At 38.9% G+C, this 72,089-nt stretch overlaps 2 protein-coding genes across 2 annotated transcripts; one reads left to right on the plus strand and one right to left on the minus strand.

Annotated features, from left to right (window-relative positions):
* Nucleotides 1-10,738: 10,738 nt before the first annotated feature.
* On the minus strand, nt 10,739-11,746 carry LOC138907682 (uncharacterized). The gene is made up of 2 exons (XM_070198287.1): nt 11,582-11,746; nt 10,739-11,461 (listed from the first exon to the last, which is right to left on the minus strand). The coding sequence occupies exons 1-2, from the start codon at nt 11,744-11,746 to the stop codon at nt 10,739-10,741; spliced, it is 888 nt and encodes a 295-aa protein (XP_070054388.1).
* Nucleotides 11,747-37,243: 25,497 nt separating this feature from the next.
* Nucleotides 37,244-60,707, plus strand: LOC138907683 (uncharacterized). Its single transcript, XM_070198288.1, has 12 exons — nt 37,244-37,278; nt 37,396-37,471; nt 37,703-37,855; nt 37,964-38,068; nt 55,457-55,570; nt 56,554-56,708; nt 57,141-57,433; nt 58,004-58,065; nt 58,385-58,391; nt 58,454-59,013; nt 59,645-59,805; nt 60,701-60,707. Exons 1-12 carry the CDS (start codon nt 37,244-37,246, stop codon nt 60,705-60,707), a joined length of 1,728 nt encoding a protein of 575 aa, XP_070054389.1.
* The last annotated feature ends 11,382 nt before the right edge of the window (nt 60,708-72,089 follow it).

Consider the following 72,089-nt stretch of genomic DNA (forward strand, 5'->3'; position numbering starts at 1 on the left):
ATATCATTAAAATGATAATTAATTTATTCATCAATGATTCCAGCCTTATACCATATATTTATAAGAAAGAAAATAGTCCACAACTCCAACTATCCTCAATTAGCAACTTTATTCACTAGTTCATGTCTAATCCATCCATTTAACTCAATCAACATCAAGATAACCTTAAGCACAAGCAAGAATATAATATACTTACCTCTTACAGTAGCTTCAAGTCCAAATACAAGCTATACTTAGCTTACAACAACCCTCAAAGGCAATACAACACCATAGAAGTGCTACTTTTTACTTAGGTTAATCTTCAAGGTTAATCTTGGGTTAAATCATCAAGGTTCACTCTTAATCACTTATGAACTGCTTGGGAGGGTTTTGGGGAGTATGAGGACGAATTTACTTACCTTATACAGCTACTACAACTCTAAATACAAGCGCCTCATGGCTCACAACAACCCTTAACGTCACCATAACACCATAAAAGCTTTATCCCTCACCTAAGCTAATCTTTAGTGTTTATCCCCGATGAAAACACATGGATTCGTTCTTGGATCTTCATGAATTTGTTAGAGAGGGTTTTGGGAGATTTTAGGTAGAGAAATAGTGAAAACTACGAATGAAAACAAGTTTTAGGCATTTGATATATATCTGAATATTTCTACCGCTCTAAGTGGGTCCAATAGGGACTGTCTGTGCAATTGTGCAAAAATAGAAATATCTCGCTACTCTGATATTGTATCGATAAACAGTTTAATGAGTTGGACAATAGACTGATAGATCTTTGATTTTATGGGTGGATCACCTCATAACTCTAAGTATATTGGGATAAAAGCTCAGTGACATTAGACCCAAATTTCAGTATGATTATGAACGTATCTTGCGACAACTTTTGTCGAATTTTGTTTTACAACTTGATTGACTTTAAAACTTAATATATGACTATTATATGATTCAAGTACCTTAAAATACGACCTCTTTAGAATATTAAGAACTCCTAGCTTTATCCCGAAAGTACGGGTTGTAACATCTTTTATGTGTTTAGCCTCCAACCCTCACAATACTTTTGTAACACATGTGTTAACTCATCATTATCTTTGTAAAGATTCTTAAACTCTCCAGCTTATATTGATTCACTTAAAATGCATTCCAACATTAATATACGAGGAGCAACATAATATGCCTTATTCTGATGATATGCTTTATATGAAACGCAGTTAATCACCTTCTGACTACATGAACCTGATTACTACAATTTGTTTAGCCGTGGTCATGCTTTATATGTTGAACACTCATCAGTATTTTTATTATTATCGCGTCTTTGTGCCTCTTGTTGATAAATTATGAGCCTATGTCTTTTGATGATAATTTTGCATGTTTCATTGTTACGATTATGGAACACATGGACATGTTGGGGTAGATATTATTATTATGTCGGGGTAAGAAGAATAAGGGTGGATATTGTTATTGTGTCAGGGAATGGAGCATGAGGGTGAATATTATTATTGTGTCGAGTTATGGAGCATAAGGGTGGATATTGTTATTGTGTTGAAATATGGAGCATAAGGTTTGCATATTGATTAAATGTGAAGCACGAGGGTGACATTTTTTATCATGCACATGTATTCTTTAAACCTTGTCGTGTATTTCAACATGTTTTTAAATCGTATTTAACATACAATCATATGCCTATGTTTTTATTTAATGATTTGTTTGTAAAAAAATTAATTTTCCTATGTTGAGTTGTTGTCACATGTTTTAATGAGATTGTTAGTTTTGTTATATATTCTTGCTGTAAGTTGTTATATATAATGGCACAAGTTATTTTATTAGTGAGTATCATATTACTTTAACCTCGTCACTACTACATCGAGGTTAACCTTGATACGTACTGAGTACATGTTGGTGCGAACTCATACTACACTTCTGCACATGTTTTTGTGCGGATTCGGGTGATGAAGGTAGTGGAGTTCGAGAGTGAGTGCATACGCTGTTCACGAGGATTCAAGGTAGTGTTGCATGGCTATTGCACTGTAATAACCTGATTCGTCATTTTGAGTTCTAGTATTTCGGTCTGTGATTCAGACTTCCATTGGCTTATTACGGTGTATTATTTGCATGCATGGTTGGTTTTGGTTTTCCAATGGCTCTATCACTACCCCAATTTTCTACCTTAGGATGTCGTGATGGCACCTAGTATCTAAAGCTTGGTAATCCTAACATACAGTGAGAGTTAATAGAAATAATAGCTTAGATATCAAATTAAACTATTAAACTATCATAATAAAACCCAAAAAATACCACTGTCGAAAAATTTCCAAAATCTGGTGGAACCGAGTCATAAGCTCTACAGAGAGTGCACTAGTAATCTCTAAATACAATACTGTTTTAAACAAGAAATAAACAGTAATACAACTAAAAGGAAAAGGGGACTCCGAGGCCTGCGAGCGTCAATCACTACGTCCAACACGAACGGATGTACCCGGATCTGCACAAAAATGTGCGAAAGCGTAGCATGAATACACCATAATGGTACACGGTAAGTATCAAGCCTAACCTCGGTAGATTAGTGACGAGACCAGGTCAAGACACCTATTAGGATAAGAAAAACTGAACAGAATAAAATATATACTAATAATGGAAAGTGAGGAAATAAATGATAACAAAACAGTAAAATAATGTAGACTAACAACAAAATTTAAGGCAATAAAGACAACATGGAGTGAACACATGATAAGAATAACAAGTAATTCAATGTGGACAAATACAAGTAAGGCAAACGAGGAAATAACCAAACTGTTCAACCAAAAGCCTTTTTAGCAAAGAATGTACATGAAGAATCACAACTCAGGCACCACAACTCATATCCACATTTCAACACTTTACAATCACAATCACAATCTTCCTTATATCACCGCGTGAGCCTCGCATCTGTATTTTGAAATATTTTTCCGAAATAGCTACACGCGCTTTAGCCCCCTTATCTCGCCACGTGGCTTCAAGTAATTCCCTTACTAGCAACACGCGCATAAATCCCACCTTATGTCGCCAGATGCATATCAACCCCTATCCTTATACCGCCGCATGAGCATGAATATCACAATACAATAACAACTCGCACCACACGTGTTCATATGCACAACTAGCCAAAATTAACAATATCAATGTTGCCATAACACATAGCCCACGACTCAACCACAATGTGTACAAGAGTCTCAATAACAACAAATAAATGAGAAGCGACTCGACCGGGAAGGATATATCAATAGTCACAACTTTAACCTCAATGTGCTAATAGCCTTCACAACAACAACTTCAATAACCCACAATTTAAGTAATTCCCATAAAATGGAAACTTTCAAATTCAAGTGCAAAACATAAGCTTAACAATGAAGAGACAGCATGAAATAGCAACTAAGTTTAATGCATGAGAACAAATCAACAATGGAATAATTGCATGTAACAACAACTATAATAAAATGCATGTGAGAGTAACTTTAACAATAGAAGCTAGAACATGTAACAATAATTTCAATTAAAGCATGCAAGAAAAAGATTGACAACAAAAGATAGGACAATGAATAATAACTACAATTAAGTGTTTATAAGAATCCTAAGAATCTAATTCGGTCAAATAACACATATAATCTCGTATACATACTCGTCATCTCATGTACACGTCCTTCACATACTTCCATTAGTACAATCAACCCAAATCCTAAGGGGTAGTTACCCCACACAAAGTTAGAAATGATATTTACCTCAATTAGGCCAAAACAACCCTCAAAAATAGTTTTTCCCCTGAATTTCGCCTCTGCACAACTCAAATCTAACCAAAAGCGACTTAATAAAATCAAACAATGCTAGAGAAACCAATTACGGTAGATAAAGCCATAACTTTATACAATTCCCCAAAAGTCAACCCCGGGCACGCTCGGTCAAAACCCGAGTCCAAGGGTAGATTCCGACTACTCATAATCCATAAGTCTATATATGTATTTTATTTTCAAATTCGAGTCCAAATCGATTTTCAAAACCCAAATTTTCTTTTTTCAAAACTTAGACAAAAATCCCCACAATTGCTCTTTGATTCTCATAAATGTGATATTAAATCCCATATATAATCATGAAATACAGTTGAAAATTGATTAAAACTACTTATCCAGTGATTGTAGGTGAAAATCCCCTCTCCAAATTGCCTCCTACTGTGTCTAAAGTTCTAAAATGAGATAACATGAGATGAAATCCCAACTCCCAGCCCTTTTGTTCAGTTGCAGATGTCACAATCGCGACACTGGGTTCAGAATTTTGAACCCTCACAATTGCGAAGAATGCTTCGCAAATGCGGCACTGATAGCCTATGTGGGAAGTCGCAAATGCGACATTAGTTTTGCAATTACGAAGCCTGCTCCCTTCGCAAATACGACTAAGGTGTCTCAAATGCAAACCTGCCCAGTATAGCCTACACTTTGCAATTGTGAGTGGGGCATTGCAATTACGATACCTGACCCTCACATGTTCACTTTGCAATTGCGAGGCTGACGCTCGCAATTGTGATAACTCCAACACCAGCACACCAACAACCCAACATGAGTTCAATCCAATCCAAAACGCGTCTAAAACTCACCCGAGAGCTCAGAGCTCCAAAACAAACATCCACACAAGTCTAATAATATCATACGAACTTGCCCGCACGATCTAAACACATGAATTTCAAAGGAAAACTCAAGAATCTCTAGAATTGCAACCAAGCGTCTGAATCCTATTAAACCAACTCCAAATGACCCCAAATATTGCAAACAAGTTTCAAATAGAAAAATGGACCTATTCCAAGTTCCAAAACTAAATTCTTAACCTGATAGCCAAAAAGTCAACCTACGGTCAAACTTGGGAAAACTTCTAAATCTCAAATTGCCAACTTTTGACAAAACAAGTCAAATCAATCTAGGGACCTTCGAATTCGATTCCGGGCATACGACCAAGTCCAAAATCATGATATGAACCTATTGGAGCCATCAAAACACTGTTCTGGGGTCATTTTCACTAAAACCAAACTTTGGTCAACATTTTAAACTTAGGCTTCTAAGCCAAGAGCTAAAGGGTCCAATCAACCCAAAACTTTCCCGGAATAAAACTAATCATTCCCACAAGTCATAAAATTACAAATACTCATGTGTGAAGCATCAAAGGAGAAATGTGGCTCAAAAACACAAAATCAACGATCGGGTCGTTATATTCTCCCCTCTTAAAACAAATGTTCATCCTCAAACGTGCATAGAGACATACCTGAAGTGATGAAAAGGGGAGGATAACGAATCTGCATGTTGTGCTCGGTCTCCCAGGTCGCCTCCTTGACCGGATGACCCCACCATTGAACCTTCACTGAAGAAATGTTCTTTGACCTCAACTTTCAGACCTGCCTGTCCAAGATGGCCATCGGTTCCTCAAAATAAGTCAAATCCTTGTCCAATTGGACTGAGCTGAAATCTAATACATGTGATGGATCACCATAATACTTCTAAAGCATGAAAACATGGAACACCTGGTGAGCTGCCTATAGGTTGGGTGGAAATGCAAGTCTTTAGGCCACCTCACCAACTCTCTCAAGGATCACAAAAGGACCAATATACCTAGGGTTCAATTTTCCCTTCTTCCCGAACCTCATCACACCCTTCATAAGTGAAGCCCGAAGAAAAACCCTATCTCCCACCATAAATGCTACATCACAGGCGATATGACCAGCATAACTCTTTTGTCTAGATTGTGCCGTATGAAGCCGATCCTGAATCAACTTGACTTTTTCCAAGGCATACCGAACAAAATTAGTGCCCAACAATATAGCCTCTCCCGGTTCAAACCAACCGACTGGAGAACATCACTGTCTCCCATATAAGGCCTCATAAGGAGCCATCTGAATACCTGATTGGTAGTAGTTGTTATTATTGTTGTAGGAAACTCTACAAATGGTAGAAACTGATCCCATGAACCCCTGAAATATATAACACAGACACGTAGAATATCCTCCAAGATCTAAATAGTGCGCTCGGACTGCCCGTCCATCTGGGGGTGAAATGGTGTACTCAACTCAACCCGTGTGCCTAACTCACTGTGCACGACTCTCTAGAAATGTGATGTAAGCTGCGTGCCTCGATCAGAGATAATGGACACCGGCACACCATGGTGACGAACAATATCACGGATATAGATCTGAGCCAGCAGCTCTAAAGAATAGGTAGTCACCACCGGAATGAAATGTGTCGACTTGGCCAGCCTAACCCATACTGCGTCAAATTTCTTCAAAGTCCATTGGATCCCAACAACGAAATCTAGAGTAATATGCTCCCATTTCCACTCGAGAATATCAAGTCTCTGAAGTAAACCGCTCGGCCTTTGATGGTTGTACTTCACCTACTAACAGTTCAAGCACTGAGCTACATATTCTACTATATCTTTCTTCATTCTTCTCCACCAATAGTGTTCTCTAAAATCCTAATACATCTTAGTGGCACCCAGATGAATGGAATACCGCGAACTATGGGCCTCCTCAAAGATCAACTCACGCAACCCATCCACATTGGGCACATATATCTAGCCCAGCATTTACAACACCCTATCATCACAAATAGAAACCTCCTTGGCATTTTCGTGTTGTACCGTGTCCTTAAGGACAAGCAAATGGGTGTCGTCGTACTGACACAATCTAATGCGCTCATACAAAGAAGATCGAGAAACCATGCAAGAAAGAACCCAGCTAGGCTCCGAAATGTCCAATGTCACAAATTGATTGGCCAAATCCTGAACATCCACGGCTAGTAGCCTCTCTGCTGCTGGTAAATATGCCAAACTGTCCATACTGTCCGCCTTCCTACTCAATACATCGGCCACTACATTGGACTTCCCGGGATGATATAGTATGGTGATACCATGGTGTTTCAACAACTTTAACTGTCGCTCCCAAACACACACGCAAGTATACATAGTGGTACAAGTAATAAAATGATAAGTCGAGTGTCGAACCCACAAAGAGTTGTATTAACTACCCACTAAATTCACCAAGATTATTATTCACTCGAGTCACTCAGAGTTCAAAAGTGTGATTATACTAAACAATAATTCTAACTAGTAACTAAATTATCAAGCAATAAAATGGTTATTGTGTATTCAGTGGAGATGAATATTCGAAGGTTGTGATCGATTCACCAATCCTGTTGTGTTCTAGTTAACTCACTATTTTATACAATTCACTCATGGTTTCTAATTAATCGAACAATTGGTATCATAGCCTTCTCCCAAAGTACTACTCGCCTATTCAAAATAGATTAATGCCTATATTCCTATGGAATCAATCTATTAAGAACGCATTAAGATTACGATATTTAATTAAGCACGGTGACAAGGTATATTCCTATCCTAACAACAAATCCTCCCCCTCCCCCCCCCCCCGCAGAGTTAAGATCATGCACTCTTCAATTCTTTTCCAATCTAAACATGGCTTTCCTAAGCATAACATAGATAGTAAATAGAACCTAACTGTTGGCCAGACAATTAAGCAATTAATCACAGAATTGAAGAAACAACCATATATTGGTGAATTTTAATTAAGGTTAAGTCAACTTTAAACAACAATATTCATGGCTAAATTACAATCCCAGAACTATTGATAGTATCAAAACAAATTCACAAGTTTTTGAATAATTGAAACTACTAAGAAAGATGAAGAAAAATTGAGAATCCTTGCTCCCGAGTGTTTTGTGTCTTGTTCTCGCCTACAAAGAATGTTCAACCCCCCAAAAATAGGTTTAGAACCCCTTTTATACATGTTGAGGGCGTGTAGGGTTGAAATCACCAAGTCCCAGCCGAATTAGGACAAAATCTGCCCTTTGGCGTCTCGCTTGGCACTTGGCACCAACCTGGACATCAAGCTTTTTGGTCTTCTGTAAATGGCGTTTTGGTTGGTGCGTAGCGCCAACTTGGACACCAAACTCGTACTTCCTCCAAATTCTTCCATTTTTGCTTTAATTTAAATGCCAATTTTCCAAATCACTTCCATTTGACTCCTACACATAAAAATACTACGAATTAGAACAAATCATTGCATTACACATACAAAACTCACGCAATATGAGTAAAATGCGAGGTGATATTCATATAAATATGCATACTTTATGCTGAATATCAACACCCCACACTTAAACTCTTGCTCATCCTCGAGCAATGGAACTCTCAACTACACCCCAACAATGTACACATCTCAACTAGAGAGGAGCACTACAATTTTTAATCAGACACTCTACCCTTAACTATGATCGACACCATCAATCAAGCATGACATATGACTTTCACATTCTTCCCGTTTTAAACATGTCGAAGTATAAACAGTTCAATTCAATCAATTCAAACAACCTACCCATAAGAACCCTACCTCAAGAGCCGACTCGTTACCACTAAGCACTCCCAACTCGTGCACTCGCCCAATAAGAGAAATTCACAACATCACCAATCTGTCATGAGATCATGTGCCCTCACCAACAACTAAAAGAGTGAATATAGAATAGTCCACATAGTCAAGTATGACTTTGAACATAAATTAAGGACATCACATAATTTGAACAAAGAATCGCTCCCTCTCATAAAGAATTCATGTGCATCCCGTGGTTGTACCATAAGCTTGTCTGTAGTGTACATCTCTACTAATCTAAGCTAGCCAAATCTAGGATAAATTAGGACTTTAAGGTTGTAATGTAGGCTATGGGACGAGTATGATACATTTAGGAATAGTGACTCACCCTCCTAAGCACTTTAATACACTACACTTAAAAACCGAGCACATACTCTTCTCAACCAATTCACTTGACACAAACCATATATAGCATAGCCCTCTACTTCAAATAAGCACTTATGCATCCCCACTGGCACAAATTAGTAAGATTAGGAGATGTATGTTTTTCTACATTATTTTAACTATCATTTTTTTTTCCTTGCAATTATTTTTTTCTTCTTTTCTACACACCTGCCACACATTAAGGTTCATCGGCAAGTTTTCTTTCTCCACAGCTTTAGTGCACCTTAAGGGCCCTTTCATGGTTCAACTCGAAAGCTACTCCCCAATCTCTCATTGTACTTCTTTTAGCGCCTAAGTTCCTTAGGAGGTAAAGGTTCAATAATCTCAAATTAAGAATAAAATAGGGGTTCATCTTGTAATGTGGGTGCTAAGGAAAAGGTATATAGGCTCAAAGAGCTAGCAACGGAAAATTTTATTTGTAAGTGAAAAACACATGGATAGCACAGAATACTACAATTCCTTACACACACCTTGCACATGACTCAATATAGACGGTTTTGTTCAACTCTCAAGTCAAGAAGGCACATATAATTGAGAAATTTTAAGCAATCTTGCCCTATGTGGCATACAAGTCGAACAACTGAGAAACGACGTCATAGAGTAGGCTATTTAATTTACTCAAAATCAATATTCAAATCAAATGTACTGGAAGACAGAGCGCATGCCATTAACCTAATGTTCTAGCACCAAACACGTCAATAGGTCCCTTAGAGCTACTCAATTTCTTCATAACCTACGCCTTAAAAGAAACACAAAGTACCCGGTTTGAGCTACACCCTTGGAAAAGAACCGGCGCTCAAAGAAAAACCAAGGGATACTACCAAACTATCCTAAAATAAATCTTTTTGGCATTTTTAATTGGACTTTACTACCTCAAGAAAATTGTCCAAAAGATCCATCGTCGGAAAAAGTCCGAGCTTTTTCTGATTTTTTCTTCATTTTTTTTATAATTTGTCTACTACTCTATGCTAAAAGAAAATTAATAACAATGTTTATACAATTACACTACACAAAAACTAATTCCCCCACCCCACACTTATATTATGCATAGTCCTGGATGCATGATCGCAAAGAAAAATATTAAACAAGGGTGAGGGAATGACCCCTAGCTCGCACATGATCCTCAATATTAAGGGTCGGAATGACCCCACACTTAAGTTCAAACATGCTCCTCGGCTTCAACTTCAGGTACTCAGACTTCCCTTACTCTGCAAAACAAAAACAACACAAAACTTGACACTATAAAAAAATAAATAAAACAACACAAGTGCCTTATTTATAGTCGCAGCACGACGTAGGGCCTCGCTCATGATGGGCACTTTCTCTTCTTCTTCTTTCTCCCATGAAGTCTAGCCTTTTTGAACGCTCTTGGAAGGTCTCCTTTTTCATCTCTGGCTCTTTTCTCTATCATCTTCACACACTCAGCTTGCAACACCACCTCCTCTAACTCAGTTGTCCCATATGGTCCACTACAATTCACATAAGGACTATGCTCTATCCCCTTCAATTCTATCACAGTAATCACGCACAACTCCTCATAATGCTTAGGGAGCTTAAGTGCCTTGTACACATTAAAAGTGATTTCCTCATCGTCAACTCTCATCTTCAACTTCCCTTCCCTCACATCAATAATCGCTCCACTAGTAGCTAAGAGTGGTCATCCCAAAATAATGGGCACTTCCTCATCTGCCTCGTAATTAAGAACAATAAAATCAATAGGAAAAATAAAGTTTCCCACTCGAACTAACACATCCTCAACAATTCCTTCTGGCATAACTAGTGACCTATCTTCCAACTGTAAAGTGATTGTAGAAGGTCTAAGCACCCCAATCCGAGTTGCTTGAACAAAGATGATGGCATCAAATTTATACTAGCCCCTAAATCACACAGGTCTCTACAAACTTCTTATTTTCCAAGAGACAGAGGAATTGTGAAACTCTCAGGATCCTTCAACTTAGGAGGAAGTTTAATTTGAACTCTAGCACTGCACTCTTCAGTAAGTGCAACTGTTGCAAACTTTGTATGTCTTCGGTTGTTTGCCACAATATCTCTGAGATACCTTGCATACTTATGTACTTCCTGCAAAATCTCCACCAAAGGCAAATTCACACCCACTTGGCTCAAAATATCTAAGAATTTCTTGTACTTAGCATCATCTTTTTGCTTCTGCAGTCTTTGTGGAAACGGAGGTGGTAGCCTTGTCACAATTACTGGCTTTGGTCCTTTTCTCTCTTTCCCATTCTCCTCAACTTGTTTGGGAACTAATTCTACTTCAAGAATAGCTGTATACTTCATTTTCCTTGGAACTTCTTCTAATACTCTTCCATTTCTCAAGGTAACCACATTGACTTGAGGTTTAGGATTAGGCTCAGTATCACAAGGAAGAGCTCCAACTGTTCGAGTGTTTTGGGCACTAGCAAGCTGCCCCATTTGTCGATCCAAATTTCTCATCGCTACTGCTTGAGCTTGCTGGTCAGCCATTAATTTCTTCATCATCTCCTTAAGGTGACTCATCGGGTTTGTAGGTTGTTTAACCTGAGGTAGTCTATATTGCTGTTGAGGCGCTTGTGGCCTGTACTGATTCTGAGCACCTTGGTTTCCACCCCAAGAGAAGTTTGGGTGGTTCCTCTAGTTAGGATTATAAGTGTCCCCATATTGATTTGCCTGCCCTCGATTTGCATTACCCATAAAATATACAGACTCTGGATTTGCTGGGCATAGATTGCTCATGTGACCTTCTCCACATACTTCACAAAATATTTGAACCTGTTGCACTGGCTGGGCTTGTTGCTTGTTAATAACCATTGTCATCTGATTGACTTGGTTGGCCAATGTGGCAATTTGTGATGATAATGCAGACACTCCATCTAACTCGAGAACCCCTGCAGATTTTTGCACTGTGTGTCTGCCCATCTATCCTTACCAATCAGAATTGCTTTTGGAGAATTTGTTCAATAATGCATATGTCTCATTGAAGCTTTTCTCCAACACTTGACCTCTCGCTGCAACATCTACCACAATCTTTGTCTCAGGATGTAGCCCTTCTATGAAAGTGTGAGCTAACACTTAATTTATCTAACTATGATGAGGACAGTCACTAAGCAGATCCTTGAACCTTTCCCAAGCTGAGTATAAAGACTCCCCCGATTTCTATTTGAAAGTGACTATCTCACTTCGGATCTTTGCAGTTTTGCCTGAAGGGAAGAACCTTGCCAAAACTTTCCTCGCTAGATCATTCCATGATGTAATAGAATTAGTTGGTTCTGCCTTCAACCATCGCTTTTCTTCGCCCAACAGAGAGAATGGGAGCAGTGTGAGCCTCAAATAATCTGGAGTGACTCCGTTAGTAATATAAATATCACTAATCTCCAATAAGTTTAGGATGTGTTGTTATGGATCCTCGTGTGGAAGACCCATAAACTGCCCATTTGCATGTAGTAGTTGGATCATGCTCTGTTTTAGCTTAAAGTGCCTAGTGATTTTGGTGTTCATAATGCTGAAGGTGACATTAGAAATGCTGGGCATTGCCACCTCCTGAACCGCCATAGGTTGCTCCTCTACCATGTCCACAGGAAATTGAACATGTGCTTGAAGATTATTTGTGTCCCTTGCTTCCCTCAACCTCCTGTGAAATGTTCTCTCAGGTTCGGGGTCAAATCCTTGAAGTCTATGCTGGCTTCTAACCGTTCGCATTCAATCAAGGCTCATAAGAGCAGAGCAACAATTAAGTAATGTTAGACTTGACGAAATAAATAATTAAAGCAATTAACTAGAAAGTAGTCAATATTCAAGTACCCTGTAACGGCGCCAAAAACTTGTCGCTCCGAAATGCACACACAAGTATAAGTTGTTGTACAAGTAATAAAATGATAACTCAAGTGTTGAACCTACAGAAACTATCATTAACTACCCACTAAATTCGCCAAGATTGTTATTCAGTCGAGTCACTCAGAGTTCAAAAGTGTGATTATGCTAAAAAATAATTCTAACTAGTAACTAAATTATCAAGCAGCAAAATGGTTATTCTGTATTCGGTAGAGACGAATATTCCAAGGTTGTGATCGATTCACCTATCCTATTGTGTTCTAGTTAACTCTCCCTTTCATACAATTCACTCATGGTTGCTAATTAATCAAACAATTGCCCTTGTAGCCTTCTCCCGGAGTACTACTCGCCTATTCAAAATAGATTAATGCCTATATTCCTATGTAATAAATCTATCAAGAACGCATTAAGATTACGATGTTTATTTAAGCACGGTGACTAGGTATATTCCTATCCTAACCACAAATCCGGCCCCCTAGAGTTAAGATCGTGCTCTCTTCCATTCTTCTCTAAACTAAACATGGCTTTCCCAAGCATAGCGTAGATAGTAAATAGAACCTAACTCTTGGCAAGGCAATTAAGCAATTAATCACAGAATTGAAGAAACAATCATATATTGGTGAATTGTAATTAAGGTTAAGTAAACTCTAAACAACAATATTCATGGCTAAATCATAACCCCATTACTATGGGTTTTAGCCACTCATGATATTATCAAAACAAATTCACAAGTGTTTGAATAATTGAAACTACTAATAAAGATGAAGAAAAACTGAGGAACCTTGTTCCCGAGTGTTCCGTGTCTTGTTCTCGCCTCTAAAGAATGTTCAACCCCCCCCCCAAACAAATAGGTTTAGAATCCCTTTTATACATGTTGGGGGCATGTAGGGTTGAAATCACCAAGTCCTAGTTGAATTAGGACAAAATCCGCCCTTTAGAGTCTCGCTTGGTGCCTGGCACCAACCTGGACGTCAAACTTTTTGGTCTTCTGTAAATGGCATTTTGGTTGGTGCCTAGCGCCAACGTGGACACCAAACTCATACTTCCTCCAAATTCTTCCGTTTTTCTTTTAATTTGCATGCCATTTTTTCAAATCACTTCCATTTGACTCCTACACATAAAAACACCACGCATTAGAAAAACACTTTGCATTACACATACAAAACTCACGCAATATAAGTAAAATACGAGGAGATATGCATATAAATATGCATACTTTATGCCAAATATCACTAACTATCTTTGATGCTGCAAATTAAGGTCCTTCTACTTGAATAGATGCTGGAGGCTTCGATGGTTGGCATTGACCTCGTATGGAACACCATACAGATAATGCCTCTAAATCTTCAATGCATAAACAATAGACGCCAACTCTAAGTCATGCATATGGTAATTCTTCTCATGAACCTACAAATGTCGAAATGCTTAGGCAATCTCCCTATCGTCTTGCATCAACTCCGCGCCAAGCCCAATACGTGACGCATCAGAAAACACGGTGTAAGACCCCAAACCTATAGGCAACACCAACATTAGGGTTGCAGTCAATGCAGTTTTGAGCTTCTAAATGCTCTCCTCGCACTCCTCAAAACATCTAAAAGGAGAACCCTTCTTATTCAATATAGTTATAGGTGCAGCAATGGATAAGAAACCGTGTACAAAACAGTGATAATATCCGGCCAAACCAAGAAAACTTCGTATCTCAGTAGCTGAAGATAGACTGGGCAAAATCTGAACTGCTTCAATCTTCTTCGATCTACCTTGATCCCCTCACTAGATACCACGTGACCCAAAAATGCCATCGAATCAAGCAAAAACTCACACTTGGAGAATTTTGCATATAACTTCTTCTCCCTCAAGGTCTGTAGCATGATCCTCAAGTGTTGCTCATGATCCTCCCAGCTGCAAGAATACACCAAGATGTCGTCAATGAACACGATGATGAATGAATCAAGATATGGTTGAAATACACTGATCATCAAGTTCATAAAAGTCTGTTGGGGCATAGGTCAACCCAAATGACATCACTAGAAACTCGTAGTGACCATACCAAGTCCTGAAAGTAGTATTCAGATTATCTGAATCCCGAATCTTCAGCTGATGATGCCCTGACCTCAAATCAGTCTTTGAAAACATTCTAGCACTCTAAAGCTGGTCAAACAATTCATCAATATGTGGAAGTGGGTACATGTTCTTGGCAGTAACTTTGTTCAGCTATCTATAATCAATACACATTCGCATAGTACCATGCTTCTTCTTTACAAATAAGACTGGAGCACCTCAAGGAGAAACACTCAGCCATATGATACCCTTATCAAGAAACTCTTGAAGATGTTCCTTTAACTCCTCCAGCTCTACTGGTGCTATATGATATGGTGGAATAGAAATGGGCTGAGTGCCCGGTACCAGGTCAATACCAAAATTAATATCCCTATCGGGCGTCATGCTCGGTAGGTCTGCTAGAAGCACATCTGGGAAGTCTCTCACCACCGAAACTAACTCAACAGTAGGAGTATCAGCACTAGCATCCCTCACTAAGGCTAGATACACTTTACACACCCTTCTCAACCATCCAATGTGCCTTAAGAAAGGACAAAATATATAATCTAATGTACCCCTCCACTCTAGCTGCGGCAACCCTGGCATAGCCAGTGTCACAGTCTTGGTGTAACAATCTAGAATAGCATGATAGGGTGACAACAATTCCATGCCCAAGATCACGTCAAAGTCCACCATACTGAGTAGAAATAGATCGACTCTGGTATCATAACCACCAATAACAACTAAACATGACCAATAAACATGATGCACAACTAGAATCTCCCACAGGCGTGGACACACATACAGGAACACTCAAGGAATCACGAGATATATCCAAATACGGAGCAAAGTAAGATGACATATAGGAATAAGTGGATCCCAGATCAAATAAGACTGATGCATCCCTACGACGGACCGGATTCGTACTTGTGTGATGACAACATACGATGCAACCACATCCGTCCTACCAGAAAAAATAGAAATGATCCTTACCTCCCCCTCCAGGGCAACCTCTACCCGTCTGACCTCCACCCCTAGCTGGTGGTGCAGGTGGAGCGGTAACTAGAGCAACAACCATGGCCTTTGAACCCTGTGGACCCTATGGAATCCGTGAAGCTTCTGTATTCTATGGAGGTGCACCCTTTCTGAGTCTGGGGCAGTCCCTCACAATATATTTGGTATCACCACACTCAAAACAAGCTCTCGATGGGCGTGGCTGCTGAAACTGACTCTGGCCTGGTGGCTAGACTTACCATTGAAGGCACTCCGTGTAGGAGGTGCATTGGAAAGTGCTGTGCAATATAGGCAACCTGCAACCCGAAATATCCGGAGCACTGCTAGAAGATGGAAGTGCGACTCACATAGCCTCTTCCATGACGGGCTGAAACTGCAGCATGGCCACCACTAGATCCTCCAGTACCTCGAGGCCTCTTAGCCTCCATGTTCTCTCTCTTGGACCCGCGATCTCTACAATATGCTGAAACGGAGTATCCGTCTCCAACTCCCGTGCCATATTGAACCTAAGACTATAACTGAGCCCCTCGATGAATCTTCGAACTCGCTCTCAGACTGTAAATACCAAGGTAGGTACATGTCGGGATAATTCATTGAATCTGATATCATACTCTGACACTGACAAAGTCCATTGACATAGCTACTCAAACTCTATGCGCCATGCATCTTGAAGGGTCTAGGGAACAAACTCTCACAAAAAAAACTCTAACAAGTGAGCCCAAGTGAGTAGGGCTGCCCTAAGTGAGTGGGGATACATCAACTGGCCTACCCTCCTCGTAATCTTGCCACCACCATACACTGCTCCAGACAGTTGAAATATAGTAAAAGCAACTCCGTTCACCTCCACAATACCCATGGTGCGGAGAATACTGTGGCACTTCTCTAGAAAACCCTGCACATCCTCGGCAGCTATGCCACTGGAAGTAGGAGGATCATACTTCTTGAACTTCTCAAGTCTCATCTGCTCCACTTCAGCTTCTTCTAGACTGACCTCAGGCTGAAACCTGATCAATGTGGACCCGCTGCTCTGGGGTACTAGCCGTGAGAACCTGAGCTCCTCCCCCAACCTGAGATATAGCTTGTGCAGGGGGAATCAATCCAGCCTAGCTAGAGTGTCGAACATGCTCAAAACCTATGCTAGGGTCTCCTGAAGCCCAGGGGCAGTAACAGGTGCCTTGGATATCTACCCCCCCAACAGGAGCTACTGGTGGCTCCTTAGTCGCTACTCGGGCAGGTTCTTTGGCTGCAGCATATGCCCCTCCTCGGCCCCTACCTCAGCCCCTACATCGCGTGGCTCTAGCAGAGGGTGTGGGCGTCTGATCATCTGCACCAACAGCGTGTGTCCTCACCATCTATGAGATAATATAAAGACAAACTCAAATTTCGAAATCAACATATTCGCATGATAAGGAATATGTTTCACCCTGTGCGTACCAATATGACGTATAATGAATATGGGACATGTCAATCATGATTTAAATGAGTGTAAAGTCATAATATGACAATATATGATGTTGGGATATAAAATATAATGTTTGGGAAAATCGGATTTAAGTTTGCGGAAAAACCGAATAAGGATTTGCCTTGTAATGAAGCTTTTTGAGCAATACATTTTGTGTGCTATATGAGGTCTTTGTGGGGAATATTATATACCAAATCTAAGGTCTTGGGATGTAGTTTCCAACACTCTCAACCGTTAATTCATATGACATCCGGATAAAAAGATATAAGCGTCTAAAGATGGGCCGATGCAAGGGTGTCAAGCTAGCACCTCTTTGGCTTTTCAAAAGTTGATACATATAGGTTTTAAGTCATCTTTTTCTTCATTTTTCCATATAAAACGATCATAGAACACCCATAAACCTATTCTTAAACTCTCTACAAGACTTTCAAAAAATATTAACATCTCGGGTACGAAATCAAAAAGCGATAACATTAGAACGATCCCTACGACGTAAGTATCATTATACCACCTCTCTTTTTCTTTGTAGTTTGAGTTTTGGAAGCTACTTCATAGTTAATAAAATGCCTAATTTCTGTATTTAATCTTTAAATATCAAGGAAGGTTGATAAATTCGTTCCTAATAGTTAGAACTCACCGGACGGTGATCGGAAGTCGTGAGTTCGATTTATTCCACTTTTAGTGAACTATTTTGTAGTCCACTCATGTTGGACTCTTGTGCTGCTGATTTATGGAGTTTGGAAAGATAAAGGGCGTGGAAAAATGCCACATGTGGTAGGGTAGTGGGCTGGTCGCTCGTCGTTGCAATTTCAGGCTAATTGATAACTTGTCGATTGGTTGTGTTATGGTATATTTGGGCTTTTTGTTGTATTAAAGGCCCCGAATTGTAGTTATGTTGTTTTTGAGTTTCTAAATGTATTGTGTTATTGGCTCGCCTATTGTAGTCTTGAGGAAGCAGTAAAATCAGGGGAAATGCTGCCCGTTTTATTATAGATTAAGTAACTTTCGTTATATAAATGAGAGAGTCATTCGTAATTTGACAAAAGCTTCACTGTCGTTGTTGTAGATTAAGGTGCAGTGAGCTGAGTTTAGCATTTTTATTGGATAGATTTCTATAAGGTATGTTAAAGCTATCCCTTCTTTTCTTTTGGCATGATCCATATGATACAACGAAACGAGCAAACATGCAACTTTCACAAATGGCTCTATTCTTAGAAGTACTAGGGTTGCCTATGTTCTTGATTCCCCATATGTCATATTATCATATCATCTGTTTATGGGTCTCAGAATATACGTAAGTTGATAATATTTATTTTGTGATATTAACCGAAGGCATATTAATTTTATGATCAGAGAGATTTTATTTGTCACGCCCCAAACTCAGGGAGCGCGACCGGCGCTCAACCGAGAGAACCTGGCCGAGCAAGCCTATTAGACTTCCTTCTACCCAAACTCATCCATGAATAAAGAGGAGATGTACTCCATTAATCAATCACTGAAACAATTTTATTAACAACTTCCTTTTCATTCCCATTAGCAACTTCATTCATAATTTCCAAAACATTACGAGTTTATAGAATTAATGAAAAACATAATTTCCAAGTACCAACATTTCTAGTTCAATTTCCAACATCAACCATAACCCACAACCTGTCTACGGAGCCTCTAAATACAATAGAAGAGTAATATGGAAATGCCGGCAACAAGGCCCCGGCTATACCTCAAAACATTGTGCATGATAAACAAAAGATACATGACCCCGAAATGAAGTGGGGCTCACCAAATCAGCTGAAAAGAGTGTACTGCTATCATTGATCAATGCCGCCTGCTGAAGAACCACCTGCATCCATTAAAGATGCAGCGCCCCCGGCAAAAGGGACGTTAGTACTGTCGAATAGCACTAGTATGTATAGCTAAAAATCATCTTTTAAAATATAATGCCCATATAAGAAAAGGCAACACATAGAAACGGCAAGTAACAATCAACAATATCCAAACGTCCAGTTAAAACATAATAATTTTCAAAATACGAACTTCATATATAATTTTTGGTTGGGAGATCATTAACACCGATATACCACCGTATTTGTTAGCACGGAGTTCGATCACGCCCGATCATCTAGGCCATCTCCTCACAAACAATGTAGTTTGACATGTGATGCGAAGGAAAGTTGTTACCAAGAGTAGTACCACCATATGCGCAAAATGGCGTCTGATATCCACCCGATTAGCTAGGCTGCCTTCCCACATATGCTGTGTGGGTTGACTTTTCCACTCCACAAAGGTTCCAGTTTCATCCCAATTAAGGGGAATAATATCACAATTTCCAAGAGTTCCAATTTCATCCCAAATAAGGGGAATAATCCCCATCCACCCCTACACCGGCACGTGTAGTTTCAGGTGTGGGCCTTATGACCCACCCTTCCTCGGTATTGCTAATGATTCTCCCAAAAATAGTTTTGATTTGATTTGCAAACAGAAATATCATATATACAATTGTACTCACCTCAACATCTTTCACATTGTATGGATTCTCATTAGTATTTCCAGTCATTCACAACGACAATATTTCCTTGGCTCATTAGGCCATTCCCAAGATTCTTTATTCCTGGCACGATGGCCGTATTTCATATTCCACACTTTCACCTCTTTCAATTTCAAAAAAATCACCATCAAGTATCAACATATAGGATATTTCATAAATCATATACTTCAAATCCATTTTAAATGGAAACTTCAAACACAAATGGTTTCTTCCCAAAGAATGAGGCATACCAACCAACAATAGAAACACACATGAAAAATCATAAACAGTCAATATATCATTTACTCTTGCAATACTCTTCCCTAGAAATGACAATGTACAATTTAACACATTAGTATATAGAACTCGAATCACACTGGATATATTTATAAATCAAAGCATTAGTTAAAGCAGCCACTAATGGGCATGAATTTAGTACAAAAGCTTTTAGACAATTCTATCTTCGAAGTCATTTTTAAACAATTGGGTCGAGGCTCATTTCACATTCTTTATCGCATCTTCTCAAATCATTTGCATTACTAGACACAATCATAACTTAAATTCTCGGCACGTTGGCCACACTCTATATCCCCAATTAACTTATTTCACTTCCAACCATCTTTATAGATAATCAAATAAGACATTTCCAAATCAAGACTTTAGGTACACATATGAGCAATTAAGAGTCTTAAGAATATTGAGCTTTTCTCACACAATTTGGCATACTATCTTTCATTGAAACACGACTCAAAGCCATAACCTTTTAATACGCAACCCATACTTTGAAACTTACGGAAATATTATGGAATTCGATTCCAAGAGAGAAAGTTTAGCCAACATACCTCAATCGAGCTTCCTTAACTCTAGAATGATCCGGAATTCTTAGCAATCCCGATCTATTTTGAGACATAAAAAAATTGAACCATAGTTAGGAAGATATTCGTGGTCTCAACTCATTTAAGCATTTTATCTGACACTAGGTGTGCAAATTTAACCACAAGGTTCTTCTACGAGATTTCCCTCACTCCACAACCCAATCCTTACTTATTTCAGCTCAACAATCTTCCCACAATTCTTATTGGTACATGCATGTATAAATAATAATCTCATACACATGAATCATACTCCTAATCAACCATCTTCTACCCAAATTCGAAATTGAAAACTAGGGTATGGAACCTTACCTCTTAGATGAAGAACTTGTGGGTTTTCCTTGTTAATCTTCCAAGATTTGAGCAAGACTTGATGAATAATTAGCCTAGGGTTTTCCTCTCTCTCTCTAAAACACTCTCCCTTCTCTCTAAAACATCAGATTTTTGCTCAAAAATGACCCAAAGCGTGTATTTAACGAAGTAGGGTCGGGTTTTAAAAACCCAAAAATAGAACTCCGAAACAGGTTCTGCGGTAGCATATGCGACCGCATATCGGTCGCATAATTACAGACCAAAACGATCAAAAAGCTGTCTGTGCATGCGATCTCTATGCGGTCCACATAACTGTTATGCGATCGCATAATGCACCGCATAACAGTTATGCGGTCGCATAGCCGACCGCATAATTTCCCCCAGGCTGGCCATTCTCCTGCTCACTTCTGCGGCCATTATGCGGCCCGCAGAGTGATTATGCGGTCGCATAATGGACCGCATAAATGCGCTTTTTCGCCAAAAATTTTCCTTTACTTTCCGGTGCATTGTTCAACCCAAAAAGTCCGAACCGTGGCTAGCAAGCTTGCCATGAAGATTTTATACCATCCTCAAACACGTAAGCCTACTCCGGCACCACAAAACCTTGAATTCACTTGCGAAATTTACGGGGCTTTACACTGAAATACTTCAAAATTTTGTTTTTACGGGGTGTTACATTATCCCCCGCTTAGGATCATTCGTCCTCGAATGAGGGTCAAAATCCGTCATTAGCATTCAATGTGGTTCAACTGTTGGTTCGCACACACTAGTAGTTTCAAAATTTGGCTAACTCCCTAAATTTCCAAACATTTCGCCAGAGTCTCCCCTGTAACTGGGCCTATCCACCTGCCAGAGTAACACCAAAACAATTCCTAACAACACATCCACAACTTGGCAAAACATCACCATGTATAACAACGTCACTAATCTCATCATTACAGGTATTATACTACCAAGAGTGGTATGTGAGCATGAGCTGTACATATTTAAATCATAACACAAAGAAGTACCTTTCAAATCACAATCATTTAAATATACACTCAAGTGAGAACATTTTATTTCCTTAACACGTTTGCCCCTCCATGTGGTCTCCTCGACTTACAGACATCACCATAACAAATTAACGAAGAAAATCTCAACTCCCGGACTTTTCTAACAAGGATAGCAAATAGTTGCTCCTCACAATCCCATTATCCCTTGTCTTCACTTTATTAGACATAGACACATGAAACATCGGGTACACGGAGAACAATAATAGAGAAACATCATACTCATAGTTTATCCTATTTCCTTTCAAAATTTCATAAGGCCTAATGTGACTTCACATACTTTACCTTTATTGACAATTCACATAGCATCCTCATGTAGAAAATATTTAGAATAACCCATTCACTTTCTTCAACTCTAAATCTCTACGCCGAACACCCAAACTAAACCTTTGGCAACCTCCAACAATTTCTCTAAGATGTGTTAGCTTGACTATGACCATAAAATTTCCTATCCCATATATTTGATCACGGGATGATGCTTCTTGTTTGATATGCCTGAACCTACAATACTCGAAAGATTTGCTACAAATGGGAACAACGAGGTTCGAGATTTTGCTAGAAATTTTCAAGAATCTATCAACGTGCTAAGAACGGCATTTCAGGAGGTTATATCCTAAGAGACATGAACGTCACTACCAAAAGCGTTGACATGGTGATTCGTTGTGGTGACATCATCAGTTGAACAAACGAGTCATAGAGTTGCCTAGTAGGCATTGATAATGTAGGGAAAATGTTCATGATTCTGAGATTTAAAAGAAATGAGTCATGAAAAGGACATCAACAATTGTTTTATTCCATTCATGCCTTATTTGGCAATAGTAAGTCTCAAAGAGAGCTAACACTTATGTGACACCAGTCGCCTCTTGGTATGTAGGGAAAAATCAGTTTAACTCAAAATAAGAATATTCTAGTACCCTGAATATGATATGGGTTTCAAGATACACAAAGTTGCATTACACTCTTAACAGTAACTAGCACAAGGAATCTATGCCACAAGCTTACGAGGATGAAAAGAAGTTGAACACTCGTGAGATTATTATCATTCCCACGGCTTAACCTTTGCCAATATTTGATCCTATGTGAGAGGACTAGAGATATGATGAGTTTTTCATTCAATTCAATATGCTCATCATAAGGCTGCTTAACTTTCAATCTCACACAAGTGGAATCATGTAACACTTTGCCGTGAGCTAGACATGTTTTTTCCATAACAACTCTCAAGTTGCCATATCAGGCCAATTCACGGGCAACCATAATACTGGGAACAAGGTGAGTTACTCACTGAAGCATGATCTAGGTGGACATAAAAGTCATACTGAGATGGGTAAACAACAAGACCTCCCTATGACGATTTTGTGATAAATCTCAAGTTGCTCAGAAACTTTATGCGGATAAGTGGCCCCTTTCAATTGGCATGTACGCACATGATAGGTGCTAAGATATACTCTCATGTTACTAGACAATGAAAAAGATTCATGATACTATTCATAAAGGAGTAGAATAATTGTTCCAACCATAGAAGTCACATATACCGGAGAGGAAAACATTAACTCAAGAAGGATCTCAACACTAGGCTGCTTTCCATTGGATATGATACCGCATAGGTAAATATTATGGTGATGCATGTATGCACAAATGAGCAGATGTTATCCATTTGAATCAAAAGGTTTTGTATGTAATTCATCAGGTATTGTCCCTTGTTGAGAATTTAGGGAAGCAGTGGGAAGTATTAACCTAGGGTTATAAGGCAATTCAAGGAACCCATTATAGAACTCAATTTCTCAAGAGATTGTAAATATAAGGAATTGTGATAAAGAGGCTTCACGAATACTGTGCCTCGTTCTAAGAGTAGATACAGAGAACGACTCATAAAGTTGTTTCGGTTCTATCCCAACTTCCATAGTAAAATAAGAAGTGACATATGACAAAGTGGAACCGGGATCAATAAGAGCATACACATCATGAGATCAAACAGTCAATATACTCGTAACCACATCTGGAGAAGCCTCAAACTTTTGACGTCTCCTCATAGCATAAAACCTGTTGGGCCCTCCTGAGCTCTGAATACCACCCCTAGCTGTTCCACGACCTGCAGGCGTTATAGTGCCTCTAGCTGGGGGAGGCGTTGTGGATGTAGTAGCTACAGAACTGGCTGGTTGTGCCATACTCTTGCCTATTCTCTAGCGAGACCAATAACAATCTCTTTGAAAGTGGCCCGTCATACCACACTTGTAGCATACCTTTGTACCATAGTGACACACTCCCGGATGGCATCTCTCACACTTCACATAACGGGGATGAGGTCAGTTGAACTGACTCGTCTCACTGACCTGATATTTACCCATTTTGCATACATCATAAGCATAACCCTTATCCTTCCTCCAAGTTTTCAATGCGGGATTAACAATTCCAGCACCGGATTGTTGTGTGGGCCTTTGGAATTGCCCAAATATACCACCTCTAACGCGCTGCTAAGCATACTCACAACACGACGCCAAATGTTCCTTCCCGCACGACGGATATAACTGGATGGGTGTACCCAACCTAGGGCATTTGTTCTTCTTGTGCCCTCTCTTTCCATAGCCATAACATATTTCAAGGGTCATCCAACATGTTCCCAAGTGTCGCTTCTTGCAAATCACACAATCTGGTTCATTAGCACCAACAACCCTCTTTCGTTTCTTAGATTCTGTCACCACACGATCCGATGGTGCGGTGACAGTGGTAGGAATAAGGACACTTCCCTTAGCAACAAGTTCTTCCAAACCCTCCATGGCTCGATGCATTCTCCCAACAAACTCTTGTGTAATCTCCCCCAGATTTAATGGAGCGGTCATTCCCTCCTCGTTGTTTTGAACTCGTGGATTACTCATCTGAAAAATATCATGAGACATAACGAGGAAATTAGCTTCCTATCTTGAGCTCTATCGCATGATATGGAGTATCAAAGAAGTGTGAAATTCCTAAATGTCCAAGTAGCCTCCTCATTATAGATGTGGTCGACAACACACTGATAAGAAGGACTCTACTAGATACGGCTCCGAGACATCCTAGGACACTTTAAAACCACAGGCTCTGATACCAAGTTTGTCACTCCCCAAACTCAGGGAGCGCGGCCGGCGCTCAACCAAGAGAACCCGGCCGAGCAAGCCTATTAGACTTCCTTCTACCCAAACTCATCCATGAATAAAGAGAAGATGTACTCCATTAATCAATCACTGAAAAGATTTTATTAACAACTTCCTTTTCATTCCCATTAGCAGCTTCATTCATAATTTCCAAAACATTACGAGTTTATAGAATTAATGAAAAACATAATTTCCAAGTACCAACATTTCTAGTTCAATTCCCAACATCAACCATAACCCACAACCTGTCTACGGAGCCTCTAAGTACAATAGAAGAGTAATATGGAAATGCCGGCAACCTCAAAACACTGTACATGATAAACAAAAGATACATGACCCCGAAATGAAGTGGGGCTCACCAAATCAGCTGAAAAGAGTGTACTGCTATCATTGATCAATGCCGCCTGCTGAAGAACCACCTACATCCATTAAAGATGCAGCGCCCCCGGCAAAAGGGACGTTAGCACTAGTATGTATAGCTAAAAATCCTCTTTCAAAATAGAATACCCATATAAGAAAAGGCAACACATAGAAACAGCAAGTAACAATCAACAATATCCAAACGTCCAGTTAAAACATAATAATTTTTAAAATACGAACTTCATATATAATTTTTGGTTGGGAGATCATTAACACCGATATACTACCGTCTTTGTTAGCAAGGAGTCCGATCATGCCCGATTGGCTAGGCCATATCCCCACGAACAATGTGGCTTGACATGTGATGCAAAAGAAAGTTGTTACCAAGAGTAGTACCACCATATGCGTAATATGGCGTCTGATCTCCGCCCGATCAGCTAGGCCGCCTTCCCACATATGCCATGTGGATTGACTTTTCCAATCCATAAAGGTTCCAGTTTCATCCCAATTAAGGGGAATAATATCACAATTTCCAAGGGTTCCAATTTCATCCCAAATAAGGGGAATAATCCCCATCCACCCCTACACCGGCACGTGTAGTTTCAGGTGTGGGCCTTATGACCCACCCTTCCTCGGTATTGCTAATGATGCTCCCAAAAATAGTTTTGATTTGATTTGCAAACTGAAATATCATAAATACAATTGTACTAACCTCAACATCTTTCACATTGTATGAATTCTCATTAGTATTTCCAGTCATTCACAACGACATTATTTCCTTGGCTCATTAGGCCATTCCCAAGATTCTTTATTCCTGGCACGATGGCCGTATTTCATATTCCACACTTTCACCTCTTTAAATTTCAAAAAAATCACCATCAAGTATCAACATATAGGATATATCAAAAATCATATACTTCAAATCCATTTTAAATGGAAACTTCAAACACAAATGGTTTCTTCCCAAAGAATGAGGCATACCAACCAACAATAGAAACATACATGAAAAATCATAAACAGTCAATACACCATTTACTCTTGCAATACGCTTCCCAAGAAATATCAATGTACAATTTCAACACATGAGTATATAGAACTCGAATCACACTGGATATATTTATAAATCAAAGCATTAGTTAAAGCAGCCACTAATGGGCATGAATTTAGTACAAAAGCTTTTAGACAATTCTATCTTCGAAGTCATTTTTAAACAATTGAGTCGAGGCTCATTTCACATTCTTTATCGCATCTTCTCAAATCATTTGCATTACTAGACACAATCATAACTTAAATTCTTGGCACGTTGCCCACACTCTATATCCCCAATTAACTTATGTTACTTCCAACCATCTTTATAGATTATCAACAATAAGATATTTCCAAATCAAGACTTTAGGTACACATATGAGCAATTAAGAGTCTTAAGAATATTGAGATTTTCTCACACAATTTGGCATACTATCTTTCATTGAAACACGACTCAAAGCCATAACCTTTTAATACGTAACCCATACTTTGAAACTTACGGAAATATTATGGAATTCGATTCTAAGAGAGAAAGTTTAGCCAACATACCTCAATCGAGCTTCCTTAACTCTAGAATGATCCGAAATTCTTAGCAATCCCGATCTATTTTGAGACATAACAAAATTGAACCATAGTTAGGAATATATTCATGGTCTCAGCTCATTTGAGCATTTTATCAAACACTAGGTGTGCAAATTTAACCACAAGGTTCTTCTACAAGATTTCCTTCACTCCACAACCCAATCCTTACTTATTTCAGCTCAACAATCTTCCCACAATTCTTATTGGTACATGCATGTATAAATAATAATCTCATACCCATGAATCATACTCCTAATCAACCATCTTCTTCCCAAATTCGAAATTGTAAACTAGGGTATGGAACCTTACCTCTTAGATGAAGAATTAGCCTAGGGTTTTCCTCTCTCTCTCTAAAACACTCTCCCTTCTCTCTAAAACATCAGATTTTTGCTTAAAAATAACCCAAAGCGTGTATTTAACGAAGTAGGGTCGGGTTTTAAAAACCCAAAAATGGAACTCCGGAACAGGTTCTGCGGTCGCATATGCGACCGCATAATGGATATGCGGACTGCATATCGGTCGCATAATTACAAACCAAAACGATCTAAAGTTGTCAGTGTATGCGATCACTATGCGGTCTGCATAACTGTTATGCGATCGCATAATGCACCGCATAACAGTTATGCGGTCGCATAGCCGACCGCATAATTGCCCCCAGACTGGCCATTCTCAAACACGTAAGCCTACTCCGGCACCACGAAACCTTGAATTTACTTGCAAAATTTACGGGGCTTTACACTGAAATACTTCAATTTTTTTTTTTTGGGATGTTACATTATTAACTTACTTTCCATGCGTTGCATTCCTTTATACATGTACATTGACCGATGACCAGATGGTGTTATATATGCATATCTTATACGCATATGGGGTATGGGGAAAGGTTACAGCATTATATATGCACCACCACCTGATCAGTTGGTATACGTTGATGATTTCGCCCACTGAGGCCGAGATGATATGATGTGATGCCCTCAGAGGCTTGATGATATTATGTACTCATATACCTATGCACGATATGACATTTATAAGCATATGCAAGACATTATAAATGTGTCATGATTCATAGAGCTATCCAGACTTACAGGTTGAGTCCTTTATTCCATGTTTCTTTCATATCTTTTATATACTGATATTTATGCCTTACATACTCGGTACATTATTCGTCCTGACGCCCATATATCCTGGGGGACTTCATTTCATACCCGCAGGTGCAGTAGATAGGCCGAGGGTTCCCCTTCTTAGGATCCTTGCTCAGCGAGAGTTGGTGTGCTCCATTTTATCTAGAGCTGCTATTGGGTTTTGGTACGATATTTTTGTATACATATATGGGTATGACGGGGCCCAGTCCCGTCCTTTATACAATGGTACACTCTATTAGATGTTTGTAGACAGTCATGTATAGTTGGATAGTATGTGGCCTTGTCGGCTTCTATTTTGATATATAGTTGTCCATAGCAGCCTTGTCGGCTCGCCCTACCATATTCCGTATATATATATATATATATATATATATATATATATATATATATATATATCTTTTAGGCATGTTTCCTCGCGTATGCTATTCATATTATTCGGCAGTTTATTGACAGATGTTATGCATGACCTACCCCTATTTCATGTTTATATATTAGACGCATGCTTAGGGGTTGTTCGACAGGTAGAACTCGGGCACTCGTCACAGCCCATCGATTTGGGTTGTGATAGAATCAAAGGAGTAAAATTTCCTAATAGTTATGTAGCCTCTCGAAGATAAGTACAGACGTCTTCATACCGATCTGCAAGACTCTACTAAACATGCTTATGAATCATAACACCTATGACTCTAGAGCTCTGATACCAACTTGTTATGACCCCACTTTTCCACCTTAGGGTGGCATGATGTCTCCTAGTATTTAAAACTGGGTAAGCCTAACATACAATGAGAGTTAACAGGAATAACAGCTTAGATATCAAATTAAACTATTAAACTATAATAATAAAACCCAAACAATACCACTGTTGAAAAATTCCCAAAACCTGGTGGAACCGAGTCATAAGCTCTACAGAGAGTGCATTAGTAATCTCTAATTACAATATTGTTTTGAACAGGAAATAAATAGTAATACAACTAAAAGTAGAAGGGAACTCCGAGTCCTACGAGCGTCGGATAGGTGTACCTTAAAGTCTTCGAAAATAACTGGTAAATCATTGGCATCCAGTACGAACGGATGTACCTGGATTTGCACAAAATTATACAGAAGCATAGCATGAGTATATCACAACGGTACCTAGTAAGGATCAAGCCTAACCTCGGTAGAGTAGTGACGAGGCTAGGTCAAGACACCTACTAGGACAAGAAAAATTGAATAGAATATAATATAGACTAATAACGGAAAATGAGGAAAGGAATTTTAACAAAGCAGTACAATAATATAGACTAACAAAAGAATTTAAGGCAATATAGGCAACAAGGAGTGAACATATGATAAGAAAAAAAAGTAATTCAATGCGGACAAATACAAGTAAGGAAAATGAGGAAATAACGAAACTATTCAACCAACCAGCCTTTTTAACAAAGAATGTACAACAAGAATCACAACCAAGGCACCACACCTCATATCCACACTATCACAATTTGCAATCACAATCTTCATTTTATTGCCACGTGAGCCTTGCATTTGTATTTTTGAAAACTTTTTTCCAAAATGGCTACACGCGCTTTAGCCCCCTTATCTCGCCACATGGCTTCAAGTAATTCCCTTACTAGCAACACGCGCATAAATCCCACCTTATGTCACCGCATGCACATCAATCACTTTCCTTATACTGCCACATGTGCGTCAATATTACAACACAATAACAACTCGCACCATACGTGCCCATATGTCAAAACTTTCTGGTCACAGTAGCGGTTATTAAGTGTACTGGTTGTAGATTTTCTTGGAGATAGCAAGGTAGCTGTTTGGCGATCGCAACCCCTGCTCTTCTCCCTCTTATCTTCCTCTAGTTGTATTTAGCTATTTTCCAAGCTGAGTTAACCTTGATATTGTTAGACAGATTTTAGTAGATGCTCATGATTAGTGACACCCCGATGTCGGGCTTTTTCTTCTGCACTTTTATTTTGATTCGAACTCCTTTGCGAAGGTTTTTATGTTAAATAACCTTGAAATTATCTTTAAAATGAAAATATCGGTTTGTTTTGGAAATGAGTCGGCTTGCCTAGTTCCACGATAGGCGCCATCACGACAGGGGTTAGTTTTGGGTCGTGACAGATTGGTATCAGAGCCTAGGTTACATAGGTCTCATGAGTCATGAGCGGGTTTAGTAAAGTCTTGCGGATTGGTATGGAGATGTTTGTACTTATCTTTAGGAGGCTGCAGAACCTTTAGAAAACTCCACATTCTGGAATTCTTGTCGTGCGAATCTGTTGATTCTAGTAACTAAACATCTGTTGTTTCATTCTCTCATAAATGGTGAGGACTCGTACTACCGGTCAGGAGGGCCAGCCACCAGTACTACCAACCAGGGCCGCGAGAGGCCGAGGCCGCGGTAGAGGCCATAGTAGGGGCATAGGTGCAGCCCGTATAGCACCTGGGGCAGTACCTGCAGATCCACCGGTTGTCCTAGATCAGGACCAGGTTCCAGTTGTTGATGCACCAGCTCAGGCACCACTTGTGCCTATTGTGATTCCAGGCCTTCAGGAGGTCCTAACTCAGATTCTGATAGCGTGTACTGGCCTTGCTCAGGCAGTCTCTATTTCGACGGCCGTAGCCACTTCTCAGGCCAGGGGAGGCACTCAGACTCCCATCGCTCGCACACCCGAGCAGGTTATTCAGGGACTTCAGACACCGGAGGCACCACCAGCCCAGCCGGTTGCTGTTGCTAAGGATTATGTGGTTCCTGCTATGCCTGAGGATGATCAGCGTAGGTTGGAGAGGTTTGGGAGACTTTAGCCACCACCTTTCAGTGGCACAGAGAGAGAGGATGCTCAAGACTTTTTGGACAAGTGTCAGAGGATACTCCATACTGCTGGTATTCTAGAGACTTGTGGGGTCTCATTCACTACCTTTCAGTTTTCTGGGGCTGCACTCAGATGGTGGGAGACTTACGAGAGGCGTAGGCCTTTTGGCGCAGCACCCCTTACTTGGCAGCAGTTCTCTGTGGTCATTTTGGAGAAGTTCGTGCCTTGATCCCGTAGAGAGGAGTTGTGCAGACAGTTTGAGCGGCTTCGCTAGGGTGATATGTTTGTGACACAGTATGAGATGCAATTCTCTGAGTTGGCCCATCATGCTATCTAGTTGGTTCCCACGAACAGAGAAAGGATCATGATGTTTATTGATGGCCTCACTTATCAGCTACAGTTGCTCATGACCAAGGAGCAGGTTTCGGGTGCTACCTTTGATGAGGTTGTCGACATTGCTCGGCAGATTGAGATAGTTCGTGGTCAGGAGAGGGTTGAGAGGGAGGCCAAGAGGCCTCGTGGTCAGGGTGGATTCAGTGGTGCTCCTTTTGGGGGTCAGTTCCAGCACGGTAGAGGTCGTCATTTCAGGCAGGCTCAGTCAGCTCGGCCATTTCATCGGGGTGCATCATCTGGCCATGGTTCTCACAGTTCTCATCAGGGCCACTCATCACTTAGTGTCCTTCCAGTTCAGAGTTCGTCACGTGATCCACCTGTTCAGGGCTCTTCCATGCCAGGTTCTTCTACCAGTCATCCCGATACTAGGGGTTCCCTTCAGTTTCCGCCGCCAGCATTAGGGAGTTGTTTTTAGTGTGGGGAGCTTGGGCATATGTGGAGGCAGTGTCCTCATCATCATGGAGGTCTATCTCAGCAGAGGAGTCAGTCTCCGACTACAACACCAGTTACCTCACCACTCGCCCAGTCAGCTCAGGGTGGAGGTCAGTTAGCTAGGGGTCGCCCTAGAGGGGGAGGCAGATCAAGGGCTGGTCAGGCCCGTTTCTATGCTCTCCCTGCCAGACCAGACGCTATTGCTTCAGATGCTGTGATTACAGGTATTGTCTCAGTTTGACACCGAGATGCCTTAGTATTATTTGACCCTGGTTCCATGTATTCATATGTTTTCTCGTATTTCGCCCATTTTTTGGATATGCCCCGTGAGTCCTTAGTTTCATCTGTACATGTATCTACTCCTCTGGGTGATACTATTATTGTGGACCGCGTATATCGGTCATGTGTGGTGATTATTGGGGGTCTGGAGATCCGAGTGGATCTATTGTTGCTCAGTATGGTTGACTTTGATGTGATATTGGGTATGGATTGGTTATCTCCATGTCATGCTATTCTAAATTGTCACGCTAAGATGGTGACGTTGACTATGCCGGGAATTCCGAGGTTTGAGTGGAGCAGTTCTGTAGATTATGTACCAAGTAGGGAGATTTCATATTTGAAGGCTCAGCGCATGGTTGAGAAGGGTTGCCTATCTTATTTGGCTTTTGTGAGGGATGTTAGTGCAGAGACTCTTGTCATTGATTCTGTTCCGGTGGTACGTGATTTTCCGGATATGGTTCCTGCAGACCTTCCAGGCATGTCGCCTGATAGGGATATTGACTTTAGTATTGATTTGGTGCCGGGCACTCAACCCATTTCTATTCCACAGTATCATATGGCACCGGCGGAGTTGAAGGAATTGAAAGAACAACTTCAGAAACTCCTTGATAACGGGTTTATTCGGCCTATATGTCAACTTGGGTTTATTGAAAAAGAAGGATGGTTCCATGAGAATGTGTATTGATTACAGGCAGTTGAACAAGGTCACAGTCAAGAACAAGTATCCTTTGCCTCGTATTGATGATTTATTCGACCATCTTCAGGGAGCGAGGGTGTTCTCTAAGATTGATTTGAGGTCCGGTTATCATCAGCTAAAGATTCGGGATTCAGATATTCTTAAGACAGCTTTCAGGACCCGATATGGCCATTATGAGTTCTTGGTGATGTCTTTTGGGCTGACCAATGCCCCTGCAGTGTTCATGTATTTGATGAACAGTGTATTCCATCCCTATTTGGACTCATTCATCGTTGTATTCATTGATGACATCCTGGTGTACTCTCGTAGCCAGGAGGAACACGCTCAGCATTTGAGGATTGTATTACAGTGTTTGAGGGAGGAGAAGCTTTATTCAAAGTTCTCCAAGTGTGAGTTTTGGCTCAGTTCAGTAGCATTCTTGGGACATGTGGTGTCCAACGAGGGTATTCAGGTGGATCAGAAGAAGATAGAGGCGGTGCAGAGTTGGCCTAGACCGTCCTCAGCCACGGAGATTAGGAGCTTTCTTGGTTTGTCGGGTTACTACCGTCACTTTGTGGAGGGATTTTCATCTAATGCATCGCCTTTGACCAAATTGACCCAAAAGGGTGCTCCATTCAGGTGGTCGGGTGAGTGTGAAGAGAGCTTTCAGAAGCTCAAGACTGCTTTGACCACAACTCCAGTGTTAGTTCTACCATCAGTTTCAGGTTCTTACACCGTGTATTGTGATGCCTCGAGGATAGGCATTGGTTGTGTTTTGATGCAGGAGGGTAGGGTGATTGCCTATGCCTCGCGCCAGTTGAAGACCCATGAGAAGAACTATCCTGTCCATGATCTTGAGTTAGCTGCCATTGTTCACGCCTTGAAGATTTGGCGTCATTATTTGTATGCGGTTTATTGTGAGATCTATACAGATCACTGGAGTTTATAGTATTTGTTAAAGCAGAAGGATCTTAATTTGCGTCAGCGGAGATGGTTGGAGCTTCTTAAGGACTATGATATCACTATTTTGTACCATCCGGGGAAGGCCAATGTGGTGGCCGATGCTTTGAGTCGCCGGGCAGAGAGTTTGGGGAGTTTAGCATATCTTCCAGCAGCAGAGAGACCTTTGGCATTAGATGTTCAGACCTTTGCAGGCCAGCTTGTTAGATTGGATATTTCGGCACCTAGTCGGGTATTGGCTTGTGTGGTCTCCAGGTCTTCTCTTTATGACCGTATCAAGGAGCGTCAGTATGATGAGCCTCAGTTGCTCGTTCTTCAGGATAGGGTTCGGAGAGGTGATGCTAGGGATGTGACTATTGGTGATGATGGCGTGCTGAGAATGCAGGGCCGGATATGTGTGCCTAATGTAGATGGGCTTCGAGAGTTGATTCTTGAAGAGTCCCACAACTTGTGGTATTCCATCCATCGGTGTGCCGCGAAGATGTACCGGGATTTGAGGCAGCACTATTGGTGAAGGCGGATGAAGAAGGATATAGTTGGGTTTGTGGCTCGGTGTCTCAACTTTCAGCAAGTTAAGTATGCGCATCAGAGACCGGGTGTCTTGCTTCAGAGGTTAGAGATCCCAGAGTGGAAGTGGGAGCGGATCACCATGGACTTTGTAGTTGGGCTCACATAGACTTCGAGGAAGTTCGATGCTATTTGGGTTATTGTGGATTGGCTGACCAAGTCCGCGCACTTCATTCCAGTTGGTACTGCTTACTCTTCATGAGTGAGTTATGTTCCATGTGTGTGTGAGGTTTTGTTGTATTTTGTTCATTGCATTTGATGTCTAGAACTTGCCCCATGTGTTTGCAAAGCGAATTAGTAGTTTTATTCAATCTTGGAAGTGAGACATGCATTTCTTTATTGAGCCAGTTATATGCTTTTACCCACCAAATTGTTATGTATCGTAGTTAATCCCATTGAGATAATAATCCTATTTCTTTGGCAACCACATTACAAGCCTTACCCATTTTTTTGAATTGACCATTTATTTGAACCATTTACCTCTCTTGAGCACTTGAAATTGTATGAACTTTGAAAAGGTTGAAGTGTGGAGTGGTTGGTTTGGATTTGAGTGGAAATATTGAAATAAGGAGAAAGGTGCATTGTTTTGAAAAAGAAAGAGCCACTTGAATTGAAAAAAAAATGATTAATTATATGATTGTTAAAAAATATTCTTGATAGTAGTAACTCTGGATGTAATCGTGCTTAAAGAATAAGGGAGTTAATGCATATTGATGTTAAGGTGGATTTATGTTTTGACATAAGTGTGAGGTTTTGAATGATAAATTTTATGTATTAAAGTGCTTAGGAAGGTGTAGTCACTCTTATATCTAAATGTATCATACCCGTCCCGCAACCTACATTACAACCAATTAAAGTCCTACTTGATCCTTGACTGAATAAGCTCAATTAGTAGAGTAGTTCACTACGGGTAAGATTATGGTACATCTTTTGTGGCATATGAATATTATTTCTGAGAGGTAGTGAATTCGTTTTATCTTGAGTTCCTGATTGTTCTAAATTTTATGGTGTGTGGAACTAATCTCTTTTGTTGTGAAGGCAATTGATTCATGAAGGAAAGGTAGTTCTTGACCTCTATGTTGGAGTATGTGAGCGAGTTGTAAATAGTGTGTGGTACGTTGAGTCGATTCTTGAGGTGAAGATATAACACTATTGTGATTAGTCTATTTTAAATATTTTTGGTATGATGAGTTATGAGAATTGTTTAAAAAGGTCGTGTCATTATGAAGTGTAGTTTGATTGCTCGAGGACGGGTAATGGTTTAAGTGTGGGGTGTTGATGGTGGGCTACAATCTCACATTTTAGTCGCGTATCACACTCTTATTTACTGCACTTTAACTGAGTTGGAGCTTTAATCGCTAGTGTTTTGTACTAATTGTGTGTTTTATGCCTTGTAGGAGTAATTCCGGTCTATGTAGATGTTATGGAATGCATTCAAGCTATTCTGGAGCTTTGAAGTCTGAGTAAAAGCCCAAGGATTAAGTTGGGATCGAGTTCGGGGATCAACGGATGATAGTGCAACAAAATGAAGAATCGAGCAGGCATATTGCACAGTGTCCAGTAAAATGCACATAACATTTAGCTCAGAACTCCATTTGGGCTCCACAATATATCGTTGGAAATCTATTTGACAGGGCTACAACTTCCATGTTATTCATTTTCCCAAATTCCTAACATAAAGACCCACACATGAAAGGCCGTGCACTGGGTGCGCATTGGGCACTCATTTGAGACAGAATAGGGTGAAAACTGTGCGGCCAAGTGCGTGGCCGTGCACGTCCTATCCGGGAAAAGTGTCCTATTTCGCGTAGGAGAATGTGTATTTGTTTGGGCTCGACCCTACTTGGTATATATACATGGAAAATGGTATTTTGAGGACTTTTGACATAATTAAGACCTAAGGAAGCTAAGGAGAAGAGGGAGAAGCAAGAGCATAAGGATTTCACCATTCATCCTCACTCAAGACAAGGGTTTGGATGTTTTATGTTTTCCTTTGACTTAAACTTAATTGTGATGAATTTCTCCATATCCATGGAGTAATTATCTCTTAGGGATTGATGGATTTAGTGTTTTGAGAATTGTTTGTGGATATTAACTCTAGTTTTATATATTGAATCGTTTTTGGTATTTTATTGCTGCATATATATTCACTTGTTTATGTAATCGAAAGAGGCATAATTTGTGATGTTTTACATTATCTTGGTGGTTGAATTCATTGATTCTTCTTAGTAATTGAAATAGGCTAGTTGAATTATTGTTTAGACCTAGTTAGGAGGATAATCGAAAGAGGTTCTCCTAAGGATCAATCCACTACAAATTCTTGCATATCTTCACCAAGCTTAACTTAGTTCATAACGTGAGGTTGAGACTTAATCAAGAGAGGAGTTTCTACTGAACGTTTGAACTAATAAAAGAGTGAATTCGAGAGACTCACTTGAACCTTAGAAGTGAATCAACTAGAGTTAATTCCCAAATAAGTATATTACACCTATCCAATCAACCCCTATTTTCTCACTATGATATCTCCTTGCTTACTCTTGTTGCGATTGTCATTAGCCAATAGTTTAGACTTTTAGTAAATTTTAGTTTTAAATCACACAACTCTAAATTGTTGATTATCTTGGATAGCAATTAAAACTAGAAGCTACAAAAATACTGTTTAAATCCAATCCCTGTGGATACGGTATTTTCTATACTATATTCGACTAGCGAGCATAATTTTGTGTTGTGTTTTGCGCTCGTCAAATTTTGGCATTGTTGCCGGGGATTAGCAATCAATAGTGTTTGAAATAGTCTGTAGTGCTAATTCAGGAATTAGATTTCATTTTTTTTCTTTTTTCCTCTTATTTTTAGTTTTGTTTAGTTAACATCTCTTCAAGATTTCTTTTGTTGAAGAACTCTTGAAGAAAATATTATTGATATTGAACTCTAAATGCTATAAAGATGGAGTACAACTAGCTAAAAAAATGGTTGAAGAGTTAGCAGCTGAACATTGTCAGCGGTATGCTATGTGTTTTAAATGCGGTGAAAATCATCTATGGGTTGACTATCAAGCAGGTATGTATTCTTCCTATAGTTTGTATTTTGAATAGTCTCACTCTGTTTCTAGTCCGTACAGGTATGAGGATTCATATGGGCACAATCTTGACTCTGGTTGGGATGAATACCCTTATTATAACTGGAATGGAAGCGAAGTGAGATAACCACCTCAAGGGGAGACTGGTAGTTTAGAAGAGCTTGTGTATAAGTTCATAAATAAGGTGGAAGAGAGATTTACACAAGATGATGAGGCAATTAACAACCTAACAATGCAAGTAAGTCAAATAATAAGTACACTTTCAGAAAGCTCAATGCGTTGTGATGGTGAATATATGGAGGAGATACCCTGCGAGAATGAACATACTCAAGAGGATGAGTGTCTATAGAGGGAGATTTCCACGATACAAGAGAACTCTGATTCAACCGAGATGATTAAAAATAAGGCTGGGGTTGAGTGCGAAGCAATGGAAGAAGAGTTCAAACCCCCATCCACCTTTCCACATTTGCAACCTTCAGTTGAAGAGAGTGAGAAACAAATGGTCTTGGACATACCAAAGGAATATTCACTTGACCTTTCTTCTGTGTTATCTTATTCTAACCTTGATCATGTGTATTTTATTTTTGGGGATTTATAGGAATATGTATAGATTGATCCTGTGAAAGAATGCAGGAACAAATTGAGGATGATCATGAACGAGCAATTCACCGCTCAAGATAAGGACAAGAAAGAAAGAAAAGAGCGGGTCTTGCAGGTATCCTAAGAAGAATTGGACTTAATAAGCTCCATAAAGAATCCCAAGGAGAGAAAATGAGGAATGAACTCAGAATTAGGGGTGGAGTTCATAAGTTCTCGAAAAAGAAGAAAATTCAGGAAAGTTTCCTTTACCTTATCCTTTTTAATTGTGTGTCATGTGGACATGCCACAACTTAAAGTGTGGGGTGAGGGATATATTTGTATGTATGTTGTATGTATATTAATTTGGTTAGATTCTTTTGGTTAGTTGTAGAAGTTTGATAGAAAAAATTGGAAAACCACATAAAAATTTTAAAGTTTTTGATTTTTCCCGACAATGGATATCATTCGACAGGTTTCTTGAGGGATTAAAGTCGAAAGAAAAAGACAAAAAGATTTTATTTTGTTAGGTAGTGTATTAATTTCCCCTTGGTATTTCTTTCTAGCGCGGTTCTTTTCCAAGGGTTTTGTTTGAACCGAGTGTAGTTAGATTTTTATTTTTAGAAGTAGGAAACCTTGTGTTATGATTTGAATTGGAAGCAATCTCTCTTGACACTGTTATGCCTTGAGAATAGTGAGTACGTTAGTTGTGATGCTTAGGCTCAGTTTTTGACTCTAGTGTAAGTACCTTAAATTATATGATCTTAACTTTGCTTAACTGCTTTGACTAGAGTGTCTTGATGATCCAATCTTGTGTGAGTTATGTGCCATGTGTGTGTAAGGATTTGGTGTATTCTGCGCATTGCATTTGATGTCTAGAACTTGCCTCGTATGTTTGCAAAGAGAAATAGTAGTTTTATTCAATCTTGGAAGTGATCTAGGAATTTCTTTGTTGAGCCAGTTATAAGCTTTTACCCACCAAATTGTTATGTATCGTAGTTAATACCGTTGAGCTTATAATTTTATTTCTTTGGCAACCACATTACAAGCCTTATCCATTTTTTTTTGAATTGACCATTTATTTGAACCATTTTACCTCTCTTGAGCACTTGAAATTGTATGAACTTTGTAAAAGTTGAAGTGTGGGGTGGTTGGTTTTGATTTTGAGTGGAACTATTGAAATAAGGAGAAATGTGCATTGTTTTGAAAAAGAAAGAGCCACTTGATTTGAAAAAAAAAAGATTAATTGTATGATTGTTAAAACATATTCATGATAGTGGTAACTCTGGATGTAATTGTGCTTAAAGAAGATGGGAGTTAATGTATATTGATGTTAAGGTGGAGTTATGGTTTTACATAAGTGTGAGGTTTTGAATGATAAATTGTATGTATTAAAGTGCTTAGGGAGGTGTAGTCACTCTTATATCTAAATGTATCATACCCGTCCCACAACCTACATTACAACCAATTAAAGTCCTACTTGATCCTTGACTGAATAAGCTCAATTAGTAGAATAGTACACTATGGGTAAGCTTATGGTTCATCTTTTGTGGCATGTGAATGTTGTTTCTGAGAGTGAGTGAATTCGTTCTATCTTGAGTTACTGATTGTTTTAAATTTTATGGTATGTGGAACTACTCTCTTTTGTTGTGAGGGCACTTGATTCATGAAGGAAAGGTAGTGCTTGACCTCTATGTTGGAGTAAGTGAGCGAGTTGTAAATAGTGTGTGGTACATTGAGTCGATTCCTGTGGTGAAAATGTAACACTATTGTGATTAGTCTGTTTTAAATATTCTTGGTATGATGAGTTATGAGAATTGTTTAAAAAGGTCGTGTCATTATGAAGTGTAGTTTGATTGCTCGAGGACGAGCAATGGTTTAAGTGTGGGGTGTTGATGGTAGGCTATAATCTCATATTTTAGTCACTTATCGCACTGTAATTTACCGCACTTTAATTGAGTTGGAGCTTTAATCGCTAGTATTTTGCACTAATTATGTGTTTTATGCTTTGTAGTAGTGATTCCGATCTATATAGATGTTATGGTATGAATTCAAGCTATTTTGGAGCTTTCAAGTCTGAGTAAAAGCCTAAGGATTAAGTTGGCATCGAGTTCGGGGAGCAACGGATGATAGTGCAACGAAACCAAGAATCGAGCAGGCATATTACGCAGTGTCCAGTAAAATGCACATAACATTTCGCTCGGAACTCCGTTTGGGCTCCACAATATATTGTTAGAAATCTATTTATGTCACGCTCTAAACTCGGGGAGCGCAACCGGCGCTCAGCCGAGTGAACCCGGCCAAGCAAGCCTATTAGATTTCCTTCTACCCAAACTCATCCATTAATAAAGAGGAGATGCACTCCATTAATCAAACATTGAAAATATTTTTTAAATAACAACTCCCATTTCATTCCATTAGCAACTTAATTCATAGTTTTCAAATTATTATAGATATAATGAATAACATGTTTCTCAAATAGCAACATTTCTAGTTCAATTCCCAACATCATACACCACCCACAACCTGTCTACGGAGCCTCTAAGTACAACTGACGAGTAATATGGAAATGCCGGCAATAAGGCCCCGGTTATACCTCAACCACAAAGTACATAAGAAACAAAAGATACATGACCCTGAAATGACGTGGGGCTCACCAAATTGGTTGAAAAGAGCGACTGTTATCACTGATCAATGCCACCTGTTGTAGAACCACCTGCATCCATTAAAGATGCAGCGCCCCCGGCAAAAGAAACATTAGTACTGTCGAATAGCACTAGTATGTATAGCTAGAAATCCGCTTTCAAAATAGAATTCCCATATGATCTATATGTGGAACACATAACATAATGTAATTGAAACCACCTGTCCAAATAAGGACACAAAAGTGGCAACTATTGTCTGCATTAATAATATGTCTCATTAGACCGTTCTTAGTGTTCACATATCATATTATACACTTATGCGTTTCATAGACCGTCCATAGTGTTTACTCATACCGTACACCTATACTTATCTCACACCATGCACCGATGTGTTTCATAAATCATCCACAAGATTTCATAAAACAATATACATATGTGTTTCATAAACCGTCCACAGGATTTCGAAACATAATATACCTATACGTTTCATAGACCGTCCACAGGATTTCATAACACAATATACCTATGCGTTTCATAGACCGTCCACAGGATTTCATAACACAATATACCTATGCGTTTCATAGGCCGTCCATAGGATTTCATAACAAAATATACCTATGCGTTTCATAGACCGTCCATGGGATTTCATAACACAATATACCTATGCGTTTCACAGACCTTTTATAGGATTTCATAACAGAATATACCTATGCGTTTCATAGACCATCCACAGGATTTCATAACACAATATACCTATGCATTTCATAGACCGTCCATAGGATTTCATAACACAATATACCTATGCATTTCATAGACCATTCACAGGATTTCATAACACAATATACCTATGCGTTTCATAGAACGTTCACAATATTTCATAACACAATATACCTATGTGTTTCAAAGACCGTCCATAGATTTCATATCACATTGGAAACAAAAGTACAAATATGTACATCTCATAACCTTTCACACCATATATCACTTAATCCGTACTTTCAACCACATACAACATTATTATTTCATTGGCCTTCTTGGCCATACATATGATTCTTTATTCATGGCGCAATGGCCGTATTTCATATTTCACACTTTCATTTCTTTCCTTTCATAGATCATCATCATAATTATCAATAAGTAGAATATTCCGAAGATCACAACTTTATGTTCATTAGTAATGAAGGCTTTAAACACTATAGATTCCTTTCCAATAAATGGAGTAATATGATTGGCAATCGAAACACAAGGTAAAATCATATACAATTTGCACTCACGAATATGTAAGAACGCAAAACACATTGAAAAATACTTACAAGCATACCATTAGCTAAAACAGCCACATATGGGTATCACTTGAGTTCATAAGCTTTTAGCCAATTATATTACTGAAGTCAATTTTCGGAATAGTTGAATCAAAGCTCGTTTCATAATCTTTCTCACATTTAATTCATTTCATTGGCATCATTGGCCTCAAGTATAACTTTCACTATTGGCACGTTTGCCACACTTTATATCCTCAATTCACTTATTTCATTTCCAACCACCTTTATAGGTTATCAATAATAATACATTTCCAATCCAGACTTTAGGTACACATATGAGCAATTTTGAGTCTTAAGAATATTGAGATTTTCTCACACAATTTGGCATACTAGCTTTTGTTTGCAATACGATTCCAAGCCACAACATTTTAATACGCAACCCATACTTTGAAACTCACGGGAACATTGGGGAGTTCGATTCTAAGAGAGAAGGGTTAGCCAACATGCCTTGCTTTGAGCTTTCCTTAATTTACTTCAACGTTTCAAAAATTCTAGCAATCCCAATCTATTTTGAGACATAACAAAATTGAACCATTATTAGGAAGATATTCATGATCTCGGTTCATTTGAGCATTTTATCAAACACTAGGTGTGCAAATTTAACTACAAGGTTTCTACAAGATTTCCTTCACTCCAAAACCCAATCTTTACTTATTTGAGCTCAAGAATCTTCCCACAAATCCTATTAGTACAAGCGTGTACAAATAATACTCTTATACCCAAGAATCATATTCCAATTCAACCTTCTTTTACCAAACTTTGAAATTGAAAACTAGGGTATGGAACCTTACCTTTTAGATGAAGATCTTGTGGGTTTTTCTTGTTAATCTTCCAAGATCTGAGCAAGACTTGATGAATAATTAGCCTAGGGTTTCCTCTCTCTCAAAAACACTCTCCTTTCTCTCTAAAACATCAGATATTTGCTCAAAAATGACCCAAAGCGTGTATTTAACGAAGTAGGGTCGGGTTTTAAAAACCCAAAAATGGAGCTCCGGAACAGGTTATGCGACCGCATAATGGTTATGCGGACCGCATATCGGTCGCATAATTGGTGTCCAAAATGACCAAAAAATCTGTCTGAGTCTGCGATTACTATGCGGTCCACATAACTGTTATGCGGTTGTATAATGCGCGCAGAACAGTTATGCGGTCGCATAGTTGACCGCATAATTGCTCCCAGATTAACCTGCTCATGCCTCACTTCTGCATCCATTATGCACCCCGCAGAGTAATTATGCGATCGCATAATGGACCGCATAAACACGCTTTTCAGCAAAATATTTTCCTTTACTTTCCGGTGCATTGTGCCATGTGTGTGTGAGGTTTTGGTGTATTCTGTGCATTGTATTTGATGTCTTGAACTTACCCCGTGTATTTGCAAAGCGAAATAGCAATTTTATTCAGTCTTGGAAGTGATATAGGCATTTCTTTGTTGAGTCAGTTATATGCTTTTACCCACCAAATTGTTATGTATCGTTGTTAATCCTGTTGAGCTTATAATCATGTTTATTTGGCAACCACGTTATAAGCCTTATCCATGTTTTTTGAATTGACCATTTATTTGAACCATTTACCTCTCTTGAGCACTTGAAATTGTATGAACTTTGTAAAAGTTGAAGTGTGGGGTGGTTGGTTTGGATTTTGAGTGGAACTATTGAAATAAGGAGAAAGTGCATTGTTTTGAAAAAGAAAGAGCCACTTGAATTGAAAAAAAATATATTAATTGTATCATTTTTAAGGGAGTTAATGTATATTGATGTTAAGGTGGAGTTATGGTTTGACATAAGTATGAGGTTTTGAATGATAAATTGTATGTATTAAAGTGATAAGGGAAGTGTAGTCACTCTTATATATAAATGTATCATACCCGTCCCGCAACCTACATTACAACCAATTAAAGTCCTACTTGATCCTTGACTGAATAAACTCGATTAGTAGAGTAGTAAACTATGGGTAAGCTTATGGTTCATCTTTTGTGGCATATGAATGTTGTTTCTGAGAGTGAGTGAATTTGTTCTATCTTGAGTTCCTGATTGTTCTAAATTTTATGGTGTGGAACTACTCTCTTTTGTTGTGAGGGCACTTGATTCATAAAGGAAAGGTAGTGCTTGACCTCTATGTTGGAGTAAGTGAACGTGTTGTAAATAGTGTGTGGTACATTGAGTCGATTCTTGAGGTGAAAATGTAACACTATTGTGATTAGTCTATTTTAAATATTCTTGGTATGATGAGTTATGAGAATTGTTTAAAAAGGTCGTGTCGTTATGAAGTGTAGTTTGATTGCTCGAGGACGAGCAATGGTTTAAGTGTGGGGTGTTGATGGTAGGCTATAATCTCATATTTTAGTCGCTTATCGCACCCTAATTTACTAAACTTTAATTGAGTTGGAGCTTTAAGCGCTAGTGTTTTGCACTAATTGTGTGTTTTATGCCTTTTAGTAGTGATTCCGATCTTTGTAGATGTTATGGAATGAATTCAAGCTATTCTGGAGCTTTGAAGTCTGAGTAAAAGCCTAAGGATTAAGTTGGGATCGAGTTTGGGGATCAACGAATGATAGTGTAATGAAACGAAGAATCTAGCAGGCTTATTGCATAGTGTCCAGTAAAATGCACATAACATTTCACTCGGAACTCTGTTTGGGCTCCACAATATATTGTTGGAAATCTATTTATGTCACGCCCTAAACTCGAGGAGCGCAACCGGCGCTCAACCGAGTGAACCCGGCCGAGCAAGCCTATTAGATTTCCTTCTACCCAAACTCATCCATGAATAAAGAGGAGATGCACTCCATTAATCAAACATTGAAAATATTTTTTTAATAACAACTCCCATTTCATTCCATTAGAAACTTCATTCATAATTTCCAAAGTATTATAGACATTCCCAAATAGCAACATTTCTAGTTCAATTCCCAACATCATACACAACCCACAACCTGTCTTCGGAGCCTCTAAGTACAAATGAAGAGTAATATGGAAATGCCGGCAACAAGGCCCCGACTATACCTCAACCACAAAGTACATGAGAAATAAAAGATACATGACTCCGAAATGACGTGGGGCTCACGAAATCGAATGAAAACAGCGACTGCTATCACTGATCAATGCCACCTGCTGTAGAACCATCTGCATCTATTAAAGATGCAGCGCCCCCGGCAAAAGGGGCATTAGTACTGTCGAATAACACTAATATGTATAGCTAGAAATACTCTTTCAAAATAGAATACCCATATGATCTATATGTGGAACACATAATATAATGTAATTGAAACCACCTGTACAAACAAGGACACGAAAGTGGCGCCTATTGTCTACATTAATAATATGTCTCATTAGACCATCCTTAGTGTTCACATATCATATTATAACTTATGCGTTTCATAGACCGTCCATAGTGTTTACTCATACCGTACACCTATACTTATCACACACCATGCATCGATGCGTTTCATAAATCGTCCACAAGATTTCATAACACAATATACCTATGCGTTTCATAGACCGTCCACATAATTTCATAACACAATATACCTATGCATTTCATAGACCGTCCACAAGATTTCATAACACAATATACCTAGGCGTTTGATAGACCGTCCACCGGATTTCACAACACAATATACCTATGCATTTCATAGACCGTTCACAGGATTTCATAACACAATATACCTATGCGTTTCAAAGACCGTTCACGGGATTTCATAAAACAATATACCTATGTGTTTCATAGACCGTCCATAGGATTTCATAACATAATATACTTATGCGTTTCATAGACCGTTCACAGGATTTCATAACACAATATGCCTATGCGTTTCATAGACCGTTCACAGGATTTCATAGCACAATATACCTATGCGTTTCATAGACCATTCACAGGATTTCATAACACAATATACCTATGCGTTTCAACGACCATCCACAGGATTTCATATTACATTGGAAACAAAAGTACAAATATGTACATCTCATAACCTTTCACACCACATATCACTTAATCCGTACTTTCAACCACATACAACATTATTATTTCATTGGCTCTCTTGGAAATACATATGATTTTTTATTTATGGCGCAATGGCCGCATTTCATATTCCACACTTTTATTTCTTCCCTTTCATAGATCATCATCATAATTATCAACAAGTAGAATATTTCAGAGATCACAACTTTAAGTTCATTAGTAATGAAGACTTTAAACACAATAGATTCCTTTCCAATAAATGGATTAAAATGATTGGCAATCGAAGCACAAGTTAAAATCATACACAATTTCCACTCACGAATATGTAAGAATGCAAAACACATTGAAAAATACTTACAAGCATAGCATTAGCTAAAAATGCCACATATGGGTATCACTTTACTTCATAAGCTTTTAGCCAATAATATTATCGAAGTCAATTTTTGGAATAGATGAGTCAAAGCTCGTTTCATAATCTTTCTCACATTTAATTCATTTCATTGGCACCATTGGCCTCAAGTATAACTTTTACTATTGGCACGTTTGCCACACTTTATATTCCCAATTCACTTATTTCATTTCCAACCACCTTTATAGATTTTCAAAAATAATACATTTCCAATCCAGACTTTAGGTACACATATGAGCAATTTCGAGTCTTAAAAATATTGAGATTTTCTCACACAGTTTGGCATACTAGCTTTTGTTTGAAATACGATTCCAAGCCACAACAGTTTAATACGCAACCCATACTTTGAAACTCACGGGAATATTAGGGAGTTCGATTCCAAGAGAGAAGGTTTAGCCAACATACCTTGATTTGATCTTTCCTTAAATTACTACAACGTTCCAGAAATTCTAGCAATCCCAATCTATTTTGAGACATAACAAAATTGAACCATTATTAGGTAGATATTCATGATCTCGGTTCATTTGAGCATTTTTTCAAACACTAGGTGTGCAAATTTAACTACAAGGTTTCTACAGGATTTCCTTCACTCCACAACACAATCTTTTCTTATTTCAGCTCAAGAATCTTCCTACAAATCCTATTAGTACAAGCATGTATAAATAATACTCTTATACCAAAGAATCATACTCCAATTCAACCTTCTTTTACCCAAATTCAAAATTGAAAACTAGGGTATGGAACCTTACCTCTTAGATGAAAATCTTGTGGGTTTTCCTTGTTAATCTTCCAAGATCTGAGCAAGACTTGATGAATAATTAGCCTAGGGTTTCCTCTCTCTCTAAAACACTCTCCCTTCTCTCTAAAACATCAAAGTTTTGCTCAAAAATAACCCAAAGCGTGTATTTAACAAAGTAGTGTCGGGTTTTAAAAACCCTAAAATGGAGCTCCGGAACAGGTTCTGCGGTTGCATATACGACCGCATATTGGTTGCATAATTGGTGTACAAAATGACCAAAATATCTGTCTGAGTCTGCGATCACTATGCGGTCCGCATAACTGTTATGCAGTCGTATAATGCACCGCAGAACAGTTATGCGGTCACATAGTCGACCGCATAATATCTCCCAGATTAACCCTCTCCTACCTCACTTCTACAGCCATTATGCGGCCCGCAGAGTAATTATGCGATTGGATAATGGACCAACTAAATTTGCTTTACCGCCAAAAAGTTTCCTTTACTTTTCGGTGCATTGTGCCATATGTGTGTGAGGTTTTGGTGTATTCTGTGCATTGCATTTGATGTCTAGAACTTGCCACGTGTGTTTGCAAAGCGAAATAGTAGTTTTATTCAGTCTTGAAAGTGATATAGGCATTTCTTTGTTGAGCTAGTTATATGCTTTTACCCACCAAATTGTTATGTATCGTAGATAATCCCATTGAGCTTATAATCCTGTTTCTTTGGCAACCACATTACAAGCCTTATCCATTTTTTTTGAATTGACCATTTATTTGACCATTTACCTCTCTTGAGCACTTGAAATTGTATGAACCTTGTAAAAGTTGAAGTGTGGGGTGGTTGGTTTGGATTTTGAGTGGAACTATTGAAATAAGGAGAAAGGTGCATTATTTTGAAAAAGAAAGAGCCACTTGAATTGAAAAACAAAAAGATTAATTGTATGATTGTTAAAAAATATTCTTGATAGTGGTAACTCTGGATGTAATTGTGCTTAAATAAGAAGGGAGTTAATGCATATTGATGTTAAGGTGGAGTTATGGTTTGACATAAATATGTGGTTTTGAATGATATATTGCATGTATTAAAGTTCTTAGGGAGGTGCAGTCACTCTTATATCTAAATGTATCATACCCGTCCCGCAACCTACATTACAACCAATTAAAGTCCCACTTGATCCTTGACTGAATAAGCTGAATTAGTAGAGTAGTACACTACATGTAAGCTTATGGTTCATCTTTTGTGGCATATGAATATTGTTTCTAAGAGTGAGTGAATTCGTTCTATCTTGAGTTCCTGATTGTTCTAAATTTTATGGTGTGTGGAACTACTCTCTTTTGTTGTGAGGGCACCTGATTCATGAAGGAAAGTTAGTGCTTGACCTTTATGTTGGAGTAAGTGAGCGAGATGTAAATAGTGTGTGGTACATTGAGTCGATTCTTGAGGTGAAGATGTAACACTATTGTGATTAGTCTATTTTAAATATTCTTGGTACGATGATTAATGAAAATTGTTTAAAAAGGTCATGTCATTATGAAGTTTAGTTTGATTGCCCGAGGAAGAGAAATGGTTTAAGTGTGGGGTGTTGATGGTAGGCTATAATCTCATGTTTTAGTCGCTTATCGTACTCTAATTTACTGTACTTTAATTGAGTTGGAGCTTTAATCGCTAGTATTTTGCACTAATTGTGTGTTTTATGCCTTGTAGTAGTGTTTTCGATCTATGTAGATGTTATGGAATGAATTCAAGCTATTCTGGAGCTTTGAAGTCTGAGTAAAAGCCTAAGGATTAAGTTGGGATCGAGTTCAGGGAGCAGCGGATGATAGTGCAATGAAACGAAGAATCGAGTAGGCATATTGTGCAGTATCCAGTAAAATGCACATAACATTTCGCTCGGAACTCCGTTTGGGCTCCATAATATATTGTTGGAAATCTATTTATGTCACGCCCCAAACTCGGGGAGCGCAACCGATGCTCAACCGAGTGAACCTGGCCGAGCAAGATTATTAGATTTCCCTCTACCCAAACTCATTCATGAATAAGGAGGAGATGCACTCCATTAATCAAACATTGTATGAACAGTTTGATTACCCACCAAATTGTTATGTATTGTAGTTAATACCGTTAAGCTTTAAATCCTGTTTCTTTGGCAACCACATTACAAGCCTTGTCCATTTTTTTTACTTGACCATTTATTTGAACCATTTACCTCTCTTGAGCACTTGAAATTGTATGAACTTTGTAAAAGTTGAAGTGTGGTGTGGTTGGTTTGGATTTTGAGTAGAACTATTGAAATAAGGAGAAATGTGCATTGTTTTGAAAAAGAAAGAGCCACTTGAATTTCAAAAAAAATAAATAATTGTATGATTGTTAAAAAATATTCTTGATAGTGGTAACTCTGGATGTAATTGTTCTTAAAGAAGAAGGGAGTTAATGCATATTGATGTTAAGGTGGAGTTATGGTTTGACATAAGTGTGAGATTTTGAATGATAAATTGCATGTATTAAAGTGCTTAGGGAGGTGTAGTCCTACTTGATCCTTGACTGAATAAGCTGAATTAGTAGAGTAGTACACTGTGGGTAAGCTTATGATTCATCTTTTGTGGCATATGAATGTTGTTTCTGAGAGTGAGTGAATTCGTTCGACCTTGAGTTCCTGATTGTTCTAAATTTTGTGGTGTGTGGAACTACTCTTTTTTTTGTGAGGGCACTTGATTCATGAAGGAAAGGTAGTGCTTGACATCTATGTTGGAGTAAGTGAGCGAGTTGTAAATAGTGTGTGGTACATTGAGTCGATTCTTGAGGTGAAGATGTAACACTATTGTGATTAGTCTATTTTAAATATTCTTGGTATGATGATTAATGAGAATTGTTTAAAAAGGTTGTGCCATTATGAAGTGTAGTTTGATTGCTCGAGGACGAGCAATGGTTTAAGTGTAGAGTGTTGATGGTAGGCTATAATCTCATATTTTAGTCACTTATCGCACTCTAATTTACTGCACTTTAATTGAGTTGGAGCTTTAATCGCTAGTGTTTTGCACTAATTGTGTGTTTTATGCCTTCTAGTAGTGATTCCGATCTATATAGATGTTATGGAATGAATTCAAGCTATTCTGGAGCTTTCAAGTCTGAGTAAAAGCCTAAGGATTAAGTTGGGATCGAGTTCGGGGAGCAGCGGATGATAGTGCAACGAAACGAAGAATCGAGTAGGCATATTGCGCAGTGTCCAGTAAAATGCACATAACATTTCGCTCGGAACTCCGTTTGAGCTCCACAATATATTGTTGGAAATCTATTTATGTCACGCCCCAAACTCGGGGAGCGCAACCGGCGCTTAACCGAGTAAACCCGGCCGAGCAAGCCTATTAGATTTTCTTCTACCCAAACTCATCCATGAATAAAGAGGAGATGCACTCCATTAATCAAACATTGAAAATATTTTTTTAATAACAACTCCCATTTCTTTCCATTAGAAACTTCATTCATAATTTCCAAAGTATTATAGATATAATGAAAAACATGGTTCCCAAATAGCAATATTTCTAGTTCAATTCCCAACATTATACACTACCCACAACCTGTCTACGGAGCCTCTAAGTACAACTGAAGAGTAATATGAAAATGCCGGCAACAAGGCCCCGGCTGTACCTCAACCACAAAGTGCATGAGAAACAAAAGATACATGACCCCGAAATGACGTGGGGCTCACCAAATCGGCTGAAAAGAGCGACTGCTATCACTAATCAATTCCACCTGCTGTAGAACCACTTGCATCCATTAAAGATGCAGCGCCCCCGGCAGAAGGGACGTTAGTACTGTCGAATAACACTAGTATGTATAGCTAGAAATCCTCTGTCAAAATAGAATACCCGTATGATGTATACGTAGAACACATAATATAATGTAATTGAAACCACCCGTACAAACAAGGACAAAAAAGTGGCACCTATTGTCTGCATTAGTAATATGTCTAATTAGACCGCCCTTAGTGTTCACATATCATATTATACACTTATGCATTTCATAGACCGTCCATAGTGTTTACTCATACCATACACCTATACTTCTCACACACCATGCACCTATGCGTTTCATAGACCGTCCACATGATTTCATTACACAATATACCTATGCGTTTCATAGACCGTCCACAGGATTTCATAACACAATATACCTATGCGTTTCATAGACAGTCCACAGGAATTCATAACACAATATACATATGCATTTCATAGACCTTCCACAGGATTTCATAACACAAAATACCTATGCGTTTCATAGACGGCCCTTATGATTTCATAACACAATATACCTATGCGTTTCATAGGCCGTCCATAGGATTTCATAACACAATATACCTATGCATTTCATAGACCGCCCACAGGATTTCATAACACAATATACTTATGCGTTTTGCAGACCATTCACAGGATTTCATAACACAATATACCTATGCGTTTCATAGACCGTCCATAAGAATTCATAACATAATATACCTATGTGTTTCATAGACCATCCACAGGATTTCATAACACAATATACCTATGTATTTCATAGACCGTTCACAGGATTTCATAACATAATATACCTATGCGTTTCAAAGACCGTGCACGAGATTTCATAAAACAATATACCTATGCGTTTCATAGACCGTCCATAGGATTTCATAACATAATATACTTATGCGTTTCATAGACCGTCCACAGGATTTCATAACACAATATGCCTATGTGTTTCATAGACCGTTCACAGGATTTCATAACACAATATACCTATGCGTTTCATAGACCGTTCACAGGATTTCAGAACACAATATACCTATGTGTTTCAACGACCATCCACATGATTTCATATTACATTAGAAACAAAAGTACAAATATATACATCTCATAACCTTTCACACCACATATCACTTAATCCGTACTTTCAACCACATAAAACATTATTATTTCATTGGCTCTCTTGGAAATACATATGATTTTTTATTTATGGCGCAATGGCCGCATTTCATATTCCACACTTTTATTTCTTCCCTTTCATAGATCATCATCATAATTATCAACAAGTAGAATATTTTAGAGATCACAACTTTAAGTTCATTAGTAATGAAGGCTTTAAACACAATAGATTCCTTTCCAATAAATGGATTAAAATGATTGGCAATCGAAGCACAAGTTAAAATCATACACAATTTCCACTCACGAATATGTAAGAACGCAAAACACATTGAAACATACTTACAAGCATAGCATTAACTAAAACAGCCACATATAGGTATCACTTGATTTCATAAGCTTTTAGCCAATTATATTATCGAAGTCAATTTTTGGAATAGTCGAGTCAAAGCTTGTTTCATAATCTTTCTCACATTTAATTCATTTCATTGGCACCATTGGCCTCAAGTATAACTTTCACTATTGGCACGTTTGCCACACTTTATATCCCCAATTCACTTATTTCATTTCCAACCACCTTTAGGTACACATATGAGCAATTTTGAATCTTAAGAATATTGAGATTTTCTCACACAATTAGGCATACTAGCTTTTGTTTGAAATACGATTCCAAGCCATGACATTTTAATACGCAACCCATACTTTGAAACTCACGGGAACATTAGGGAGTTCGATTCCAAGAGAGAAGGTTCAGCCAACATACCTTGATTTGAGCTTTCCTTACATTACTACAACGTTACAAAAATTCTAGCAATCCCAATCTATTTTGAGACATAACATAATTGAACCATTATTAGGAAGATATTCATGATCTCTATTCATTTGAGCATTTTATCAAACACTAGGTGTGCAAATTTAACTACAAGATTTCTACAAGATTTCCTTCACTCCACAACCCAATATTTACTTATTTGAGCTCAAGACTCTTCCCACAAACCCTATTAGTACAAGCGTGTACAAATAATACTCTTATACACAAGAATCATACTCCAATTCAACCTTCTTTTACCCAAATTCGAAATTGAAAACTAGGGTATGGAACCTTACCTCTTAGATGAAGATCTTGTGGGTTTTCCTTGTTAATCTTCCAAGATCTGAGCAAGACTCGATGAATAATTAGCCTAGGGTTTCCTCTCTGATGTTGGGCATATTTCGATATGTGTTGATGTTACTTTACCCATGTTTTAACTACTTTTTGATGCTATTTGATCCTTAAAATGCCCAACATGATTTAATTATTGGTTTTATGACTAATTGAGTTGTGTGCGATGAATTAGGGTGTTTGGAGCTGGGGAACCCCGGAATTCATCTTGAGTTCTTATTTTTCCTTCTTTTATTGATTATTATGTACTCTTGTGAGTTATTTGATGATTTTATGAACATGAGTGGCTAAGAAACCTATTGTTCTAGAGTCATGGGTATACATGAATGTTGATGTTTGAAGTTTAATTTGACGAAGTTGATTTTATCATATTGGGTTGTTTATTTAATTCTATTTTTAATTATTTTGCTTAGTAGCTGACAGTGAAATACTATCTACGAATCTAGAGTTGAACTCAAAAGTGGGAACTCTAGATTGCATATAGAATTAAATAGAGCAAGTTCTTAAACCCGGGCATCGGGGAACGGATTTGCAATTGGGATAGACATATACCTAATTGCCTTGCTCGGTTGCAATACAGGAATTGTAAATGCGTGCTTGTTAATCTTAATTCCATAGACATATAGGTATTAAGTTAGCTTGAATAGGCGAGTAAGGGTTCGACAGATTCTTATGAGTAATATCAACCCTGTCAACCAACAATCCAGAAAAATCAATTAGTTATTTTAAGCTAAGAATGAAACATGATTGTTAGATAACCCGTGATCCTGGAATATTATCTCCCATTGATTGTCATTTAAAACTATTTAAATGTTGTGTTGAATTCTAGTAAGTCTTTACTTGATAGTCTTTAGGTAGTAAATTAGACAATTATCTATTTTATAAGAAATCGCTTGAATCGATAAGCTATTTGAGTTTGAATTAGTCAAAAGTTAATCATAAGTCTTCGTGGGCATGATACTTTATTCACTACTCTATTACTTGACGACCGCGTATACTTGCGTTAGTGTGTTTGGTCGCAACAAGTTTTTGCGCCGTTGCCGGGGACTTAGAAATTAGCTACTTGACTGAGTTAAGTTTTTATTACTTATTAGTTCAAGTTTTAATTTTTAGTTTGCCTTGTTTGTGTTAACGCAGGATCTTCTCTTGAATGCGGAGGAGTAGAAGTGCAAACAACCTCCTTCCTTTTAATCCAGAGATTGAACGAACACTTCATAGAGTGAGGAGGGAAGTCGGAGCTAGAACGAGAATAGAAAGAGAGTTGGACATCGTAGTTCAACCACAGCCAATAGAGATGGCAGGTAATGAGGAGCGTCCGGTGATAGAAGCCGCAAGGCCCAATCTTGCTAATATGACTCAGGCTATCGTGAAGCCTGATATCACGGGGCATTTTGAACTCAAACAGTACATGGTACAGCTGATTCAGTCCACAGGGCAATATGTGGGTCTATCTCATGAAGACCCGCAGAGGCACATTCAGAACTTTTTGGAAATTACGGACACTTACAATTATCCAAATGTTTCCAAGGACTATGTCAGGCTGACACTATTTCCCTTTTCATTGTTGGGGGAAGCTAAGGAATGGTTGCAAAAGGAGTCTGCGAACTCAATCCACACTTGGGATGATTTAGCAAGGAAATTCCTAATCAAGTTTTTCCCCACTAAGAAGACAAAATCGCTGAGGAGCCAAATTCTTGGGTTCCAACAACGGGATGGCGAGACACTTCGTCAAGCTTGGGAAAGATACAAGAAGCTACTCAGAGACTGCCCACATCATTGTCAGACTGATGAGGTATTGGGTCACACTTTTGTTGATGGGCTAGACGAGGCATCAAAGATGAATCTTGATTCAGCTTGTGGGGGTAGTTGCATGGCGAGGCCGTATAGTGAAATACAACTCTTGCTAAATAACTTCACTGCTAATGACCATAATTGGCAAGGAGATGGGGACGCAAGAAGAGTAATTAAACAGAAGGCAGCTGGGGTGATTGAGCTTGATGACTTCTCAGCCATGAGAGCAGATATTGCAAAGCTGGCAAATCAGATGAACAGAATGACAATGCAACAAACACAATAGATGCAACAGGTACAACAAATGTTTATTTACTGCGAACTATATGCTGACAGTCATATGAGTGACATGTGCCCCACGAATCCTGAATCTATATACTATGTGGGGAAATAAAATAGAGGTCCGATGAATCAGCATGCACAATATGGGAACACTTACAATCCAAATTGGAGGAATCATCTTAACTTCTCATGGGGCAAAAATCAACAGAATCAGAATCAGTATAGGCCTCAAGGAAATTTCAATCAGCCTTAGAAGCCACCCCAACAAATAGAAGAGAGTACGAATGACTTGCTAAAAAAGTTGTTACTTGACAATCAACAGCTCAGGACCGATTTCAGAAATCTTGAGAGGCAAATGGGGCAGTTGGCAGCAAATCAAAATACTAAACCTACAGGCTCTCTTCCAAGTGATACAGAGAAAAACCCTCAAGTTAATGTAGTTACACTCAGAAACGGGAGAGAACTAGAGGAAGTGCCAAAGAAGAGAAAGGACAGACCTATACCTGAGGGGGAGCTGACCCCTAAGGCAACACACGAGTCAAAGAAAATGATGCAAGTTCAGAGCGAATGGAGGCTGCAAGGCCACCACCACCTTTCCCCCAGAGATTGCAGAAAAATAATGACGATCACATGTTCAACAAATTTCTCTCTATGTTGAGTCAAGTTCAATTAAATATTCTATTAGTGGATGTACTTCGTGAAATTCCAAAGTATGCTAAGTACATAAAAGATATAGTGGCTCACAAGAGGAAATTGACTGAGTTCGAGACAGTTGCACTTACTGAGGAGTGCACTTCAAGGGTCCAAAACAAGCTTCCTCAAAAGCTTAAGGATCCTGGCAACTTCACCATTCCAGTGCGAATCGGTAATATTGATGTGGGTCGTGCTATTTGTGATTTGGGTGCGAGCATAAATATGATGCCATTGTCCTTGTTTAAGCAATTGGGTCTGGGAGCTCCAAGACCAACCACTGTGATGTTGCAATTAGCTGATAGGTCCATAGCCTACCCTGAAGGAGTGATTGAAGATGTGCTGCTGCAAATTGGGAAATTTATCTTCCCAGCTGACTTCATTATTCTAGATTTTGAGGCTGATAAACAAGTTCCAATCATATTGGGACGACCTCTCTTGGCTACTGGTGATGCAATAATTAAAGTGCGAGAAGGGAAAATGATTATGAGGGTGGACAACGAGGAAGCAGTCTTCAATGTCTACAAAGCAATCCAACTTCCCCGCCACTATGAGGAGCTCTCTATGATATCTGTTGTGGAGGTGGATGGGCAACTTCTTGACACGAGTGTATATCTAGACGACTCTCTAGAAAAATCAATCATGTTGTTTGATAGCTTGATGGTTGATGATGAGGTTGAGGAGATGATGCATATCCTAGATGCATCATGTTCTTACATGCAAGGAATACACCCGTTTGAGCCCCTGAATAGGCCAAGTGGCCCCCCTCCAAAGCCGTCAATTGAAGAAGCTCCAAAATTGGAGCTTAAACCCCTACCCCCTCACCTTCAATATGCTTATTTGGGTAGTTCTGACACTTTACCTGTTATTGTTTCTTCTCACTTGTCTAAATTGCAGGAAGAAAAGCTATTGAGGGTGCTACGTGAGCACAAGCGAGCAATTGGGTGGACAATGTCTGACATTAAAGGCATTAGTCCAGCTTTTTGCATGCATAAAATCCTCATGGAGGACGGACACAAGCCAAGTGTAGAGCAACAACGCCGACTAAATCCAATCATGAAAGAGGTGGTAAGAAAAGAAATGATTAAGTGGCTTGATGCAGGTATTGTATTTCCAATCTCTGATAGCAAATGGGTAAGCCCAGTTCAATGCGTGCCGAAGAAAGGGGGGATGACTATAGTAGTTAATGAAAACAATGACTTAATTCCTACAAGAACTGTCACGGGATGGAGAATTTGCATAGATTATAGAAAATTGAACAATGCCACCCGGAAAGACTACTTTCCCCTCCCCTTTATTGACCAAATGCTTGATAGGTTAGCTGGCCAGGAATACTACTGTTTCCTGGATGGTTATTCGGGGTATAATCAGATTGCTATAGCCCTAGAGGACCAAGAGAAAACTACATTTATGTGTCCTTATGGCACGTATGCATTCAAGAGAATGCCCTTTGGTCTTTGTAATGCACCTGCGACTTTTCAAAAGTGTATGATAGCTATTTTTACTGACATGGTTGAAAGATTTGTAGAAGTGTTCATGGATGATTTTTCTGTGTTTGGATGTTCTTTTGATAATTGTTTAATGAACCTTGATAAAGTGCTTGCTAGGTGTGAAGAGACGAACTTGGTGCTAAACTGGGAAAAGTGCCATTTCATGGTACGTAAAGGTATAGTTTTGGGGCACAAGGTGTCCAAAAGTGGTTTGCAGGTGGACAAAGCGAATGTGGAGGTGATTGAAAAATTGCCCCCACCGACATCCGTCAAAGGCATTCGCAGTTTCTTGGGCCATGCAGGTTTTTATCGTCGTTTCATTAAAGATTTTTCGAAAATTTCTTCTCTTTTGTGCAGGCTTCTTAAGAAAGATGTGCCCTTCAAGTTTGATGATGCCTGTCTGAGAGCATTTGAGGAGCTGAAGGGAAGGTTGGTGACTGCACCAATTATCATTGGCCCAGATTGGGCACAATCATTTGAGTTGATGTGCGATGCAAGTGACATAGCAATCAGAGCTGTTTTGGGGTCAAAGGAGGGATAAAATCTTTCACTCCATTTATTATGCGAGCAAAACTATGAATCCAGCTCAGATGAATTTGCAGTTACTGAAAAGGAGTTGCTTGTAGTGGTGTGGGTGTTTGATATGTTCAGATCCTATCTAGTGGGAACCAAAGTCATCGTTTACACAGATCATTCATCTATCAGATACTTGTTTGAAAAGAAAGACGCCAAGCCGAGGCTGATTCGTTGGGTCCTCCTCTTGCAAGAATTTGGCTTAGAGATCCGAGATCGAAAAGGGACAGAAAATCAAGTGGCTGATCACTTGTCCAGATTAGAAAGTCGGAACCATGTAGCTGAAGGAGGGTCAATCAAATAAACATTTCCTGATGAGTAGTTATTAGCAGTCACCTCAGGTGAAGCCCTATGGTATGCAGATTATGTGAATTTTATTGCAAGTGGGGTGACGCCACTAGAATTGACACCTGACAATAGAAGAAGATTCTTACATGATGTGAGACTCTACATGTGGGATGAGCCATTCTTATATAGGCAGTGTGCGGATCAGTTAGTGCGAAGGTGTGTTCCTGAGTAAGAGATGAATGCTATACTGCATGATTGCCATGCTTCGCCATATGAAGGTCATCACGGCGGGGATAGAACCACCCAAAAAGTGCTACAATTAGGCTTATATTGGCCAAAATTGTTTAAGGTTGCACATGTCTTTGTTAAACATTGTGACAGATACCAAAGAACCGGAACTATCACAAGGAAGCACGCGATGCCCTTGCAAAATATTCTGGCAGTAGAGCTTTTTGATGTTTGGGGAATTGATTTCATGGGACCGTTCCCATATTCTAATGGGCACAAGTACATCTTGGTGGCGGTCGACTATGTTTCTAAGTGGGTGAAAGCCATTGCTCTCCCTACTAATGACGCAAAGGTAGTGGTAAGCTTTGTAAAGAAGCACATCTTCACACGTTTTGGGACTCCAAGAGTGTTGATAAGCGACGGGGGAACTCACTTTTGTAACAAATTGCTGAATAATGTTCTTGCAAAGTATGGAGTTAAGCATAAGGTTTCCACTGCCTATCTTCCCCAAACGAGTGGTCAAGTAGAAGTTTCCAACAGAGAGGTAAAGCAGATTTTGGAGAAAACAGTAAGTGGGAATAGAAAGGACTGGGCCGGAAAGCTAGATGATGCATTATGGGCATATCGCACTGCATACAAGACCACCATAGGTACTTCTCCGTACAGGTTGGTTTATGGGAAGGCATGCCACTTGCCTTTTGAGCTTGAACACAAAGCCTATTGGGCGATTAAAAAGCTAAATATGGAGATGGACTTGGCCAGTGAGAAGAGATTGCTACAACTCAACGAGCTTGATGAATTTCGATTGCATGCATATGAAAATGCCAAATTGTATAAAGAAAAGACAAAGAGGTGGCATGATAAGCATATCCAACATCGTGAGTTTGAGCCAGGTTAAGAGGTTCTCTTGTTTAATTCGAGCCTAAAGCTTTTTCCCGAAAAGCTTAAATCTCGAAGGTCGGGTCCGTTTGAAGTGGTTAGTGTGAAACCTCATGGGGCGATGGAATTACGTGATACGAGTTCCAATGCAACATTCTTGGTAAATGGCCAGAGAGTAAAACACTATTGGGGTGGTGACATTGCACGTCACAAGACCTTGATGGATTTGGTGGAGGCGTGAAGAACATGTTGCGTCGTGCCGCAATGTTAAATCAGGCGCTTCTTGGGAGGCCACCCAAGTCCTGTATTTAGGAATTAGATCTTGTATGTATATATTTAAAAATGAAAAAAAAAGGGTCCAGATATGGGAAAATAGGGTGGATGCGTCGCATCCCCCTCAGCATAAAAATATTGACGGACCAATTGCTCAAGGCAGTGAAGTCTGCCTATCGCGTCCACATCGCGTCCAATCAATTTCAGAGAAAACAGTGGGGATGCGTCGTGTCCAAGCTCGCACGCACAGGTAAGTGTTATATTTTAACACATCCTATGCCAAAACACAATTACACACAAATTTGCCTTCTGCCCAGACCCGCCCCTCTCATCTCACTTGTGACCAAACACATCTCCTCTCTTCTCTCGCGACAGGTATGTATCTTCTCCCTCATTCTTTCTTTTTCTTTACTCTCCTCACTCTCCTCTCTTCTCTCTCTCGTTGGTAGCAACAGACCCCCTGCCCAAATTCCCCTAGGTCAAGTTTCCCCAATTTAAATGTCACACATGTGATTCAACTATAATTTGGGGATGTCATTCCTGTTAGTTGTAATGGTTGCGAGATGATAAACTATAATTCCCTTCATCTCGTTAATTCTGGGAGGGTAGTCGAAGTACCCCACTGATAGAAGAAACTAGGCACAACTGTTGCATATCACCTGTTCGACGAATTGCCCGAGAGGTAAAGTTAGGTGCCGGTGAAGTCTGAGTAACCGAGCAACACTGGTATATGCTAGTGAATGAGTGTAGGGTCGTTTGTCTTGATTGTCGGAATGTTTTTAGCCTATGAAAGATTTTCTAAGGGAATTTAACATCCGGCACATGCTAGACGTCTTGAATTGTAAAGTGTTACTCGATTTGAATTGTGTGAGCTGCTATGTGTAATTGAACATGGTTAGTGAGCGTCGCTCAGATAAACATCATGTTGTGCATAATGATATCTATATCGTGAAGTGCTTATTTGTAAACTTGAAAAGAGTTATCACATCCCTGCTGAAAGCCATGGGCTATACTTTCATACAGTCATAAATGACACGACTATGCAAATGATTGGAAGTGATAGATGTTGCACCTGATTCATAGCTGAACTTCAATGTTCTATGCCAATGTTCTATAGCTGAACTTCACTATTCTTTGCATTGCAGGTACTGAGGCTGGGAAATGGCAGCAACGAGCAAACAGTCCAAACAACAAGACAAAGATAATAACAAGCAACCACCAAAAAAGCCCACCGAAAAGGCAACAGGTGCTCCAAATCCACAGAAAAAAAGGAAGCGAACTGACAAAGAAAAGAAACTGCAAACTAGGCAGTTAATTGATGAATCAGAGCAAGAAAAGGAGGAACCATTAGTCAGGAGGACAGTGAAGAAGAGTATTACAACAACATCATTAAATTCGCCAAGCAAAGGGATAGAGATAAGAGAACCTGTGCCGAACCAGATAAAAGCCTCCAAACAGAGTGATCCGAATGATAAAGGAAAGTAGAAGATTACTGTAGAATCTGAGTCTGAGTCCGATTCGGATAATGAGCTTCTACATGTCGACATGAGTGATGAAGATGAGGGTGAACCAATAGACCGAGCTGCTTGGGAGAAGAACTTTGTTAATGAAAAGGCATTCCGAGCTTATAATAAGATACTGGGTTCAAAGAAGTACATTCCAGAAAAGCCGATCAACATCGGAACACTTAAGAAAAAGTACCCAGAGTTTCTAAAATCAATTCGAGAGGTGAAATAATAGGGACCTATCTTGAAGGGTCACGGCAAAGCCAACCTCATTATCGTCAGAGAGCTTTACACCAATTGGCGTCATTCCAGGGGCATCATTGTGAGAGTACGAGGGGTGGATATTAATGTCTCAGCTGAAGATCTGAATAATTTCTTAGGGGTGCCACACACACTAACAGATAGGTTTTACTCCATATGCACAGCACCGGATTATGCACACATTCGGTCGGTCCTACGCCTTACCAGGAAGGATGCAAATTGGAAGCATGGGAGTATGGAGTACCATTCTCTGGCCAAGGAATTCATGAGTGCGTTAGCACGTGTGGCTCTAAATTTCATATTGAACCGCTTGATGCCATGCCAACACAAAACTGATGTCCCTCATCACCGCGCACTAGTATTGTATGCTTTATTGGAGGGGATACCGCTTAACTTAGAAGCCATCATGCATGACCAAATGCAACGCACCAGGATGAATTACAAGTGGAGGCTGTTCTTTGCATATACCCTATCGGCTTTCTTGATAGAGATGGGAGTACTATGGGACAAGGAGAATGACGACATTAAGGCTAAAGCTCCAGGACCATATGATGTTACTCATGTTCTAGAGCCGAACAAGGGAAGGACTTCTAAGCTCACCATTCAACAGTTGTTTGAGCAGATGCAAGCTGATATGCAAGAGAACAGGGCTGAGTTGATAGCGACTCGTGTAGAGTTGAGTGCCACCAGGGATGAGTTGAGTCAGACTCGTGCGGATCTAAGCCGAGTTCAGACTGAGCAGGCCATGATGATGAGGGAGGTATCATTACTCCTCCGTGCTCTGGTTCAACGTGCAGATATAGACATCTCAGAGCTGCTTGCATCGTCCACTGCTGGACCATCCACTTTTGCTTCTCCGACCCTGAGGCCCCACACACCATGCCTGTTGAGGCCGATGTCCCACCTACTACAGACTCAGCTTTAGTTGGTGATGATAGGACTGTGACAGCTCCCCATATTTGTGAGGATGCTATCGCCAGGCCGGAGGGGGTCTTAATGAATGCCATGGATGCTGATGCCCTTCCACAGACTGCGGATGAGCCTTCCACCTTGACTTGAGGGGAGTTTCTTCTCATCCCACTTTATGTTATTTATGTGCATTGGGGGCAAAGCACGGTTTTAAATGTGGGGTGGGGGTTATCCTTATGCTTGTGGATGAATGTACTTAACTGTTACAATTTTTGTTGATTTTGATACTGTTGAGGGCTGTAATATTCACTGGATTAATGGCCTATAATAGTTAGTAAATGTCATCTATATGGAGTAACTCTCAGTTCATTGTTATGTGTAGTCGTAGAAAATAAAGGACTTTTCCCGACGACGGACTACCTGGACAGTTCTCTCGAGGGATTAAGGTCCTTAGAAAAACACAAAAACATTTTCATTTGATTTTTGAAATTAGTGTTAGTATTAGAAGATTGACAGAAAACTAAAGAAAAGCAGAAAAGTAGTTAGTAATTTTTTTTTTAGGTAATAATAATCTCCTGTGGTTTTTCTTTGTGCCTCGGTTCTTTTCCATGGGATGTATTTTGAACCAGGCAGTTATAGTTTTTTTTTAAGAATAGATTAGGAATTTAGGAAATAAAAGGAGGAAGAATGATGAACCTAAGCGCCCTTGACTTGTTTCATAGTAACATACTTATGCTTTGGCATGTGTAGTATCTCCCCTATATTATGATGTTAATCTTGATGCCTTTATATATTAGATAGCATGTTTTGTGACGACTATTTCTCATTTTCTTGACTCGTGTTCACTTTGCGCTTAATGCTTAATATCTTGTGGCTCCGTGAATACTTGCATTGCTTGAGAGTCGGAATGTGATCGTCCTTAGTGAGTCATGTGCCATGTGTGGTGAGGTTTTTGTGTAGTCCATGTATTGTACTTGTGTCTAGAACTTGCCCGGTATGTGAGTTGAAGCGAAATTTGAGGTGATGCTCGATTTGAAAAATGATTTTACACTTTCTTTGATCTTTTTGAGATTATTGCTTATCACAAATAAAATTTATCCCTAATTAACCATTTTGAGCCTATTGACTTTTATTTGGTACCCATATTACAAGCCTATACCCTTTTTATTCTTAATTGACATTGTTTTGATCCTTTTACCTCTTAAAGCACTTTAATTGTTAGATGAGCGTTAAAAGAAGTAAGAAGGGACTAAGTGTGGGGTGACTTTTGAGTGGAACCAATGAAAGGAAGAAAGGTGCACTTGTTTTGTAAAATAATACAACACTAGCGGAATTTATCAAAAAAAAAAAGAAAGAAAGAAAGAAAAATATAGATGAATAAATTGTTGTCTTGTTCTTGCTAGTGGGTATGAATTAAAGTAGTTCTTAAAGAAAGAGAAAATATTGTTGGGGGTGATATTATTTGTGAAATTAAAGTGGTGTTGAAGAATTTGCGCTTAAGTTATTTGATGATGTGTTAAAGTTCTTAGGAGGTTGAGTCACTATTCCTAAAATATATCCTACCCTTCCCTTAGCCCACATTACAACCATGAAAAAGTCCTAATTGATTTTAGATCGAGCGAGCTTACATTAGTAGAGATCTACATTAAGGGCAAGCCTATGGTACCAATTGCATGCATGTGACTTCTCTGTGAGAGTGAGCGATTTTCTTTAATATATGTGAGTCATTAAAATATATTTGATCATGAGATTTGAATGTGTGGATTGAACTCGCTCTCTTGTTCTTGTTGTGAGGGCACATGGTTTCATGAGGGATAGGTAACGTTATTTAAACTTCTCTATGATGTTGGGTGTTCAAGCCATGAGTGCATTGTGACATTGAGTCAGTTTTTGAGGTTAGGATTGTTGTGAGCATGTTGTCTTTGTTTCAATATTTTTAAAAGAATGACACAAGTAAAGGGAAGTGCATATGATGCATATTCTAGAGCCTAATTTTGGCAAATGACCATGGTCATAGCTGTAGTATGCTTTGAATAATAAGAGCTTAATTTTGTTTCGTCTACTATAGTGATGGTTTGTTCGAGGACGAACAAAGGTTTAAGTGTGGGGTGGTGATGTTGGGCATATTTCGATATGTGTTGATGTTACTTTACCCATGTTTTAACCGCTTTTTGATGCTATTTGATCCTTAAAATGTCCAACATGGTTTAATTATTGGTTTTATGACTAATTGAGTTGTGTGTGATGAATTAGGGTGTTTGGAGTGCAAAAATATGAAGAAAATGTGCTCTAGGTAGAGGAAGAGGGATTGGATGCATCGCATCCAATCTAGAGAAAAAAATCAGATTTCGTGCACCCTTAGCAGTGAAGTCGGCCCATAGCATCCGCACCTGGGCAAAGCTGAGAAGGAGGAACAAAGGGTGGATGCGACGCATCCACCCTAGCAGGCGAAGCTGAGAAGTGGAGGACGAGGTGGATGCGACGCATCCACCCCAGCATCAATCCCTGTAGCCAAGTCGGATTAGGAATAGGAGAACTTTGGCCCACGACTTTTGTACGCAATATATAAGCCAAAAACGCCTCTTTTAGGACATCTAACATATTGGGAAGAGAAGAAAAGCCACAACAAAGCTGGGGAACCATGGCCCTTATGATTTCATATCATATACCTATGCGTTTCATAGACCTATGCGTTTCATAGACTGCCCTTATGATTTCATAACACAATATACCTATGCGTTTCATAGGCCGTCCATAGGATTTCATAACACAATATACCTATGCATCTTGTAGACCGCCCACAGGATTTCATAACATAATATACTTATGTGTTTCGCACACCGTTCACAGGATTTCATAACACAATATACCTATGCGTTTCATAGACCGTCCATAAGATTTCATAACATAATATACCTATGTGTTTTATAGACCGTCAACAGGATTTCATAACACAATATACCTATGCATTTCATAGACCGTTCACAGGATTTCATAACACAATATACCTATGCGTTTCAAAGACCGTTCACGGGATTTCATAAAACAATATACCTATGTGTTTCATAGACCGTCCATAGGATTTCATAACATAATATACTTATGCGTTTCATAGACCGTTCACAGGATTTCATAACACAATATGCCTATGCGTTTCATAGACCGTTCACAGGATTTCATAACACAACATACCTATGCGTTTTATAGACCGTTCACAGGATTTCATAACACAATATACCTATGCATTTCAACGACCATCCACATGATTTCATATTACATTGGAAACAAAAGTACAAATATATACATCTCATAACCTTTCACACCACATATCACTTAATCCGTACTTTCAACCACATACAACATTATTATTTCATTGGCTCTCTTGGAAATACATATGATTTTTTTATTTATGGCGCAATGGCCGCATTTCATATTCCACACTTTTATTTCTTCCCTTTCATAGATCATCATCATAATTATCAACAAGTAGAATATTTTAGAGATCACAACATTAAGTTCATTAGTAATGAAGGCTTTAAACACAATAGATTCCTTTCCAATAAATGGATTAAAATAATTGGCAATCGAAGCACAAGTTAAAATCATACTCAATTTCCACTCACGAATATGTAAGAACGCAAAACACATTGAAACATACTTACAAACATAGCATTAACTAAAAGAGCCACATATAGGTATCACTTGATTTCATAAGCTTTTAGCCAATTATATTATCGAAGTCAATTTTTGGAATAGTCGAGTCAAAGCTTGTTTCATAATCTTTCTCACATTTAATTCATTTCATTGGCACCATTGGCCTCAAGTATAACTTTCACTATTGGCACGTTTGCCACACTTTATATCCCCAATTCACTTATTTCATTTCCAACCACCTTTATAGGTTATCAACAATAATACATTTTCAATCCAGACTTTAGGTACACATATGATCAATTTCGAATCTTAAGAATATTGAGATTTTCTCACACAATTAGGCATACTAGCTTTTGTTTGAAATACGATTCCAAGCCACGACATTTTAATACGCAACCCATACTTTGAAACTCACGGGAACATTAGGGAGTTCGATTCCAAGAGAGAAGGTTTAGCCAACATACCTTGATTTGAGCTTTCCTTACATTACTACAACGTTACAAAAATTCTAGCAATCCCAATCTATTTTGAGACATAACATAATTGAACCATTATTAGGAAGATATTCATGATCTCTGTTCATTTGAGCATTTTATCAAACACTAGGTGTGCAAATTTAACTACAAGGTTTCTACAAGATTTCCTTCACTCCACAACCAAATATTTACTTATTTGAGCTCAAGACTCTTCCCACAAACCCTATTAGTACAAGCGTGTACAAATAATACTCTTATACCCAAGAATCATAATCCAATTCAACCTTCTTTTACCCAAATTCAAAATTGAAAACTAGGGTATGGAACCTTACCTCTTAGATGAAGATCTTGTGGGTTTTCCTTGTTAATCTTCCAAGATCAGAGCAAGACTCGATGAATAATTAGCCTAGGGTTTCCTCTCTGATGTTGGGCATATTTCGATATGTGTTGATGTTACTTTACCCATGTTTTAACCGCTTTTTGATGCTATTTGATCCTTAAAATGACCAACATGGTTTAATTATTAGTTTTATGACTAATTGAGTTGTGTGTGATGAATTAGGGTGTTTGGACTGCAAAAATATGAAGAAAATGTGCTCTAGGTAGAGGAAGAGGGATTGGATGCGTCGCATCCAATCTAGAGAAAAAAATTAAATTTCGTGCACCCTTAGCAGTGAAGTCGGCCCATAGCATCCGCCATAGCATCCGCACCTGGGCAAAGATGAGAAGGAGGAACAAAGGGTGGATGCGACGCATCCACCCTAGCATGCGAAGCTGAGAAGTGGAGGACGAGGTGGATGCGACGCATCCACCCCAGCATCAATCCCTGTACCCAAGTCGGATTAGGAATAGGAGAACTTTGGCCCACGACTTTTGTACGCAATATATAAGCCAAAAACGCCTCTTTTAGGGCATCTAACATATTGGGAAGAGGAGAAAAGCCACGACAAAGCTGGGGAACCACGGAATTCATCTTGAGTTCTTATTTTTCCTTCTTTTATTGATTATTATGCACTCTTGTGAGTTATTTGATGATTGCATGAACATGAGTTGCTAAGAACCCTATTGTTCTAGGGTCATGGGTATACATGAATGTTGATGTTTGAAGTTTAATTTGACGAAGTTGATTTTATCATATTGGGTTGTTTATTTAATTCTGTTTTTAATTATTTTGCTTAGTAGCTAACAGTGAAATACTATCTACGAATCTAGAGTTGAACTCGAAAGTGGGAACTCTAGATTGTATATAGAATTAAATAGAGCAAGTTCTTAAATCCGGGCATCGGGGAATGGATTCGCAATTGGGATAGACATATACCTAATTGCCTTTCTCGGTTGCAATACAGGAATTGTAAATGCGTGCTTGTTAATCTTAATTCCATAGACATATATGTATTATGTTAGCTTGAATAGGCGAGTAAGGGTTCGACAGATTCTTATGTGCATTATCAACCCTGTCAACCAACAATCCAGATAAATCAATTAGTTATTTTAAGCTAAGAAGGCAACATGATTGTTAGATAACCCGTGATCCTGGAATATTATCTCCCATTGATTGTCATTTAAAACTATTTAAGTGTTGTGTTGAATTCTAGTAAGTCTTTACTTGATAGTCTTTAGGTAGTAAATTAGACAATTATCTATTTTATAAGAAATCGCTTGAATCGATAAGCTATTTGAGTTTGAATTAGTCAAAAGTTAATCATAAGTCTTCGTGGGAACGATACTTTATTCACTACTCTATTACTTGACGACCGCGTATACTTGCGTGAGTGTGTTTGGTCGCAACACTCTCTCTCTCTAAAACACTCTCCCTTCTCTCTAAAACATCAGATTTTTGCTCAAAAATGACCCAAATCATGTATTTAACGAAGTAGGGTCGGGTTTTAAAAACCCAAAAATGGAGCTTCGGAACAGGTTCTGCGGTCGCATATGCGACCGCATAATGGTTATGTGGACCGTATATCGGTCGCATAATTGGTGTCCAAAATGATCAAAAAATTTGTCTGAGTCTGCGAGCACTATGCAATCCGCAAAACTGTTATGTGGTCGCATAATGCACCGCAGAACAGTTATGTGGTCACATAGTCGACCGCATAATTGCTCCTAGATTAACCCTCTCCTGACTCAATTATGCGGCCATTATGCGGCCCGCAGAGTAATTATGCGGTCGCATAATGGACCGCATAAATGCGCTTTTCCTCTAAAAATGTTTCTTTACTTTCCGGTCCATTGTTCAACCCAAAACGTCCGAGCCGCGGCGAGCTTTTTAAAATCCTCAAACACGTATACATACTCCGGCACCACGAAACCTTGAATTCATTTGCGAAATTTTACGGGGCTGCACACTTAAATACTTCGAAATTTTCTGGGGGGTTACAATTTAAAAGGGATAAGACTTTCATGTTATTCATTTTCCCAAATTCCCAACATAAAATCACACACGTGCACGGCTGCACACTCGGCGCACATTGGGCGTGCATATGAGACAGAACTGGGTGAAAAGTGCGCGGCCAAGTGCACAAGCACACTTCCAGGTGCGCATAAGTGCACGTCCTATCCGGAAAAAGTGTCCTATTTTGTGTAGGAGAAGGTGTATTTGTTTGGGCCCGACACTACTTGGTATATATACATGGAAAAATGGATTTTTGAGGACTTTTGACATAATTTAGACCTAAGGAAGCTAAGGATAAGAGGGAGAATCAAGATCACAAGGATTTCACCATTCATCCTCACTGAAGACAAGGGTTTAGATGTTTTATGTTTTCCTTTGACTTAAACTTAGTTGTGATGAATTTCTCCATATCCATGGAGTAATTCTTCCTTAGGGATTGATGGATTTGGTGTTTTGAGAATTATTTGTGAATATTAACTCTAGTTTTATATATTGAATCGTTTTGGGTATTTTATTGTTGCATATATATTCACTTGTTTATGTAATCGAAAGAGGCATAATTTGTGATGTTTTGCATCATCTTGTTGATTGAATTCATTGATTCTTCTTAGTAATTGAAAGAGGCTAGTTGAATTATTGTTTAGACCTAGTTAGGAGGATAATCGAAAGAGGTTCTCCTAAGGATCAATCCACTACGAATTCTTGCATATCTTCACCAAGCTTAACTTAGTTCATAACGTGAGGTTGAGACTTAATTGAGAGAGGAGTTTCTACTAAACGTTTAAACTAATAAAAGAGTGAATTCGAGAGACTCACTTGAACCTTAGAAGTGAATCAACTAGAGTTAATTCCCAAACAAGTATCTTACACCTTTCCAATCAACCCCTATTTTCTCCCTTTGATATCTCCTTGCTTATTCTTGTTGCGATTGTCATTAGCCAATAGTTTAGACTGTTAGTAAATTTTAGTTTTAAATCACATAATTCTAAATTGCTGATCATCTTGGATAGCAATTAAAACTAGAAGCTATGAAAACACTGTTTAAATCCAATTCCTGTGGATACGATATTTTTTATACTATATTCGACTAGCGAGCATAATTTTGTGTTGTGTTTTTTAGCTCGTCAAATTTTGCTCAAAAGTTGTCTCGCTCACATATCGCCACACGGCCTAAAATGGACACAACATGCGCGTGAATGAACAAGTCATCTCAAAACCCATCATCGCATAAGGGGGTAGCACATGAAATAGACCAGGGCATTAATAACATCTATTATGCCCGATGACACACCCATAGAAAATTCCGCGCTGAATAAGCAAATCCAATCTAGTGTAGAATACACATTCTTATTAGGCCTACGAATAGGCCTCCAAACCGATTTGGATCATTCCAAAATAGATAAATAAACTTCCAAAAGTCCTTAATGAATCTATCCATGACACGTACAATCAGGTGTCAATTCCTAAACACTTCCACAATATGCAACAAGAGGAATAGTCTACCTCTAAGAAATAGAATCTCCAAAATGCGAGAGTACCATAATCTCAATACCTGATCTCTAACCTTCTCACTTAAATTACTAATACGTCACACATACACAATCATATCCTAAGAAATACTCCCATACCTTCGGCACCAAGTAGCAAAACTTGAACATCAATGGCTACCAACCATGCAATTTCTGTATTACTAGTCAAACATCCACAAAACAATAAACAATGCATCTTCCACACAACAATTCATTCTCAAGTGATACAAGATAGTTCTAGTATACTCTTATACATCTGAAATCTATTATGTTGTCTATAACTCCTGACATTCCTTTCAGATTTGAACCGCAACCTTGTCCATTCAGTCCCAATTCCATACAGCTCACCGCATCTATCATACTAATATGTGGAAATACGAGAATCTCATTATCAACTCTGAATCACGAATAGGGTACAAAGTCCATCAGCCAGAAACCTTCCACATAGCTCAAATAGGAGAAAATCACAACACGCAATAAAATATCCATGCATGTAGAAGACACCAACCGCAAGTAGTTGTCACAATCATTGAAAATTCTTTGAAACCAATATGCACATAACCAAACTAGCCGAACTAAATTCCTCTAGATCACCTAAGTCACACAGACTGCCAAACTCAACAGTATTACCACAAAAAACATTTGTAAATCCCTATAATACCAAAGGGTTTGATCATCTCTATTACCATTCTGACCTAAGACACTACTAAACAGACCTAACTCTTTTAGATTACTCATGACATGCCTTCACAGAGCTATTCTTTCCCAGTACACTACGGACCTCAATAAAAACTCATCCCAAGTGATCCCAACATGAAAGCTCATCGTTTAAGACTCGTAAGCCACGTTATTCCCTCTTATACCTCTAATAATACCTCAAAGCGAAATACATGTTCTGAATAGGCTTTCTATGAATCTGAAGTTGTTTCTTCCATTTCTTAACACTGCCTTGCAAAACCAATAATGATAGAGAAATACTCCAAGTCTCTAACACAAACCCACGTAAACCTCCAATCCTTAGTCACATATTGAATCTTTAACCCATTAGAACCTTTTCAAGAGTCACCTATTCTGACATAGACCTAATCTATTTTGAGACATAACATAATTGAACCATTATTAGGAAGATATTCATGATCTCTGTTCATTTGAGCATTTTATCAAACACTAGGTGTGCAAATTTAACTACAAGGTTTCTACAAGATTTCCTTCACTCCACAACCCAATATTTACTTATTTGAGCTCAAGACTCTTCCCACAAACCCTATTAGTACAAGCGTGTACAAATAATACTCTTATACCCAAGAATCATACTCCAATTCAACCTTCTTTTACCCAAATTCGAAATTGAAAACTAGGGTATGGAACCTTACCTCTTAGATGAAGATCTTGTGGGTTTTCCTTGTTAATCTACCAAGATTTGAGCAAGACGCGATGAATAATTAACCTAGGGTTTCCTCTCTGATGTTGGGCATATTTCGATATGTGTTGATGTTACTTTACCCATGTTTTAACCGCTTTTTGATGCTATTTGATCCTTAAAATGCCCAACAAGGTTTAATTATTAGTTTTATGACTAATTGAGTTGTGTGTGATGAATTAGGGTGTTTGGAGTGCAAAAATATGAAGAAAAGGTGCTCTAGGTAGAGGAAGAGGGATTGGATGCGTCGCATCCAATCTAGAGAAAAAAATAGATTTCGTGCACCCTTAGCAGTGAAGTCGGCCCATAGCATCCGCCATAGCATCCGCACCTGGGCAAAGCTGAGAAGGAGGAACAAAGGGTGGATGCGACGCATCCACCCTAG

The sequence above is a fragment of the Nicotiana tomentosiformis genome, chromosome 3 (assembly GCF_000390325.3).
Source record: "Nicotiana tomentosiformis chromosome 3, ASM39032v3, whole genome shotgun sequence".
Taxonomy (NCBI): domain Eukaryota; kingdom Viridiplantae; phylum Streptophyta; class Magnoliopsida; order Solanales; family Solanaceae; genus Nicotiana; species Nicotiana tomentosiformis.

Excerpts from the sequence above, each read along its gene's own strand:
- LOC138907682 (XM_070198287.1), bottom strand. The coding sequence starts at position 11,746 with ATGGGCAGACACACAGTGCAAAAATCTGCAGGGGTTCTCGAGTTAGAT. Across the intron at positions 11,462-11,581 it reads AGGTTCAAATATTTTGTGAA|AGGAACCACCCAAACTTCTC; the intron begins GTATGTGGAGAA and ends AATCCTAACTAG.
- LOC138907683 (XM_070198288.1), top strand. The coding sequence starts at position 37,244 with ATGGTTGAAGAGTTAGCAGCTGAACATTGTCAGCG. Across the intron at positions 38,069-55,456 it reads GAAAAGAGCGGGTCTTGCAG|CTCAGGACCGATTTCAGAAA; the intron begins GTATCCTAAGAA and ends GACAATCAACAG. Across the intron at positions 59,014-59,644 it reads GGGCCGGAAAGCTAGATGAT|ATATGGGAAAATAGGGTGGA; the intron begins GCATTATGGGCA and ends AAAAGGGTCCAG.